Raw genomic sequence first — 72,089 nt, 5'->3', positions numbered from 1 at the left:
CATATTCTGTTGTAACCTATCAGGCTGAGCACGAAAATGACAAAGACAATCAACAGAGAGGCTGGCAAGTACCGGATTTGGCGACAAAACCCCGTTTTTGGCTCAATTTCCATACAAAACGTCGAAATTTGGGCCAAATGTGGCCAAATTCGAGACTTTCACCGACTCCTCTTGGATCCCTTGGCCATATTTTGTTGTATCCTGTCAGGCTGAGCAAAAAAATGCCCAAGGGCATCAAGCAATTCAGTGGTAAGTACTGAATTTTGCGACAAAACCCCGTTTTTGGCTCAATTTCCATACAAAACGTCGAAATTTGGGCCAAATGTGGCCAAATTCGAGGCTTTCACCGACTCCTCTTGGATCCCTTGGCCATATTTTGTTGTATTCTGTCAGGCTGAGCAAAAAAATGCCCAAGGGCATCAACCAATTCAGTGGTAAGTACCGAATTTTGCGACAAATGCACAGAAATGCTTAGAATTTGCTTGTAATGTCAATTCTGTGATTATTTCGTCAAATTGGAGCCTTTCACCGAGATTTCTTGGAGCCTTTGGACATATTCTGTTGTAACCTATCAGGCTGAGCACGAAAATGACAAAGACAATCAACAGAGAGGCTGGCAAGTACCGGATTTGGCGACAAAACCCCGTTTTTGGCTCAATTTCCATACAAAACGTCGAAATTTGGGCCAAATGTGGCCAAATTCGAGACTTTCACCGACTCCTCTTGGATCCCTTGGCCATATTTTGTTGTATCCTGTCAGGCTCAGCAAAAAAATGCCCAAGGGCATCAAGCAATTCAGTGGTAAGTACTGAATTTTGCGACAAAACCCCGTTTTTGGCTCAATTTCCATACAAAACGTCGAAATTTGGGCCAAATGTGGCCAAATTCGAGGCTTTCACCGACTCCTCTTGGATCCCTTGGCCATATTTTGTTGTATTCTGTCAGGCTGAGCAAAAAAATGCCCAAGGGCATCAACCAATTCAGTGGTAAGTACCGAATTTTGCGACAAATGCACAGAAATGCTTAGAATTTGCTTGTAATGTCAATTCTGTGATTATTTCGTCAAATTGGAGCCTTTCACCGAGAGTTCTTGGAGCCTTTGGACATATTCTGTTGTAACCTATCAGGCTGAGCACGAAAATGACAAAGACAATCAACAGAGAGGCTGGCAAGTACCGGATATGGCGACAAAACCCCGTTTTTGGCTCAATTTCCATACAAATCGTCGAAATTTGGGCCAAATGTGGCCAAATTCGAGACTTTCACCGACTCCTCTTGGATCCCTTGGCCATATTTTGTTGTATCCTGTCAGGCTGAGCAAAAAAATGCCCAAGGGCATCAAGCAATTCAGTGGTAAGTACTGAATTTTGCGACAAAACCCCGTTTTTGGCTCAATTTCCATACAAAACGTCGAAATTTGGGCCAAATGTGGCCAAATTCGAGGCTTTCACCGACTCCTCTTGGATCCCTTGGCCATATTTTGTTGTATTCTGTCAGGCTGAGCAAAAAAATGCCCAAGGGCATCAAGCAATTTAGTGGTAATAACTGAATTTTACGACAAAACCCCGTTTTTGGCTCAATTTCCATACAAAACGTCGAAATTTGGGCCAAATGTGGCCAAATTCGAGGCTTTCACCAACTCCTCTTGGATCCCTTGGCCATATTTTGTTGTATTCTGTCAGGCTGAGCAAAAAAATGCCCAAGGGCATCAACCAATTCAGTGGTAAGTACCGAATTTTGCGACAAATGCACAGATATGCTTAGAATTTGCTTGTAATGTCAATTCTGTGATTATTTCGTCAAATTGGAGCCTTTCACCGAGATTTCTTGGAGCCTTTGGACATATTCTGTTGTAACCTATCAGGCTGAGCACGAAAATGACAAAGACAATCAACAGAGAGGCTGGCAAGTACCGGATTTGGCGACAAAACCCCGTTTTTGGCTCAATTTCCATACAAAACGTCGAAATTTGGGCCAAATGTGGCCAAATTCGAGGCTTTCACCGACTCCTCTTGGATCCCTTGGCCATATTTTGTTGTATCCTGTCAGGCTGAGCAAAAAAATGCCCAAGGGCATCAAGCAATTCAGTGGTAAGTACTGAATTTTGCGACAATACCCCGTTTTTGGCTCAATTTCCATACAAAACGTCGAAATTTGGGCCAAATGTGGCCAAATTCGAGGCTTTCACCGACTCTTCCTTGATCCCTTGGCCAAATTTTGTTGTATTCTGTCAGGCTGAGCAAAAAAATGCCCAAGGGCATCAACCAATTCAGTGGTAAGTACCGAATTTTGCGACAAATGCACAGAAATGCTTAGAATTTGCTTGTAATGTCAATTCTGTGATTATTTCGTCAAATTGGAGCCTTTCACCGAGATTTCTTGGAGCCTTTGGACATATTCTGTTGTAACCTATCAGGCTGAGCACGAAAATGACAAAGACAAACAACAGAGAGGCTGGCAAGTACCGGATTTGGCGACAAAACCCCGTTTTTGGCTCAATTTCCATACAAAACGTCGAAATTTGGGCCAAATGTGGCCAAATTCGAGGCTTTCACCGACTCCTCTTGGATCCCTTGGCCATATTTTGTTGTATTCTGTCAGGCTGAGCAAAAAAATGCCCAAGGGCATTAACCATTTCAGTGGTAAGTACCGAATTTTGCGACAAATGCACAGAAATGCTTAGAATTTGCTTGTAATGTCAATTCTGTGATTATTTCGTCAAATTGGAGCCTTTCACCGATATTTCTGGGAGCCTTTGGACATATTCTGTTGTAACCTATCAGGCTGAGCACGAAAATGACAAAGACAATCAACAGAGAGGCTGGCACGTACCGGATTTGGCGACAAAACCCCGTTTTTGGCTCAATTTCCATACAAAACGTCGAAATTTGGGCCAAATGTGGCCAAGTTCGAGGCTTTCACCGACTCCTCTTGGATCCCTTGGCCATATTTTGTTGTATCCTGTCAGGCTGAGCAAAAAAATGCCCAAGGGCATCAAGCAATTCAGTGGTAAGTACTGAATTTTGCGACAAAACCCCGTTTTTGGCTCAATTTCCATACAAAACGTCGAAATTTGTGCCAAATGTGGCCAAATTCGAGACTTTCACCGACTCCTCTTGGATCCCTTGGCCATATTTTGTTGTATTCTGTCAGGTTGAGCAAAAAAATGCCCAAGGGCATCAAGCAATTCAGTGGTAAGTACTGAATTTTGCGACAAAACCCCGTTTTTGGCTCAATTTCCATACAAAACGTCGAAACTTGGGCCAAATGTGGCCAAATTAAGAGCTTTCACCGACTCCTCTTGGATCCCATGGCCATATTTTGTTGTATTCTGTCAGGGTGAGCAAAAAAATGCCCAAGGGCATCAACCAATTCAGTGGTAAGTACCGAATTTTGCGACAAATGCACAGAAATGCTTAGAATTTGCTTGTAATGTCAATTCTGTGATTATTTCGTCAAATTGGAGCCTTTCACCGAGATTTCTTGGAGCCTTTGGACATATTCTGTTGTAACCTATCAGACTGAGCACGAAAATGACAAAGACAATCAACAGAGAGGCTGGCAAGTACCGGATTTGGCGACAAAACCCCGTTTTTGGCTCAATTTCCATACAAAACGTCGAAATTTGGGCCAAATGTGGCCAAATTCGAGGCTTTCACCGACTCCTCTTGGATCCCTTGGCCATATTTTGTTGTATCCTGTCAGGCTGAGCAAAAAAATGCCCAAGGGCATCAAGCAATTCAGTGGTAAGTACTGAATTTTGCGACAAAACCCCGTTTTTTGCTCAATTTCCATACAAAACGTCGAAATTTGGGCCAAATGTGGCCAAATTCGAGGCTTTCACCAACTCCTCTTGGATCCCTTGGCCATATTTTGTTGTATCCTGTCAGGCTGAGCAAAAAAATGCCCAAGGGCATCAACCAATTCAGTGGTAAGTACCGAATATTGCGACAAATGCACAGAAATGCTTAGAATTTGCTTGTAATGTCAATTCTGTGATTATTTCGTCAAATTGGAGCCTTTCACCGAGATTTCTTGGAGCCTTTGGACATATTCTGTTGTAACCTATCAGGCTGAGCACGAAAATGACAAAGACAATCAACAGAGAGGCTGGCAAGTACCGGATTTGGCGGCAAAACCCCGTTTTTGGCTCAATTTCCATACAAAACGTCGAAATTTGGGCCAAATGTGGCCAAATTCGAAGCTTTCACCGACTCCTCTTGGATCCCTTGGCCATATTTTGTTGTATCCTGTCAGGCTGAGCAAAAAAATGCCCAAGGGCATTAAGCAATTCAGTGGTAAGTACTGAATTTTGCGACAAAACCCCGTTTTTGGCTCAATTTCCATACAAAACGTCGAAATTTGGGCCAAATGTGGCCATATTCGAGGCTTTCACCGACTCCTCTTGGATCCCTTGGCCATATTTTGTTGTATTCTGTCAGGCTGAGCAAAAAACTGCCCAAGGGCATCAACCAATTCAGTGGTAAGTACCGAATTTTGCGACAAATGCACAGAAATGCTTAGAATTTGCTTGTAATGTCAATTCTGTGATTATTTCGTCAAATTGGAGCCTTTCACCGAGATTTCTTGGAGCCTTTGGACATATTCTGTTGTAACCTATCAGGCTGAGCACGAAAATGACAAAGACAATCAACAGAGAGGCTGGCACGTACCGGATTTGGCGACAAAACCCCGTTTTTGGCTCAATTTCCATACAAAACGTCGAAATTTGTGCCAAATGTGGCCAAATTCGAGGCTTTCACCGACTCCTCTTGGATCCCTTGGCCATATTTTGTTGTATCCTGTCAGGCTGAGCAAAACAATGCCCAAGGGCATCAAGCAATTCAGTGGTAAGTACTGAATTTTGCGACAAAACCCCGTTTTTGGCTCAATTTCCATACAAAACGTCAAAATTTGGGGCAAATGTGGCCAAATTCGAGGCTTTCACCGACTCCTCTTGGATCCCTTGGCCATATTTTGTTGTATTCTGTCAGGCTGAGCAAAAAAATGCCCAAGGGCATCAACCAATTCAGTGGTAAGTACCGAATTTTGCGACAAATGCACAGAAATGCTTAGAATTTGCTTGTAATGTCAATTCTGTGATTATTTCGTCAAATTGGAGCCTTTCACCGAGATTTCTTGGAGCCTTTGGACATATTCTGTTGTAACCTATCAGGCTGAGCACGAAAATGACAAAGACAATCAACAGAGAGGCTGGCAAGTACCGGATTTGGCGACAAAACCCCGTTTTTGGCTCAATTTCCATACAAAACGTCGAAATTTGGGCCAAATGTGGCCAAATTCGAGGCTTTCACCGACTCCTCTTGGATCCCTTGGCCATATTTTGTTGTATCCTGTCAGGCTGAGCAAAAAAATGCCCAAGGGCATCAAGCAATTCAGTGGTAAGTACTGAATTTTGCGACAAAACCCCGTTTTTGGCTCAATTTCCATACAAAACGTCGAAATTTGGGCCAAATGTGGCCAAATTCGAGGCTTTCACCGACTCCTCTTGGATCCCTTGGCCATATTTTGTTGTATTCTGTTAGGCTGAGCAAAAAAATGCCCAAGGGCATCAACCAATTCAGTGGTAAGTACCGAATTTTGCGACAAATGCACAGAAATGCTTAGAATTTGCTTGTAATGTCAATTCTGTGATTATTTCGTCAAATTGGAGCCTTTCACCGAGATTTCTTGGAGCCTTTGGACATATTCTGTTGTAACCTATCAGGCTGAGCACGAAAATGACAAAGACAATCAACAGAGAGGCTGGCAAGTACCGGATTTGGCGACAAAACCCCGTTTTTGGCTCAATTTCCATACAAAACGTCGAAATTTGGGCCAAATGTGGCCGAATTCGAGGCTTTCACCGACTCCTCTTGGATCCCTTGGCCATATTTTGTTGTATCCTGTCAGGCTGAGCAAAAAAATGCCCAAGGGCATCAAGCAATTCAGTGGTAAGTACTGAATTTTGCGACAAAACCCCGTTTTTGGCTCAATTTCCATACAAAACGTCGAAATTTGGGCCAAATGTGGCCAAATTCGAGGCTTTCACCGACTCCTCTTGGATCCCTTGGCCATATTTTGTTGTATTCTGTCAGGCTGAGCAAAAAAATGCCCAAGGGCATCAACCAATTCAGTGGTAAGTACCGAATTTTGCGACAAATGCACAGAAATGCTTAGAATTTGCTTGTAATGTCAATTCTGTGATTATTTCGTCAAATTGGAGCCTTTCACCGAGATTTCTTGGAGCCTTTGGACATATTCTGTTGTAACCTATCAGGCTGAGCACGAAAATGACAAAGACAATCAACAGAGAGGCTGGCACGTACCGGATTTGGCGACAAAACCCCGTTTTTGGCTCAATTTCCATACAAAACGTCGAAATTTGGGCCAAATGTGGCCAAATTCGAGGCTTTCACCGACTCCTCTTGGATCCCTTGGCCATATTTTGTTGTATCCTGTCAGGCTGAGCAAAACAATGCCCAAGGGCATCAAGCAATTCAGTGGTAAGTACTGAATTTTGCGACAAAACCCCGTTTTTGGCTCAATTTCCATACAAAACGTCGAAATTTGGGCCAAATGTGGCCAAATTCGAGGCTTTCACCGACTCCTCTTGGATCCCTTGGCCATATTTTGTTGTATTCTGTCAGGCTGAGCAAAAAAATGCCCAAGGGCATCAACCAATTCAGTGGTAAGTACCGAATTTTGCGACAAATGCACAGAAATGCTTAGAATTTGCTTGTAATGTCAATTCTGTGATTATTTCGTCAAATTGGAGCCTTTCACCGAGATTTCTTGGAGCCTTAGGACATATTCTGTTGTAACCTATCAGGCTGAGCACGAAAATGACAAAGACAATCAACAGAGAGGCTGGCAACTACCGGATTTGGCGACAAAACCCCGTTTTTGGCTCAATTTCCATACAAAACGTCGAAATTTGGGCCAAATGTGGCCAAATTCGAGGCTTTCACCGACTCCTCTTGGATCCCTTGGCCATATTTTGTTGTATCCTGTCAGACTGAGCAAAAAAATGCCCAAGGGCATCAAGCAATTCAGTGGTAAGTACTGAATTTTGCGACAAAACCCCGTTTTTGGCTCAATTTCCATACAAAACGTCGAAGTTTGGGCCAAATGTGGCCAAATTCGAGGTTTTCACCGACTCCTCTTGGATCCCTTGGCCATATTTTGTTGTATTCTGTCAGGCTGAGCAAAAAAATGCCCAAGGGCATCAACCAATTCAGTGGTAAGTACCGAATTTTGCGACAAATGCACAGAAATGCTTAGAATTTGCTTGTAATGTCAATTCTGTGATTATTTCGTCAAATTGGAGCCTTTCACCGAGATTTCTTGGAGCCTTTGGACATATTCTGTTGTAACCTATCAGGCTGAGCACGAAAATGACAAAGACAATCAACAGAGAGGCTGGCAAGTACCGGATTTGGCGACAAAACCCCGTTTTTGGCTCAATTTCCATACAAAACGTCGAAATTTGGGCAAAATGTGGCCAAATTCGAGGCTTTCACCGACTCCTCTTGGATCCCTTGGCCATATTTTGTTGTATTCTGTCAGGCTGAGCAAAAAAATGCCCAAGGGCATCAACCAATTCAGTGGTAAGTACCGAATTTTGCGACAAATGCACAGAAATGCTTAGAATTTGCTTGTAATGTCAATTCTGTGATTATTTCGTCAAATTGGAGCCTTTCACCGAGATTTCTTGGAGCCTTTGGACATATTCTGTTGTAACCTATCAGGCTGAGCACGAAAATAACAAAGACAATCAACAGAGAGGCTGGCAAGTACCGGATTTGGCGACAAAACCCCGTTTTTGGCTCAACTTCCATACAAAACGTCGAAATTTGGGCCAAATGTGGCCAAATTCGAGGCTTTCACCGACTCCTCTTGGATCCCTTGGCCATATTTTGTTGTATTCTGTCAGGCTGAGCAAAATAATGCCCAAGGGCATCAACCAATTCAGTGGTAAGTACCGAATTTTGCGACAAATGCACAGAAATGCTTAGAATTTGCTTGTAATTTCAATTCTGTGATTATTTCGTCAAATTGGAGCCTTTCACCGAGATTTCTTGGAGCCTTTGGACATATTCTGTTGTAACCTATCAGGCTGAGCACGAAAATGACAAAGACAATCAACAGAGAGGCTGGCAAGTACCGGATTTGGCGACAAAACCCCGTTTTTGGCTCAATTTCCATACAAAACGTCGAAATTTGGGCCAAATGTGGCCAAATTCGAGGCTTTCACCAACTCCTCTTGGATTCCTTGGCCAAATTTTGTTGTATCCTGTCAGGCTGAGCAAAAAAATGCCCAAAGGCATCAAGAAATTCAGTGGTAAGTACTGAATTTTGCGACAAAACCCCGTTTTTGGCTCAATTTCCATACAAAACGTCGAAATTTGGGCCAAATGTGGCCAAATTCGAGGCTTTCACCGACTCCTCTTGGATCCCTTGGCCATATTTTGTTGTATTCTGTCAGGCTGAGCAAAAAAATGCCCAAGGGCATCAACCAATTCAGTGGTAAGTACCGAATTTTGCGACAAATGCACAGAAATGCTTAGAATTTGCTTGTTATGTCAATTCTGTGATTATTTCGTCAAATTGGAGCCTTTCACCGAGATTTCTTGGAGCCTTTGGACATATTCTGTTGTAACCTATCAGGCTGAGCACGAAAATGACAAAGACAAACAACAGAGAGGCTGGCAAGTACCGGATTTGGCGACAAAACCCCGTTTTTGGCTCAATTTCCATACAAAACGTCGAATTTTGGGCCAAATGTGGCCAAATTCGAGGCTTTCACCAACTCCTCTTGGATCCCTTGGCCATATTTTGTTTTATTTTGTCAGGCTGAGCAAAAAAATGCCCAAGGGCATCAACCAATTCAGTGGTAAGTACCGAATTTTGCGACAAATGCACAGAAATGCTTAGAATTTGCTTGTAATGTCAATTCTGTGATTATTTCGTCAAATTGGAGCCTTTCACCGAGATTTCTTGGAGCCTTTGGACATATTCTGTTGTAACCTATCATGCTGAGCACGAAAATGACAAAGACAATCAACAGAGAGGCGTGCAAGTACCGGATTTGGCGACAAAACCCCGTTTTTGGCTCAATTTCCATACAAAACGTCGAAATTTGGGCCAAATGTGGCCAAATTCGAGGCTTTCACCGACTCCTCTTGGATCCCTTGGCCATATTTTGTTGTATTCTGTCAGGCTGAGCAAAAAAATGCCCAAGGGCATTAATCAATTCAGTGGTAAGTACTGAATTTTGCGACAAAACCCCGTTTTTGGCTCAATTTCCATACAAAACGTCGAAATTTGGGCCAAATGTGGCCAAATTCGAGGCTTTCACCGACTCCTCTTGGATCCCTTGGCCATATTTTGTTGTATTCTGTCAGGCTGAGCAAAAAAATGCCCAAGGGCATCAACCAATTCAGTGGTAAGTACCGAATTTTGCGACAAATGCACAGAAATGCTTAGAATTTGCTTGTAATGTCAATTCTGTGATTATTTCGTCAAATTGGAGCCTTTCACCGAGATTTCTTGGAGCCTTTGGACATATTCTGTTGTAACCTATCAGGCTGAGCACGAAAATGACAAAGACAATCAACAGAGAGGCTGGCAAGTACCGGATTTGGCGACAAAACCCCGTTTTTGGCTCAATTTCCATACAAAACGTCGAAATTTGGGCCAAATGTGGCCAAATTCGATGCTTTCACCGACTCCTATTGGATCCCTTGGCCATATTTTGTTGTATCCTGTCAGGCTGAGCAAAAAAATGCCCAAGGGCATCAAGCAATTCAGTGGTAAGTACTGAATTTTGCGACAAAACCCCGTTTTTGGCTCAATTTCCATACAAAACGTCGAAATTTGGGCCAAATGTGGCCAAATTCGAGGCTTTCACCGACTCCTCTTGGATCCCTTGGCCATATTTTGTTGTATTCTGTCAGGCTGAGCAAAAAAATGCCCAAGGGCATCAACCAATTCAGTGGTAAGTACCGAATTTTGCGACAAATGCACAGAAATGCTTAGAATTTGCTTGTAATGTCAATTCTGTGATTATTTCGTCAAATTGGAGCCTTTCACCGAGATTTCTTGGAGCCTTTGGACATATTCTGTTGTAACCTATCAGGCTGAGCACGAAAATGACAAAGACAATCAACAGAGAGGCTGGCAAGTACCGGATTTGGCGACAAAACCCCGTTTTTGGCTCAATTTCCATACAAAACGTCGAAATTTGGGCCAAATGTGGCCAAATTCGAGACATTCACCGACTCCTATTGGATCCCTTGGCCTAATTTTGTTGTATCCTGTCAGGCTGAGCAAAAAAATGCCCAAGGGCATCAAGCAATTCAGTGGTAAGTACTGAATTTTGCGACAAAACCCCGTTTTTGGCTCAATTTCCATACAAAACGTCGAAATTTGGGCCAAATGTGGCCAAATTCGAGGCTTTCACCGACTCCTCTTGCATCCCTTGGCCATATTTTGTTGTATTCTGTCAGGCTGAGCAAAAAAATGCGCAAGGGCATCAACCAATTCAGTGGTAAGTACCGAATTTTGCGACAAATGTACAGAAATGCTTAGAATTTGCTTGTAATGTCAATTCTGTGATTATTTCGTCAAATTGGAGCCTTTCACCGAGATTTCTTGGAGCCTTTGGACATATTCTGTTGTAACCTATCAGGCTGAGCACGAAAATGACAAAGACAATCAGCAGAGAGGCTGGCAAGTACCGGATTTGGCGACAAAACCCCGGTTTTGGCTCAACTTCCATACAAAACGTCGAAATTTGGGCCAAATGTGGCCAAATTCGAGGCTTTCACCGACTCCTCTTGGATCCCTTGGCCATATTTTGTTGTATCCTGTCAGGCTGAGCAAAAAAATGCCCAAGGGCATCAAGCAATTCAGTGGTAAGTACTGAATTTTGCGACAAAACCCCGTTTTTGGCTCAATTTCCATACAAAACGTCGAAATTTGGGCCAAATGTGGCCAAATTCGAGGCTTTCACCGACTCCTCTTGGATCCCTTGGCCATATTTTGTTGTATTCTGTCAGGCTGAGCAAAAAAATGCCCAAGGGCATCAACCAATTCAGTGGTAAGTACCGAATTTTGCGACAAATGCACAGAAATGCTTAGAATTTGCTTGTAATGTCAATTCTGTGATTATTTCGTCAAATTGGAGCCTTTCACCGAGATTTCTTGGAGCCTTTGGACATATTCTGTTGTAACCTATCAGGCTGAGCACGAAAATGACAAAGACAATCAACAGAGAGGCTGGCAAGTACCGGATTTGGCGACAAAACCCCGTTTTTGGCTCAATTTCCATACAAAACGTCGAAATTTGGGCCAAATGTGGCCAAATTCGAGGCTTTCACCGACTCCTCTTGGATCCCTTGGCCATATTTTGTTGTATCCTGTCAGGCTGAGCAAAAAAATGCCCAAAGGCATCAAGAAATTCAGTGGTAAGTACTGAATTTTGCGACAAAACCCCGTTTTTGGCTCAATTTCCATACAAAACGTCGAAATTTGGGCCAAATGTGGCCAAATTCGAGGCTTTCACCGACTCCTCTTGGATCCCTTGGCCATATTTTGTTGTATTCTGTCAGGCTGAGCAAAAAAATGCCCAAGGGCATCAACCAATTCAGTGGTAAGTACCGAATTTTGCGACAAATGCACAGAAATGCTTAGAATTTGCTTGTAATGTCAATTCTGTGATTATTTCGTCAAATTGGAGCCTTTCACCGAGATTTCTTGGAGCCTTTGGACATATTCTGTTGTAACCTATCAGGCTGAGCACGAAAATGACAAAAACAAACAACAGAGAGGCTGGCAAGTACCGGATTTGGCGACAAAACCCCGTTTTTGGCTCAATTTCCATACAAAACGTCGAAATTTGGGCAAAATGTGGCCAAATTCGAGGCTTTCACCGACTCCTCTTGGATCCCTTGGCCATATTTTGTTTTATTTTGTCAGGCTGAGCAAAAAAATGCCCAAGGGCATCAACCAATTCAGTGGTAAGTACCGAATTTTGCGACAAATGCACAGAAATGCTTAGAATTTGCTTGTAATGTCAATTCTGTGATTATTTCGTCAAATTGGAGCCTTTCACCGAGATTTCTTGGAGCCTTTGGACATAGTCTGTTGTAACCTATCATGCTGAGCACGAAAATGACAAAGACAATCAACAGAGAGGCGTGCAAGTACCGGATTTGGCGACAAAACCCCGTTTTTGGCTCAATTTCCATACAAAACGTCGAAATTTGGGCCAAATGTGGCCAAATTCGAGGCTTTCACCGACTCCTCTTGGATCCCTTGGCCATATTTTGTTGTATTCTGTCAGGCTGAGCAAAAAAATGCCCAAGGGCATTAAGCAATTCAGTGGTAAGTACTGAATTTTGCGACAAAACCCCGTTTTTGTCTCAATTTCAATACAAAACGTCGAAATTTGGGCCAAATGTGGCCAAATTCGAGGCTTTCACCGACTCCTCTTGGATCCCTTGGCCATATTTTGTTGTATTCTGTCAGGCTGAGCAAAAAAATGCCCAAGGGCATCAACCAATTCAGTGGTAAGTACCGAATTTTGCGACAAATGCACAGAAATGCTTAGAATTTGCTTGTAATGTCAATTCTGTGATTATTTCGTCAAATTGGAGCCTTTCACCGAGATTTCTTGGAGCCTTTGGACATATTCTGTTGTAACCTATCAGGCTGAGCACGAAAATGACAAAGACAATCAACAGAGAGGCTGGCAAGTACCGGATTTGGCGACAAAACCCCGTTTTTGGCTCAATTTCCATACAAAACGTCGAAATTTGGGCCAAATGTGGCCAAATTCGAGGCTTTCACCGACTCCTCTTGGATCCCTTGGCCATATTTTGTTGTATCCTGTCAGGCTGAGCAAAAAAATGCCCAAGGGCATCAAGCAATTCAGTGGTAAGTACTGAATTTTGCGACAAAACCCCGTTTTTTGCTCAATTTCCATACAAAACGTCGAAATTTGGGCCAAATGTGGCCAAATTCGAGGCTTTCACCGACTCCTCTTGGATCCCTTGGCCATATTTTGTTGTATTCTGTCAGGCTGAGCAAAAAAATGCCCAAGGGCATCAACCAATTCAGTGGTAAGTACCGAATTTTGCGACAAATGCACAGAAATGCTTAGAATTTGCTTGTAATGTCAATTCTGTGATTATTTCGTCAAATTGGAGCCTTTCACCGAGATTTCTTGGAGCCTTTGGACATATTCTGTTGTAACCTATCAGGCTGAGCACGAAAATGACAAAGACAATCAACAGAGAGGCTGGCAAGTACCGGATTTGGCGACAAAACCCCGTTTTTGGCTCAATTTCCATACAAAACGTCGAAATTTGGGCCAAATGTGGCCAAATTCGAGACATTCACCGACTCCTATTGGATCCCTTGGCCATATTTTGTTGTATCCTGTCAGGCTGAGCAAAAAAATGCCCAAGGGCATCAAGCAATTCAGTGGTAAGTACTGAATTTTGCGACAAAACCCCGTTTTTGGCTCAATTTCCATACAAAACGTCGAAATTTGGGCCAAATGTGGCCAAATTCGAGGCTTTCACCGACTCCTCTTGGATCCCTTGGCCATATTTTGTTGTATTCTGTCAGGCTGAGCAAAAAAATGCGCAAGGGCATCAACCAATTCAGTGGTAAGTACCGAATTTTGCGACAAATGTACAGAAATGCTTAGAATTTGCTTGTAATGTCAATTCTGTGATTATTTCGTCAAATTGGAGCCTTTCACCGAGATTTCTTGTAGCCTTTGGACATATTCTGTTGTAACCTATCAGGCTGAGCACGAAAATGACAAAGACAATCAGCAGAGAGGCTGGCAAGTACCGGATTTGGCGACAAAACCCCGGTTTTGGCTCAACTTCCATACAAAACGTCGAAATTTGGGCCAAATGTGGCCTAATTCGAGGCTTTCACCGACTCCTCTTGGATCCCTTGGCCATATTTTGTTGTATCCTGTCAGGCTGAGCAAAAAAATGCCCAAGGGCATCAAGCAATTCAGTGGTAAGTACTGAATTTTGCGACAAAACCCCGTTTTTGGCTCAATTTCCATACAAAACGTCGAAATTTGGGCCAAATGTGGCCAAATTCAAGGCTTTCACCGACTCCTCTTGGATCCCTTGGCCATATTTTGTTGTATTCTGTCAGGCTGAGCAAAAAAATGCCCAAGGGCATCAACCAATTCAGTGGTAAGTACCGAATTTTGCGACAAATGCACAGAAATGCTTAGAATTTGCTTGTAATGTCAATTCTGTGATTATTTCGTCAAATTGGAGCCTTTCACCGAGATTTCTTGGAGCCTTTGGACATATTCTGTTGTAACCTATCAGGCTGAGCACGAAAATGACAAAGACAATCAACAGAGAGGCTGGCAAGTACCGGATTTGGCGACAAAACCCCGTTTTTGGCTCAATTTCCATACAAAACGTCGAAATTTGGGCCAAATGTGGCCAAATTCGAGGCTTTCACCGACTCCTCTTGGATCCCTTGGCCATATTTTGTTGTATCCTGTCAGGCTGAGCAAAAAAATGCCCAAGGGCATCAAGCAATTCAGTGGTAAGTACTGAATTTTGCGACAAAACCCCGTTTTTGGCTCAATTTCCATACAAAACGTCGAAATTTGGGCCAAATGTGGCCAAATTCGAGGCTTTCACCGACTCCTCTTGGATCCCTTGGCCATATTTTGTTGTATTCTGTCAGGCTGAGCAAAAAAATGCGCAAGGGCATCAACCAATTCAGTGGTAAGTACCGAATTTTGCGACAAATGCACAGAAATGCTTAGAATTTGCTTGTAATGTCAATTCTGTGATTATTTCGTCAAATTGGAGCCTTTCACCGAGATTTCTTGGAGCCTTTGGACATATTCTGTTGTAACCTATCAGGCTGAGCACGAAAATGACAAAGACAATCAGCAGAGAGGCTGGCAAGTACCGGATTTGGCGACAAAACCCCGTTTTTGGCTCAACTTCCATACAAAACGTCGAAATTTGGGCCAAATGTGGCCTAATTCGAGGCTTTCACCAACTCCTCTTGGATCCCTTGGCCATATTTTGTTGTATCCTGTCAGGCTGAGCAAAAAAATGCCCAAGGGCATCAAGCAATTCAGTGGTAAGTACTGAATTTTGCGACAAAACCCCGTTTTTGGCTCAATTTCCATACAAAACGTCGAAATTTGGGCCAAATGTGGCCAAATTCGAGGCTTTCACCGACTCCTCTTGGATCCCTTGGCCATATTTTGTTGTATCCTGTCAGGCTGAGCAAAAAAATGCCCAAGGGCATCAAGCAATTCAGTGGTAAGTACTGAATTTTCCGACAAAACCCCGTTTTTGGCTCAATTTCCATACAAAACGTCGAAATTTGGGCCAAATGTGGCCAAATTCGAGGCTTTCACCGACTCCTCTTGGATCCCTTGGCCATATTTTGTTGTATTCTGTCAGGCTGAGCAAAAAAATGCCCAAGGGCATCAACCAATTCAGTGGTAAGTACCGAATTTTGCGACAAATGCACAGAAATGCTTAGAATTTGCTTGTAATGTCAATTCTGTGATTATTTCGTCAAATTGGAGCCTTTCACCGAGATTTCTTGGAGCCTTTGGACATATTCTGTTGTAACCTATCAGGCTGAGCACGAAAATGACAAAGACAATCAACAGAGAGGCTGGCAAGTACCGGATTTGGCGACAAAACCCCGTTTTTGGCTCAATTTCCATACAAAACGTCGAAATTTGGGCCAAATGTGGCCAAATTCGAAGCTTTCACCGACTCCTCTTGGATCCCTTGGCCATATTTTGTTGTATCCTGTCAGACTGAGCAAAAAAATGCCCAAGGGCATCAAGCAATTCAGTGGTAAGTACTGAATTTTGCGACAAAACCCCGTTTTTGGCTCAATTTCCATACAAAACGTCGAAATTTGGGCCAAATGTGGCCAAATTCGAGGCTTTCACCGACTCCTCTTGGATCCCTTGGCCATATTTTGTTGTATTCTGTCAGGCTGAGCAAAAAAATGCCCAAGGGCATCAACCAATTCAGTGGTAAGTACCGAATTTTGCGACAAATGCACAGAAATGCTTAGAATTTGCTTGTAATGTCAATTCTGTGATTATTTCGTCAAATTGGAGCCTTTCACCGAGATTTCTTGGAGCCTTTGGACATATTCTGTTGTAACCTATCAGGCTGAGCACGAAAATGACAAAGACAATCAACAGAGAGGCTGGCAAGTACCGGATTTGGCGACAAAACCCCGTTTTTGGCTCAATTTCCATACAAAACGTCGAAATTTGGGCCAAATGTGGCCAAATTCGAGGCTTTCACCGACTCCTCTTGGATCCCTTGGCCATATTTTGTTGTATCCTGTCAGGCTGAGCAAAAAAATGCCCAAGGGCATCAAGCAATTCAGTGGTAAGTACTGAATTTTGCGACAAAACCCCGTTTTTGGCTCAATTTCCATACAAAACGTCGAAATTTGGGCCAAATGTGGCCAAATTCGAGGCTTTCACCGACTCCTCTTGGATCCCTTGGCCATATTTTGTTGTATTCTGTCAGGCTGAGCAAAAAAATGCCCAAGGGCATCAACCAATTCAGTGGTAAGTACCGAATTTTGCGACAAATGCACAGAAATGCTTAGAATTTGCTTGTAATGTCAATTCTGTGATTATTTCGTCAAATTGGAGCCTTTCACCGAGATTTCTTGGAGCCTTTGGACATATTCTGTTGTAACCTATCAGGCTGAGCACGAAAATGACAAAGACAATCAACAGAGAGGCTGGCAAGTACCGGATTTGGCGACAAAACCCCGTTTTTGGCTCAATTTCCATACAAAACGTCGAAATTTGGGCCAAATGTGGCCAAATTCGAGGCTTTCACCGACTCCTCTTGGATCCCTTGGCCATATTTTGTTGTATCCTGTCAGGCTGAGCAAAAAAATGCCCAAGGGCATCAAGCAATTCAGTGGTAAGTACTGAATTTTGCGACAAAACCCCGTTTTTGGCTCAATTTCCATACAAAACGTCGAAATTTGGGCCAAATGTGGCCAAATTCGAGGCTTTCACCGACTCCTCTTGGATCCCTTGGCCATATTTTGTTGTATTCTGTCAGGCTGAGCAAAAAAATGCCCAAGGGCATCAAGCAATTCAGTGGTAAGTACCGAATTTTGCGACAAATGCACAGAAATGCTTAGAATTTGCTTGTAATGTCAATTCTGTGATTATTTCGTCAAATTGGAGCCTTTCACCGAGATTTCTTGGAGCCTTTGGACATATTCTGTTGTAACCTATCAGGCTGAGCACGAAAATAACAAACACAATCAACAGAGAGGCTGGCAAGTACCGGATTTGGCGACAAAACCCCGTTTTTGGCTCAATTTCCATACAAAACGTCGAAATTTGGGCCAAATGTGGCCAAATTCGAGGCTTTCACCGACTCCTCTTGGATCCCTTGGCCATATTTTGTTGTATCCTGTCAGGCTGAGCAAAAAAATGCCCAAGGGCATCAAGCAATTCAGTGGTAAGTACTGAATTTTGCGACAAAACCCCGTTTTTGGCTCAATTTCCATACAAAACGTCGAAATTTGGGCCAAATGTGGCCAAATTCGAGGCTTTCACCGACTCCTACTGGATCCCTTGGCCATATTTTGTTGTATTCTGTCAGGCTGAGCAAAAAAATGCCCAAGGGCATCAACCAATTCAGTGGTAAGTACCGAATTTTGCGACAAATGCACAGAAATGCTTAGAATTTGCTTGTAATGTCAATTCTGTGATTATTTCGTCAAATTGGAGCCTTTCACCGAGATTTCTTGGAGCCTTTGGACATATTCTGTTGTAACCTATCAGGCTGAGCACGAAAATGACAAAGACAATCAACAGAGAGGCTGGCAAGTACCGGATTTGGCGACAAAACCCCGTTTTTGGCTCAATTTCCATACAAAACGTCGAAATTTGGGCCAAATGTGGCCAAATTCGAGGCTTTCACCGACTCCTCTTGGATCCCTTGGCCATATTTTGTTGTATTCTGTCAGGCTGAGCAAAAAAATGCCCAAGGGCATCAAGCAATTCAGTGGTAAGTACCGAATTTTGCGACAAATGCACAGAAATGCTTAGAATTTGCTTGTAATGTCAATTCTGTGATTATTTCGTCAAATTGGAGCCTTTCACCGAGATTTCTTGGAGCCTTTGGACATATTCTGTTGTAACCTATCAGGCTGAGCACGAAAATAACAAACACAATCAACAGAGAGGCTGGCAAGTACCGGATTTGGCGACAAAACCCCGTTTTTGGCTCAATTTCCATACAAAACGTCGAAATTTGGGCCAAATGTGGCCAAATTCGAGGCTTTCACCGACTCCTCTTGGATCCCTTGGCCATATTTTGTTGTATCCTGTCAGGCTGAGCAAAAAAATGCCCAAGGGCATCAAGCAATTCAGTGGTAAGTACTGAATTTTGCGACAAAACCCCGTTTTTGGCTCAATTTCCATACAAAACGTCGAAATTTGGGCCAAATGTGGCCAAATTCGAGGCTTTCACCAACTCCTCTTGGATCCCTTGGCCATATTTTGTTGTATTCTGTCAGGCTGAGCAAAAAAATGCCCAAGGGCATCAACCAATTCAGTGGTAAGTACCGAATTTTGCGACAAATGCACAGAAATGCTTAGAATTTGCTTGTTATGTCAATTCTGTGATTATTTCGTCAAATTGGAGCCTTTCACCGAGATTTCTTGGAGCCTTTGGACATATTCTGTTGTAACCTATCAGGCTGAGCACGAAAATGACAAAAACAAACAACAGAGAGGCTGGCAAGTACCGGATTTGGCGACAAAACCCCGCTTTTTGGCTCAATTTCCATACAAAACGTCGAAATTTGGGCCAAATGTGGCCAAATTCGAGGCTTTCACCGACTCCTCTTGGATCCCTTGGCCATATTTTGTTGTATCCTGTCAGGCTGAGCAAAAAAATGCCCAAGGGCATCAAGCAATTCAGTGGTAAGTACTGAATTTTGCGACAAAACCCCGTTTTTGGCTCAATTTCCATACAAAACGTCGAAATTTGGGCCAAATGTGGCCAAATTCGAGGCTTTCACCGACTCCTCTTGGATCCCTTGGCCATATTTTGTTGTATTCTGTCAGGCTGAGCAAAAAAATGCCCAAGGGCATCAACCAATTCAGTGGTAAGTACCGAATTTTGCGACAAATGCACAGAAATGCTTAGAATTTGCTTGTAATGTCAATTCTGTGATTATTTCGTCAAATTGGAGCCTTTCACCGAGATTTCTTGGAGCCTTTGGACATATTCTGTTGTAACCTATCAGGCTGAGCACGAAAATGACAAAGACAATCAACAGAGAGGCTGGCAAGTACCGGATTTGGCGACAAAACCCCGTTTTTGGCTCAATTTCCATACAAAACGTCGAAATTTGGGCCAAATGTGGCCAAATTCGAGACTTTCACCGACTCCTCTTGGATCCCTTGGCCATATTTTGTTGTATCCTGTCAGGCTGAGCAAAAAAATGCCCAAGGGCATCAAGCAATTCAGTGGTAAGTACTGAATTTTGCGACAAAACCTCGTTTTTGGCTCAATTTTCATACAAAACGTCGAAATTTTGGCCAAATGTGGCCAAATTCGAGGCTTTCACCGACTCCTCTTGGATCCCTTGGCCATATTTTGTTGTATTCTGTCAGGCTGAGCAAAAAAATGCCCAAGGGCATCAACCAATTTAGTGGTATGTACCGAATTTTGCGACAAATGCACAGAAATGCTTAGAATTTGCTTGTAATGTCAATTCTGTGATTATTTCGTCAAATTGGAGCCTTTCACCGAGATTTCTTGGAGCCTTTGGACATATTCTGTTGTAACCTATCAGGCTGAGCACGAAAATGACAAAGACAATCAACAGAGAGGCTGGCAAGTACCGGATTTGGCGACAAAACCCCGTTTTTGGCTCAATTTCCATACAAAACGTCGAAATTTGGGCCAAATGTGGCCAAATTCGAGGCTTTCACCGACTCCTCTTGGATCCCTTGGCCATATTTTGTTGTATCCTGTCAGACTGAGCAAAAAAATGCCCAAGGGCATCAAGCAATTCAGTGGTAAGTACTGAATTTTGCGACAAAACCCCGTTTTTGGCTCAATTTCCATACAAAACGTCGAAATTTGGGCCAAATGTGGCCAAATTCGAGGCTTTCACCGACTCCTCTTGGATCCCTTGGCCATATTTTGTTGTATTCTGTCAGGCTGAGCAAAAAAATGCCCAAGGGCATCAACCAATTCAGTGGTAAGTACCGAATTTTGCGACAAATGCACAGAAATGCTTAGAATTTGCTTGTAATGTCAATTCTGTGATTATTTCGTCAAATTGGAGCCTTTCACCGAGATTTCTTGGAGCCTTTGGACATATTCTGTTGTAACCTATCAGGCTGAGCACGAAAATGACAAAGACAATCAACAGAGAGGCTGGCAAGTACCGGATTTGGCGACAAAACCCCGTTTTTGGCTCAATTTCCATACAAAACGTCGAAATTTGGGCCAAATGTGGCCAAATTCGAGGCTTTCACCGACTCCTCTTGAATCCCTTGGCCATATTTTGTTGTATCCTGTCAGGCTGAGCAAAAAAATGCCCAAGGGCATCAACCAATTCAGTGGTAAGTACCGAATTTTGCGACAAATGCACAGAAATGCTTAGAATTTGCTTGTTATGTCAATTCTGTGATTATTTCGTCAAATTGGAGCCTTTCACCGAGATTTCTTGGAGCCTTTGGACATATTCTGTTGTAACCTATCAGGCTGAGCACGAAAATGACAAAGACAATCAACAGAGAGGCTGGCAAGTACCGGATTTGGCGACAAAACCCCGTTTTTGGCTCAATTTCCATACAAAACGTCGAAATTTGGGCCAAATGTGGCCAAATTCGAAGCTTTCACCGACTCCTCTTGGATCCCTTGGCCATATTTTGTTGTATCCTGTCAGGCTGAGCAAAACAATGCCCAAGGGCATCAAGCAATTCAGTGGTAAGTACTGAATTTTGCGACAAAACCCCGTTTTTGGCTCAATTTCCATACAAAACGTCGAAATTTGGGCCAAATGTGGCCAAATTCAAGGCTTTCACCGACTCCTCTTGGATCCCTTGGCCATATTTTGTTGTATTCTGTCAGGCTGAGCAAAAAAATGCCCAAGGGCATCAACCAATTCAGTGGTAAGTACCGAATTTTGCGACAAATGCACAGAAATGCTTAGAATTTGCTTGTAATGTCAATTCTGTGATTATTTCGTCAAATTGGAGCCTTTCACCGAGATTTCTTGGAGCCTTTGGACATATTCTGTTGTAACCTATCAGGCTGAGCACGAAAATGACAAAGACAATCAACAGAGAGGCTGGCAAGTACCGGATTTGGCGACAAAACCCCGTTTTTGGCTCAATTTCCATACAAAACGTCGAAATTTGGGCCAAATGTGGCCAAATTCGAGGCTTTCACCGACTCCTCTTGGATCCCTTGGCCATATTTTGTTGTATCCTGTCAGGCTGAGCAAAAAAATGCCCAAGGGCATTAAGCAATTCAGTGGTAAGTACTGAATTATGCGACAAAACCCCGTTTTTGGCTCAATTTCCATACAAAACGTCGAAATTTGGGCCAAATGTGGCCAAATTCGAGGCTTTCACCGACTCCTCTTGGATCCCTTGGCCATATTTTGTTGTATCCTGTCAGGCTGAGCAAAAAAATGCCCAAGGGCATTAAGCAATTCAGTGGTAAGTACTGAATTTTGCGACAAAACCCCGTTTTTGGCTCAATTTCCATACAAAACGTCGAAATTTGGGCCAAATGTGGCCAAATTCGAGGCTTTCACCGACTCCTCTTGGATCCCTTGGCCATATTTTGTTGTATTCTGTCAGGCTGAGCAAAAAAATGCCCAAGGGCATCAACCAATTCAGTGGTAAGTACCGAATTTTGCGACAAATGCACAGAAATGCTTAGAATTTGCTTGTAATGTCAATTCTGTGATTATTTCGTCAAATTGGAGCCTTCCACCGAGATTTCTTGGAGCCTTTGGACATATTCTGTTGTAACCTATCAGGCTGAGCACGAAAATGACAAAGACAATCAACAGAGAGGCTGGCAAGTACCGGATTTGGCGACAAAATCCCGTTTTTGGCTCAATTTCCATACAAAACGTCGAAATTTGGGCCAAATGTGGCCAAATTCGAGGCTTTCACCGACTCCTCTTGGATCCCTTGGCCATATTTTGTTGTATCCTGTCAGGCTGAGCAAAACAATGCCCAAGGGCATCAACCAATTCAGTGGTAAGTACTGAATTTTGCGACAAAACCCCGTTTTTGGCTCAATTTCCATACAAAACGTCGAAATTTGGGCCAAATGTGGCCAAATTCGAGGCTTTCACCGACTCCTCTTGGATCCCTTGGCCATATTTTGTTGTATTCTGTCAGGCTGAGCAAAAAAATGCCCAAGGGCATCAACCAATTCAGTGGTAAGTACCGAATTTTGCGACAAATGCACAGAAATGCTTAGAATTTGCTTGTAATGTCAATTCTGTGATTATTTCGTCAAATTGGAGCCTTTCACCGAGATTTCTTGGAGCCTTTGGACATATTCTGTTGTAACCTATCAGGCTGAGCACGAAAATGACAAAGACAATCAACAGAGAGGCTGGCAAGTACCGGATTTGGCGACAAAACCCCGTTTTTGGCTCAATTTCCATACAAAACGTCGAAATTTGGGCCAAATGTGGCCAAATTCGAGGCTTTCACCGACTCCTCTTGGATCCCTTGGCCATATTTTGTTGTATCCTGTCAGGCTGAGCAAAAAAATGCCCAAGGGCATCAAGCAATTCAGTAGTAAGTACTGAATTTTGCGACAAAACCCCGTTTTTGGCTCAATTTCCATACAAAACGTCGAAATTTGGGCCAAATGTGGCCAAATTCGAGACTTTCACCGACTCCTCTTGGATCCCTTGGCCTTATATTGTTGTATTTTGTTAGGCTGAGGAAAAAAATGTTCAATGGTTTCAACGAATTTTGTTGTAAGGTGCATTAAAGACAGTTGACCCTGCTCTTTCCTTTGTTAGTTTTTTTTTGTTATCCCACTGAAACGTCTATGGGAAGTTATTACATTTTGTTAACATCTGTTATGGAGCGGTAGATTTTTTTTATCTTAAAAATTCAAACTAAGTAAAACATAATTTTTAACACAAATTAATCAGAAGCATTACTATTCATGAAATTAATGAGACCAACATTAAATTAATGAGAAACATAACCATAATTAAAATATATTTTTCTAATCATTCTCTGAACCTTCTGATGCCGAATCTTGTGTTTCTGTGTTTGAAGTAACAAGATTATCAAAAAAACTGTCATTATCAGGTTTACATAGACGCTTCAGAACTTATAAGTCGTTATACTTGGCAGTACTTATTGGTCGAACTGAGGAATACATATTAAACTGATTGAGTGCAGTTTTTGTTTTATTATTTTGTCTACGTTTTACCAAAGCAGTATTTTCAATATTGCCATTCCAGTTGTTACGAAAGAGAAGTAGTGCAGGGTGTATATCTTGAATGACAAGTTCTCTGACTGGTCGAGTTTTTATCGGACATGCGCACTTATAATATTGTTTCAAGTAATCAGTAAATCTGAAAAAATTTACATTGTAAAAATTTACAACATTAAAAGGTGAAGGTTTTTTTCTTCAATTCTTAAGAATCTGACGCCAATCCTCAGGAATTTCAATTAATATTAACATTTGCCATGTCACGATCTCGTTCCATATAGGAATGACCTCGTGTAGGAAATGACACTTTAATACATTTAAAACGCTTTTGAAAGTGAACCATCCAATGCAAAAAACAAAACACAGTGTAATTTTTGTTTTGTCCTGCACATCCATCGCAAAAAAAATGTAATTCAAGGACTGTGTCAGAAAGATGATTAATGATAAAATGATAAAGCATAGAGCAAACATCATCAGCTCCCTTTTTTTCCTGTTGTTTCATCGTATGTATAAAGAAATACTTCATCACTGGATAGGATGTGCATATTAAATGATAAAAATTTAAGCTGTCTTCGGTAATACACATTGTTGGTTGATTTATTAGGCAAGGGTAAATTCTTCTGAAAATCAAAAGCAATAGGGTAGGGTGGGGCAAGATGACCCGTGGGGCAAGAAGTCTTTTTGCTTTTGTGAGAGTATCATAGAATAGCAATGTTTTATTCCTTTATTATACTATTGATAAAGTTAAAACAGTATCGTGGAGTAAAAAAATGTTTTTAATATTGCTGTTAGTTGAGGTTTAAATCGGTTTATAACTTTTTGGAGTACTTTGTTAGTAAGTTGCTTCTAATTTCGAATGTTTATTGGATTGGCAATACTGATGCGATTAAGGTAAGGAATGTGTTATTTTATAGAGAATTCATCCCACAATAATATATAGTAAAGAAAGTTTATAACTGAGCAATAAAATTAATTTTATTTGTATTAAACTTGCACTCACTACATATGAGGCAAGATGTCCTCGGTTACGTGGGGTAAGATGCCCTCAAAGGGCTTCTTGCGTCGTGGCTTGACGGAATTTCTACCATTTTTAAAATGTGTTTAGAACATTAAAGCGTTTACTAATTTAGTAATTGACAATGTTTATATGTTGGTTTATATGTTGATAACTATTATACATATTTATAAATAGCTTTTTAAAATAACTTTATATTAGATAAATGTTATAATGTGTATGCTAAGTAAAATGAAGCTGTATCACATGCAATTGCTGCAATTCAATGCATGTTTGTAAAACTTTTACAAATATGCATTTGCATTCAGCTGAATGAAGTCGTATTACATTCAATTACTTATCAGCAGTTGAATGTAATACAACTTCATTTATTATTACATGCGTGTAATACAATTTTTACTAAAAAGAGCTGTGTTTAGCTTGCAACATCATATCAATAATTGCAACATTGTATTATTATTAATAATCTTGAGTAATTTTGTATGTACATGTAACTTTAGTAAGTTTTTAACTCAATCCATAATTTAACTCAAAGAGAGTTAATTTATGGATTTTATGTAATGTATAAAGTAATAATGTATTAAATAATTGTACAATACTGTGTATGTGTTTGTATGTTCATATAATTAAAATTTTAGGGTTTTAATATTTCTTTAGATACATATTTAAATATTACAAATAATGGTGAGAAATTATGTGCAAAAAACACAGAGAGGTGCAACAAATAATAGAATAAAGTCTGCATTAGATGCAATCAAGATAGGCTGCAGTCTAAAGAATGTTGCATCAGATTTTAGTATTAACAAAAAAACATTACATCGTCATCGAGATGGAAAAGTAAAAGTACTTGGTGGTTTGTCTCTGGGTGGAAAATCTCCTGTTTTCAGTAAAGAATTTGAATTAAAGATTGTTACACAAGTTCAGATTATGGAAAGAGCATTATTTGGCTTGACAACAATAGATGTGCATCGCCTAGCATATGATTTTGCTAAACAAATGGGAATTGATAATCCTTTTAATAAAGAGTCAAAAATGGCAGGAGTGGATTGGCTGCGAGGATTCATGTCTCGCAATCCACAACTTTCTATTCGAACTCCACAAGCCACCAGTATAAGCAGAGCCATTGGCTTCAATAAACCAAAAGTAAATCAGTTTTTTTCAGTATACAAGTCATTATTTGAGGAACATAAGTTTTCAGCCAAACAGCTCTGGAATATGGATGAAACTGGAATCACAAATGCCCATAACCCAGGAAAAATAATTGCAACGAAAGGCAAACGACAAGTTTCAAAAATGACTAGTGGAGAAAGAGGTGCTACTGTGACAGTTGTGTGTGCAATGAGTGCAAGTGGCGCTTATGTCCCACCATTATTTATATTTCCCCGTAAGCGAATGACTGATAGGCTGGCTGTTGGTGCACCTTCAGGCTCAATTATTAGAGTTAGCTCCAGTGGATGGACTGATTCATCTTTATTCATTGAATGGTTAACACATTTTGTTGCTGTGACTCATGCATCTAAAATTAATGAGCAATTAATTGTACTTGATGGTCATCACAGTCACAAAACACTTGAGGCCATTAACTTTTGTCGTGACAATGGGATCCATCTCATAACTCTTCCACCTCATTGTACACACAAGATGCAACCTTTAGATTGTACATTTTTTAAACCATGGAAAGTTGGCTACAATACAGCAGCAAGCAACTGGATGTTATCACATCAGGGGCGTAGAATTTCATTTTTTGACATGGCAGGTATTTTTGCAACTGCCTACAACTTTACTGCAAACATTGACAAAGCAATCAATGGGTTTAGATGCTCTGATTACCCAATAAATGACCTTATTTTTAATGATGAAGCCTTTGACGCAGCTTTGCTCACTAATGAAGTTGAGCCATTGGAAATCTGTCAGCAATCTAGTGAATTGTCTAATTTGCCTCTTGTTGCACCTATACAGTTGCCAAATGTCATGAGCACAACATTTACTGCTGCAAAATTGAAGGCTGTTGATGATGCAGTTTTGCCAATTGTTGATGAGTGTCTTGGCCTTAAGTCTCCCTTAAAAATTTTGGAAAAGATTTCTCCACGTCCCAAAATTCCTGTATTAGGACAACGAAAGAGAAAGACAGAGTCAGCTGAAAATCTTACTTCTTCACCTTTCAAGAAACGACTAGAAGAGCATGAAAACAATTTAAAAGAAAAGCAACAAGCTGTCATAGTGCGTAAAGAAAAAGCTGCACTTAATAAGGTGATCAAGCAAAAAATGAAATCAATAAACTTGAAGACAAAAAAGGTGAAGAAGCCTGAAAATCAGAAAGCAGAAACACCTAATGAAATAAAGAAACAAATGAAAAGGAAGAAAGATATGGTTTCTGCCTCTGAAAGTTTTATCACTGATACAACTCTATGCACCATTTGCTCTTGTCCATACAATATGCCACCATTTGATGATTGGACACAATGTACTAAATGTACATCTTGGTACCACTTTTCATGTGGTCCAGAAGATTCGGACTTATGCTACTACTGTGAATCATAATCATGTATATGTTATTTGAACATTTATGTTAGTGATATAAATCAAAAAGAAGTTATTTATCTTCAAGACAATTGCATAAAATAATTGCAGTTTATATTTCAGTTATTTTAACAAAATGTAAAGAGTTTTTATAAAGAACTATTAATAGCTTTTATTCTAACTGATAGTTATTTTTAACAACTGTTTTAAAGGTTTGGGGCAATATGCACTCCTTGGAGCATCTTACCCCACGGCTGGGGCAAGATGTCTCCTTGCACAATTATTAGTTTTTTTAAATTTAAAGTTTATCACCAGTAATAAAGTAGTTATTTTATCTCACCAATGTCTTCTCTTATAAGTAATCTTTGATATTAAAAAGAAAAACTACTAGAAAATGTTAAAGCATTTGTTATATACGCTAAAGTTTGTTAAGGGGGCATCTTGCCCCACCCTACCCTAGCTTCAAACATGTCTGAGTTTTTTGCTCGTTTTTTTACATCTGACTTTCTGTTATAAAATAAAGCAGCTTTTTTTGTGTGAAAATCATGCTCTGTTTCAAGATCTTTTTTTTTTTTTATTAAATTTGATAATATATTGACCAACTGCATTTAAAAGCTGTTTTATATTTACAATGAACTCATCACAAGCTAAACAAGTTTATTTTCGTGGAAAGCCAAACCCAATAATAAATTTATTGTTAAAAACTACTCTGTATGTTTTGTATCCTAATTTAACAGTTGGGTATGCATGTTTGAATAGTTCAAACATTTTAGAGGCATTTAGATTTTCAGATATGTAAATTTTTTTAGTTTTTCCAATAGCATAATGAGATGACCTTCCTCTGAAAGAAGATATATGTTTTTGGAGAGGTTTACTGTCACTTTCGGTTATTTTGTGTGGCCGATTTTTATGCTTGCCTCTACCATCGATTGGAGGGCGACCTAAAAGAACAAAATGACATAATATTCATATACACAAATATATATATATATATATATATATATATATATATATATATATATATATATATTTATATATATATATATATACAGTATGCGACAAAAGTGTTTACATGTTTTTGAAAAATATTCTTTTTTAAAATAAATGATTGAAATACATGTTTATTAGGGTGTCCCAAAATTATACAAAAAAACACTTTTTTTTAAAACTCCTCTTGTACACCCAAAATTCCTTGTCTATACTAAGGCAGAAGACAAATACATGCTAAAAAATTACTCTCAGATCATTTTAAGTGCTTACTGTAAAATTCCAAAATCTCTATTTTTTAGCTTTTCAAAATATCAAAATAAAATAAATAACAGTGTGATTATTTTGTCCACTAATATATATTAATATTATCATATAGAGAGCTTTAAATATTTATAAGTTCTTTTTGAGTTACATTCTTTGTTACTTTTTTTCTCTCCTCTCTTGCTATCAATAGTATATTTTTGCGCTGTTCTTCCTTTTGAGAATATTTTAAAAAGTCGTTTATTAAGCCAATGTTTCTTTCAGCGCAGTCATTAGTTACACTAAGTCCTTTAACAAAAACTTCAAAAACACCATATGATTCAGTTTTTGAAAAGTTGGGATGAGAAGAAACCCAATCTTTAACTTGATTTGTGATTCCAAGGCGTAAAAATATAAGCCAGCTATCAGCAGTAACAAGTTCTGAAAGCTTGCTGTTTGGTAAGATTAAAACTGGATTAGGTTTTTCCATATTTATATTTTTTTGCTCTGGAACTGGAAAAGAAATTAACGAATTCAAAATCTGATACTTAACAGACATTTCCAAGTGAAAATCAACGAGTGAAAACACAACTATTGCTGGAGAAAGATACCACGAATGTTTATGAAAACTTTTAATCAAAGCATTACCAATATCAGCATTAAATTCATCCTTGATAACATATGCTGCTTTAAAAGCATTAAAATCATTAAGTACAGCGTGTTGAGCGCATCTAGATTTAAGGTACCATGGAGCATAACAAACAGCAACAATAAAGGCACATGTTTCTATTTCTTTTTTATTTTCATCAGGTAAAAAGCTTATAACAGTGGATGTCATCTCTAGTGAAAGAATATACAAAGCATCCGCCATAAATCTTGCTTCGTGACAAGCTCCAGGTTGATGAATTTTAAATTCTTTAAGCTTATCAGATTCGACGCCAAGATAAAAAGCCAAATATTTTACAAGGTGATTATAGTCATTTCTTGGAAAAATTTTATTCTCTAATGAATACTTTGCATAATCTTTAGCTGCTAGCGCCAAGATGTGAAGCTTGCTACCTACACTGCCGCTCACGGAAGTTAGGACAATGGAGATTTTTTCAAAAAAGCAATATTAGCATGTAATTACGTTATAGAATTTTTGATTTATATTAATAAAAGTTATATTTTTTATACATTTTCAATATAAAATATATTATTAGTCAGTTTTATGTAATAAAAATTTACAAAAACCATTATAATAATTAAATTTTCTTTTCGTCAAAAAAACCACCCTTTGATTTAATAACTGCTTTAACTATTCTCGGCATTCTTTCAATTAATTTTCTAATTGTTTCTTTCTGAATATTAATCCATTCCTGTTCTATAATGTTCCATAAATGAGATTTTGATGTTGGACATACAGTTCTAATTTTTCTATCCAGTTCATCCCAAAGTAACTCAATGGGGTTGAGGTCTGGGCTTTGGGGAGGCCAGGTCATTACACGTAATACATTTTCAGCTTTTTTTGATTCTAAATAATTTCTACATAACAATGCAGTATGTTTAGGGTCATTATCATGCATCAGAATAAAATTATCTCCGATTAATCGAAGTCCCGAAGGGATCGCACTTGTTTCCAGGATATCTCTATAATGTTCTTTTCTCATTATACCATCGATTTTACGCAAATCTCCCACTCCACCCAGAGAGAAACAACCCCAAACTATCACAGAGCCTTCACCATATTTTACTGTTGGAACCAGACATTGAGTTAGCATTTTTTTCTTCAGCAGATCTTCTGACGTAAACTCTTCGCTTATTTCCGAAAACTTCAAATTTTGACTCATCGGTCCAGAGTACTTGTTTCCATTCATCCATCGTCCAATTTTTGTGGAACTGTGCCCAACGGAATCTCTTCTGTCGATTACCTTTTCGTAGATATGGTTTTCGGATAGCAACACGACCATGCAAATTAGCTTTTTGCAACCTTCGTTTGATTGTACTGACAGAAACTTTTTTTTCTCGATCACAGTTGAAAATAGCTGTTATTTGTGGAGCAGTTAACATTCGATTACGTTTACTGATAACTTTTATACGACAGTCATCAGTTTTTGTTGTTATGCGAGAAGGACCTGGACGATTTCTGTCTTCCAAACTTCCAGATTCTCGATATCGACAAATTGTATAGCTAACTGTTGATTTACTAAGATTTAATTTTTCAGCTATTTTTCTAACTGTATAGTCTTCTTGAAGCAAAGTGAGTATTGCTGCCCTTTTTTCTACACTTATTGGCTTACCTTTAGGCATATTTTTTTCAATATTTTGAATTTACACTAAAAAAAATAAATTTAATTACACCTTTTTATATATTTTTAAAACACTAACACAAAATACACAAAATATCTGCATATAAAAACTCAGTAAACAATAGAAATACTAGTTAAATGACAAACTTAAAAGATTTGAATCAATAATGTAAAATACAGGTTCATACGTGAATTTAATATGTTTCTGGGTTCTCTGTTTATTAATTTAAAATTTTTTTACTTTTTTACTGACTTTTACTTGCGTGTACAATTTATGTTATTTTAATGTATTTACATTAAAATAAACTTAATTTAGAACTTTTTTATACAAGTTTTATTTAACTTGATTAATTTTTATATAAACATGAATTTTACTAATATAAGTTAATAATTTTATAACGTTATTACATTTTAATATTGTTCTTTTGAAAAAATATTTTTTGTCCTAACTTCCATGAGCGGCAGTGTATTTCGAGCTTGTTCCAATCAAATTTTTTCCGTTCTGGAACTCTTGAATTCACAGATTCATGAGAAGTTTCCCAGTTTCTTTGAAAAGCCAAGTACATAGATTTACTTGGACCCTTAGATTTAACTTTAGTGATAGCCTGTATTGCATGATTTATATGAAGTTCATATATGTGGTGACGACACATAAACCAAAACAAACATTTATTAATAATTCTACTTATTATTATTACAGCTCCGTTTTGTCTACCTGTATTACTTGATGTAGTATCAGTACAGACTCCAATTATATTATCCGCTATTTCAAAGTACTCTAAAATGTTTTGAATAACAATGGCTTGATTTTTTCCTTTAGTGCTCTCTACAGGTATAATTCCAAGTAGGCGATCGTCTTTTGTAGTAAATTCAGGACTGGTAACAGATATAGCAACCCTTTCCTTCTTAACAGTAATTTTTAACTTTTCCTCTATTTCTTTTACCAACTTACTGTCAAAGTGCAAGATCAAATTCTTTCCTGCCATTTCTTCATAATAGCTTGATCTGATGGTGGTACCTAAATTAAAAAGAACTTATTTCTCTTTATAACTACTATTGATTGTTTTAATATCAGGGTGTTAGCCAAAATTAAACATTATACCACGTTTTTGCTGTATTGGGAATATTTATTGTTGTTGTTCAGGAAAATATTGGAAATTTTCAAGAAATTGTCCTAAAAAACTCAAAATAAGAATCAAAAAAAAAAAGTCATTGATTTTTAGGAATTTTGAAACCATTGTGAATTCCCCAATATACACCTTTGGGCTAGCTAACACCCTGAATATAAATATTTTGAATGTAAACAAATCTACCTAAATCTTCAATATACTTGAATCTACTTCTAGCTACTGAGCTTCTAGATATATTTAAGTCATTGACATTTCCACCTAAAGCTTTAATAACAGCTCCTAGAAACATTGTTTGTGAGCGAATGCTGATTCCGCATCTAACACTAACAGGTGTTGTAGCTAATATAAGATTGTCTCTGTCAAACTCTATTGCAATTTCTGAACAGCCCAACTTAGAGTGTTTTTGACGCTTTAGCTTTGTGTGTGTTGGAAGCTGGGTTTCACCCCTTTCTTGAAAATCTAAATCACTATCACTAGAAACTGAAGATTGGTGAGCAGCAGAACCTAAGTAACAAAAAGCAGTAATTACTTTATAAAGCAAATATAAATTTTAATTAAACCATTATTAAGAATAACTATTTAAAAGTTTTCAATTAAAGTTAAAATTTGAGATATCATTTACCTGATGCCTCAAATTCATCTGAGTTATGAGAGATCACTTCATCCATTTCAAAATCAACTTTTCTATCCAATCCAAAATATTCATTAACTCTACATTTTTCTTCATAAGATCTCATTCTTTCATACCTTTTAATTCTCCTTTCAACTCTTTGCTGCATATCAATGTCATATTTATCACTTATTACACCTCTCCTCATTGTTCTTTGATCTTGAAGAAAAGCCAAATCTTCTATAACTGCATCATTCGATCTTGGCATATCTTTATCTGATTTGATTTTATCTTCTATGTTGTTTTGAGAAATATCAAATAAATTCTCAAGAAATTCTTCAAACCGATTTTCGTGATTTTTTTTGGTAATTGTGTTCCAGGAAAGATAACTTGTATTTCGCATAGAAATGTACAGTTTATTTAGTTAAATAAATTTTTTAACAATTTGTACTTCAGAAATTATATACTTTCCAAAACCAGCATATTTCCATATGTTTACAACTTTTCTAAGGCAATATATCTCCATACTTTCATAACAAAAATCTTTGTCATGGCAAACCATATCCCTACTCCCACTCTTTGTTTTGCAAGAGAAATTTGAGTAGACTTGAACCTTTTACTTTTTTCTGTAATAACATACTGATAATATCGTAGAACTGTTCCATTTGTTGGTAGTTGATGTATGGGAAAAACAGAAATTGGACTTCTGAGAATGTAAAGTGGTCGACGCGGGTTTAAATTAACATTATAGTTGGATTTTTTTATTTTAGCAGTCTTCTTTCTTTTCGCCATAACATAAATATATTTTAATTTTTTTATAATTAATTTTTATCAATATTTAATTTGTAATAATAAACTACGCAAAATATTCTTTTGTAAAGAGTAACAGTTTGATTCGTTGTTTTTTTATCAGAAAAAAACGATTGGCTTAAGTTTGTTTACCTTATTTAATCAAGATTGCGGCTTTCAAAGTTGGTGTATTCACAAGTCGATATTTTAAATAAGATAAAGTTGGTTTAATCAAAATCAATAATTGCAAAGAAAACAACTAATTGTCAAAAAAGTACAAAAATAATACTCAAATAATTATTGTATATATATATATATATATATATATATATATATATATATATATATATATATATATATATATATATATATATATACATATTGTTTTTAAAAGTTCTTAATATTTAGACAGTGATCAAGAAAAGTGTGATAATACTAAGTTATTGAGTTGCCACCATATCCTACTACAAAGCTACCTATATTTTTTTTAATGATTACAGATGTTTAAACTATAAAAAACTACAGTTATTAGAATTGTTAAAAGAGTAAGTTTTTATTTAGAAGAAGCGGAAATATTTGAGTTTAAAAAAAAATCAGTATATTTAATAAAATCCCTTTTTTCAAATTTCTACAGTAAGCACTTAAAGTGATCTTAAAAACCTTTTTTCAATACTAGTGGTCTTCTATAAGTGTATAGACAAAGAATTTGGTGTGTACAACTTTTTTTTTTTTTTTTCGTATTTTTGGGACACACTAATGTTTATATATCAATATATATATACCAAAATAAAGGTAATTCATTGTAGTTTCATGTTTTGAGCCTGAATTTAAATGAATGAGAAGTGTTTATAGCAAACTATTTATTGAAACAAAATGTCAGATGTAAACAGTTTTGTCGCGATTTATGCTATTATTAATTTTAATGCGAAATTAATACTTTGTGTAGCCTCCACGACTTCTAATGACTGCTGCAATTCTCGCAGGCATGCTACCAATCAACTTCTTGCATTCTTCAACAGTTATCGAACTCCAAACATACTCAACTCGTTCCCATAATTCTTGTCGACTGGCTGCTCTTGTTTCATAATTATAAACTCGATTCTTCACAATAGACCAAAAATTCTCGATCGGGTTAAGATCGGGACTTTGCGCAGGCCACTCTAGAATCTTAAATTTCTTCGAATTTAGGAATTCTAATGTAATTTTTGCCTTGTCGAACGAATGTGCTTTCGCCATCCTCGTAAACTAGGCAAATAGCCATTGTTTAAAATGTCAATATAATGTTTCGCGTCCATTATTCCATCAATTTTTACGATTTTACCAACACCAGACGAAGAGAAACATCCCCAAAACAACAACTTTCCGCCGCCATATTTTACTGTTGGAATAAAGTCACGATCAGAAATTCCTTCTCCAGCTTTTTTCCATACATATCGAATGCCATCAGAGCCAATCAAGTTAATCTTGCTTTCGTCTGTCCAAATCACCTTACTCCACTCAGCAAAAGTCCAGTTTTCATACTTCTTTGCAAATTCCAATCGTTGTTTACGATGTTTCGGTGTTAGTAGTGGTTTCTTGATCTTCTTTTTTGCCTTGAATCCAATTCTCTTGAGTTCTCTCTGCACTGTTCGAGTACTTACCACTGTACCTTGAGCATTATTTAATTGTTTCTTTACATCGTGTGCTGATTTTGCTTTATTTGTCATGATTAATCTAGAAATTGTTCTCTGATCTCGAGTAGTGAAAATTTTCTTGCGTCCATTTTTGTTGCATTTCTCCTCTATATCGTTTCGCTTCCTAATTTTATAGACTAAACAATAAGATATATTAAGTTCTCGTCCTGTCTCACGAAGAGACAATCCTGATTTAAGCTTCTGAACAGCTAAATTTTCAATTTCTTTCGACACTTTCTTCATTCTTTCAATTATAATTTTTCTGTTGTTTACATTACGAATTTTAAGTTTAAATAAACCGTTTATTACTAATTGAGATATGTTTTATTTAAACAAATTAAAAATATAGCCACAAAGTATTAATTTCGCATTAAAATTAATAATAGCATAAAGCGCGACAAAACTGTTTACATCTGACATTTTGTTTCAATAAATAATTTGCTATAAACACTTCTCATTCATTTAAATTCAGGCTCAAAACATGAAACTACAATGAATTACCTTTATTTTGGTATATATATATATATATTGATATATAAACATGTATTTCAATCATTTATTTTAAAAAAGAATATTTTTCAAAAACATGTAAACACTTTTGTCGCATACTGTATATATATATATAAATCGTTTAGTTCATAACTTAAAATATTATAAATAACTTCTTTAACTATTTACTAACCAGTTGTAGCAACTGATTTCCTTATTGATTCGATCCTAGCTTTTGTAATTCCGAAAAAAGACATCATATCTTTAATGCAGATTGGAACTTCGGTAGCTGATTGTGCTCTTTGCACCCTTACACAATAAGAATATGAAAAATTGTGTAAGTTTTATCTGCACTCTGTCGTGGTCTTCTTCTGTTAATGTTTTGGATTTTTATTAGTGTCGATAAGTACGCGTCCTGACTATTTTTAGATGAATATTCATTAAAGTTCTTAATTAGTTCGTTCCTTTCCTCACTACTAATATTTTTAAAACATGCAAGTCGAATACAATAACAGTCTGCCCCAATAATGTGGCTCGATAAATTGTGTATTTTTTTTTTTTCTATTTTTGGAATTAATATTAATCTTTCTTTTTTTTGATTTTTCTGTAAGCACCGGACTATCATTACAAGCCATTTTGTTTTTTGTTTACTTTTTTCCGCGGCTTTTTTTTCAACCAATACTTGAGGTATTAAGGAATCACGTCGTTTCGTAAACTATAAAAACTTCGGACATCGCAGGTTATTCCTAAGGGTCTGCATACCGTTATTATTTTAAACCGATAACGATATGAAACGATAACGATATCAAACGATATGAGTTTGCATACGAAACGATAATATCGGTTTAGTTATCGTTTGAAACGATAACTAAACGATAAGTTATCGTTTGGTTATCGTTTCAAACGATAACTTATCGTTTCATAGGCAAACTTATATCGTTTGATATCGTTATCATTTTATATCGTTATCGGTTCAAAATATCGGTTCATACCGATATACCGATAACGACACGCAGACCCTTAGTTATTCCAAATGTAACCCTTGACATCACCGATTGTTCCATTTGATCATGTTTAATTTTATCCTCTTTTTTAATGAGTGGACTAGTTTTTTCATTTGGTAATTAAAATAAAAGATGAAATAAGATATGCTTGCTTGAAAAATAATAGGTTCTCAAAAATTTCAAAAATGTGACATCGCTGGTTTTCCACTGAGGTCTTCATATATATATATATATATATATATATATATATATATATATATATATATATATATATATATATATATATATATATATATATATATATATATATATATATATATATATATATATATATATATATATATATATATATATATATATATTCTACAACATAGATAACTACATAAGCTATGTACTAGAATAAAATAAAATTACAAAGTTTTGTTCAGACGTGTCAGGAAAAACTCTCAAAACATGAAAGTAGCTAATGTTTTCTATAAAATGATTTTTTTAAAAGTACATTATTTCCAAATGGGGCAAGTTCGGGCAGCTAACTTTTTTGGTTTCTTATAGAATAATACAAACTCTCTTTAAAAAAAGAATTGGCTTCGTGAAGGAAGTCTAAGGTAAAAAGTCCTAGCACCATAAAAACAGTTTAAAATCGTTAAAAAAGCATTTTTTAAATGGATTTTTTACAACTTGTATAAATACATATTTAAATTTTTTTTATAAATTAAAATAGAATTATCTATTATCTTTGCATGTTATAAAAACTAAAATAAAAAACTTTGTATATAGGGAGAAAATTAGTTTTAATAATGATAAAATTTTAATGATAAAAAAAAGCTGTTTTCGATCAATATCAAACGTATATTAACGTTTAAATCTATTATTTCAGTATTTATTTTTTTATACCATTAGAATCATAAGAAACTGTAAAAAATAGTTTGCTAATAACATTATTGAAATTACGCTACTCAAAAAACTATATTTTGGCCAAATTTTTAGTGTTTCTGAATCACTGTGCAATGGCCGAAAAAAAATACAAACAGCGATAAATTCTTCGAGTTTACGAACTTTTTTTCGTAAAAAAAACTTACGTGAAAATTGCGTTTTTACGAAAGATTTTTTTTCTTGAAAAAAACTTCGAATTGTTTATAGCATTGGCCCCTGAAGTTTTTTTTTCGAAAAAACGCATTTTTTATCTGAAAAGGCGATTCCCTTGTTCGTTTATAGCATTGGATTTAATAGCGAAGTTTTTATCTTAAAAACGGAATTTTTTGAATGTTTATAGCAATGGACTTTTTTCTTCTTCGCTTTTTACGGTAAAAACTTCGTGTTTTACGGAAAAAACTTCGTTTTTTATGTTTATAGCATTGGCCCCTGGTCCCAGTTTCCTCAACAGTCCTTAATTAAACAATCGCTAAATATTTACTCCGAGAGTTTCTGAAAACTAAATGATCGGGAGACCTTATCCTTATCTGGTTTTAATATGCGTTCAGCGTTAGTTGAAGAAATCGTCACATCTTTACTTGGTATTTTACATACATATATATATATATATATATATATATATATATATATATATATATATATATATATATATATATATATATATATATATATATATATATATATATATATATATATATATATATCTTTTAACACTCTTTTGATGAAAAATGTTTTATATGTTAATTACTTATGCCTTAAAGCAGAACAAGTAAGTACAAAATGCTTTTGATTTTGAACACATGCTAATTAGCCCCCACTCCCACCCCCACTCCCTCAAAAACAAACAAACAAAAAAAAACAAAAAAAAAAAAAGAAAGTTAAATCCTTAATATTATAACTCAATATTGAATGGTTTATGAATTGTAGGTCAAAATCATTGGATTCCAACAGGTCTCTTTTTCCATAAGGGCTATTTTTGAAACTTTTTGTTTTTGACATTTTGTATTTTTCAAATTTCAGATTTAATATTTAAGAACATGGTTTCTCATTTTGTATCATTTTTGGCATATTATTAGAATACCTAATTATAAATCAATTCTAGGCAAAATGTATATTGTTTTTTATATCATATTTTAATGTTCTCATGTGTTAGGAAAATTATGAAAAGTATATATTTAAAATATTTTGAAATATTTTTAATGTCACTGTGCTCAAATTTAATAAACCTTTTCAGTAAATTAAATGAACATGTGTACAATGTTGAAAATGGTTATTGAAAAGTAGTGCATAAAGTAATGGTATTTAATAAATGTAGTTTAATAAGTGTAAAAATGGTTGTTATTGAAAATCTGCTTATGTAAAGTTTAAAGCTCATTATTTTATATCAAAATTTCAATCAAACTTTCTAGCAAAGATTGGCAAAAACCTGGTTGAGAATGAAGTAATAAAACTGTTTAGTTTCTCAGAAAACTATACTGTGGTAGTTGTTAAAAGTTCATACTTAAATGGCAATCAAATCACATTTCACCCATGTGTTATTTATTATGTAGAAAAAGTTTTCACAATCAAATTGTTTCTAATATGATTCAATAGCTATTACTGTGTTTAGTCATGAAGAGAATTAATCATCCCTAGGCTATGTTATTAAGTAAATTACAAATAATAAGTAGAGATAGCACAAAAAAATCCTTTACATAATATACATTAAAAGTTACAAAAGTATAATATTTACATTAAATTATTTCATATTTTGAAAAATATATATATATTTAGTTTCATATATTTTTTTATAAAAGATAATAACATTTAGCTACAGATTCAAAGATGCTCAAAGTGTTATTGAAATATGAAAATTTTTTTGTTACATAACTCAAGCAGTACATAATACAGCATTTGTTTACATGCCTCCATTAACAACTTTCCTTTTAGAAACTAGCAATCAAGTATAAAATTGTTTGTAAAAAATATTTAAAACAGAATAAATTTAATACCTATCAATTTAGTTTACATATATATCAATGATGATTGTTATCAATAATTTCATTATTAATTATTTAAAGTTATGAATCAGCACAAAGGAATATATAATATCTTTAAAAAAAAATGGGTTCATATATTCATTGGAATAAAAAGAAAAATTATGGTATCAACTAAAAGAAATTATATTATACTAAATGTCATACTAAATTATAATGGCTCCTTTGGCCAAGGGAGCCTCCATCAATTAATGGATCAATAGATTAATTCAATTTTTAAATAAACTCATATTGCATCTTAATTTAAATTATTCCATTTCACAATCATTGGCATTATCTTAAAAAATTTGAAGATAATTTTTTAATTAATTTTTTTTCATATTTGGAGAACTTAATTTGAATCTTAAACCATTTAAAATATTGAATAGTTATAACTAAGATTTTGACTCTTTTTTTTGCATGCATGCATTTGAAGTTTAAAGCATTTTTAAGGTGCACTTTTTAAAATTCATTTTTTTGTCAGCAAATGACCCATAAAACTATTTTAAATAAAGTTTTTTTTTATTTTATTCAATTATTTTTGAATCTTAATTATATGTATCTACTTTACTTCTAGCAGATAAAGAATGGCCTAAGGGAGTGGAGTTGTACAGATCTTTAGAAGGTTAACTTTAAATAACAATTTTTATTCATTTAAAATGAGAAAAGTTTGTAATAATGTCAATCCTGTACTTTTCAATAAGTGATTGTAGGTTCTAAAAACTCAATAAAATACAATGAAATTACATAATAGAACAGTTATATAAACTCTCATTCAACCCTCTCAGGGCTAGAATATCCAATCAGCACAATATACACTATACCTATGGCTAATTTATGGCCTAAAAGAAACATAATTTTTTGTTATCAGTTTTTTTATTGAGTGATTAAAAAGAAAATAAATTTAAAAAAATTAAAATTCAAAATCAATTGTTTTTATAATTAGAAACTACTTTAGCTAGTTATACACAGTAGATTGACTTAGACTAAATTATATAAACATTGTGGCTCTCCTGCATTATATTGTTTTTAATTGAAAAAAGAAAGAGAAGACAATTTTTCCTGCCCCATCATTTATTGCAGATTTTTGACAAGTTTCAGTTTTTAAAAATGCTTACCTTCAAAACTTTTTACAAAAATTGAAGCATAAATTTGAATAGCAATATTTATTTGAAAAGCAATACTTACATTTGGCAAACATCTGACCAACTTGTTCTTTATTTGGACTTTCATAATTTCAGGAACAGATTTTTTGCTGGCAAATATACTGGAAATCAAAAGAAACTCATCAGCAAATGACTTTCCAGATCTCTTCAATATATCTTGACTAATTTATTTGCTTTAAAACTAATTCATGGCCTGACAATATATTTAGAAAACTGAACCTGTAATGTAATCCTGTGTAAGCTGCTCGCTGTTTTTCCTTCTCAGCTATCAATCTGTCTATAATCATATCAAAAGACTGGATACATGAATTGTCACTAGCCCTCAAATTTGAACTCATATCAATTTTATTCTCATCTATAAATTTGTGATCAAATCTTTTTAGCACATGTTTGCACTTTTAGCACATGTTCGCACTTTAGCACATGTTTGTACATTCTTTGTAGTATAATTTTGTAAGACCTTTTGCCACATTTTAATAGTGCCTCTTCTAGGCTGCTGCAAAGCTTTATTGGCTATAGAATTTTAATGAAATAATTTTTCCAATCACACACATGAGTCTCTTTATTGTCTAAATATTTTGTTAATCATTTTGTTTATGGATAGCTACTGTTGGTTGGCAACTCCAATATTATACAAATCTAGGTGGATCTCCAGGTTGCATAAAAAGTTTTTGTAACATCACTATGTGCTGTAAGTCTGAGAGGCTTTTTAGAACAGAAGCATTTGTTTTAGTGCTCTTTTATGAAAACAAACAATTCAGGGAAATAAGACTTATTAACATTGCAGAAAAAAAAAATGTCGTTAAAAATGCAGGAAAATAAAACTCTCATTAAAATTACAAGAAAATAAAACTGTCATTAAAGTAAGGAATTATTCTTTAAAAAAAAAGAATTAATGAGCTCAATATGAAAATGTTTGTTGTTATTTTGTAGTTAAGTTTCTTTTATTCTACTTTTATTCCACTTTTATTTTGTGATTAAATATTTAAATGTTGATCCCCATTGAAATAGGTTGTATTTTAAAACAAATACCTTTTTCCTAGTTTTTAGTAAATAATAGCTAGTTTTTTAATTTGATATTTTTACTCTGTTATCATTTTACCTTACTCTTCAAAGTTGAACAGAATTGCACTAGTTACTGCAGAATTGCATGATCTTTTCTAATTTATCCACTATTCACTTTTTGAAATAAAAGTTATTCATGTTTAAAGGTATACATAGATGTTTGCACACATAGCATTTCATTCAGTATTCTTCTTTTACTTTGAATTACAGAAATGACAAAAATTTCATGGTGAAATGACTGCCGATTCCTTTTCTGCTGACGTTTAGGTGTTTGGGTAGTTTGTCTCAACTACCATGTCCATTACTTTGAACACCAGCTTCAAACTAATATACAGGTGTTACAATGTCTATTTTATGACCTCAAAACTAACATGCTGAGTGCAGTTATAAGAAATGCATATATTCAGTTGAAAAGTCTTGTAAGGAATTATTACAATTAAGTAAAAATATATAGTAACAAACTATTTTGGCAATGAGTATCATTGTCAAGCCTACAGACTTGGTGTCTCAATACACTGGTTCTGGAGAATTTTCTGAGTGGATTCAAAAATTGAAACTTGTAGTGAAACTTCAAAAAGTGTATGATTTGCAAGCAGTACTGCAATTGCTCTTGTCATGTGGGGCATTTCCCATTTTTCAAAGCTTGAATGAAGATGTAAAAGAAGATTATACCAATGTGAGAAATGCGCTCACTGTTGCTTTCTTTGCTTCACTGCTGACAGCTTGTTAAGAGTTTCTAAATTGTTGCCTCAAAGAAAAAAAGGTTTGTTGATGTTTACCTTATAAGCTGACAAAGCTGAGTAAACTAATATCTCCTCAAGTTGATAAAGAATGGATATGATGCAGATGATTTCTGAATTATCTGATGAACATAAAAACAGCTGCAAGTTGCATACTCAATATCATTCATGTTACTTTCTTAGGTGGCAGAAAAACAAGGAAGTTTGGTGACAATCCATCATAAAGAATCCTGTTTTGTTGAGTGTATAAACTGTGCAGTTATAAATCCAGAGGAGGCTTGTGATGGGCCAGACAAAAAAAATCATCATATGCTTCTGTTGCAGTGAAGTTGGGCATATCAAAAAAATGCAGCAAAAAAATCAAGAAAAAGAGATTCTTTTATGTATGTGGAACGGAAAATCATTTTGTACAGCACTGCTCAAAGAGATGCAAAAATTCAAAAAATGTCTAAGGGAGGCCACCTGCCTTTGTGCAAGCAGCTTCCAGAAAAAATCAAAGTTGCCAACACCTTTTGTATGTGCAAACTGAAAAAAGTTAAAAGCATTATTGGATACTGGATGTTCTAAATCCATTTTGAATTACAAAATTGCAAAATATATAAGGTTGGACCAGCAAAGGAAAAGACTATGGTGATGAGTAGAAACTCAATTGCTGTAAACCACAAGGTTGTTGTCAATGTAGCTGTAAATGGATTTACCTTTGGGCTGGATTGCTTGGTTGCTGACATTCTTCCTGGATATCAGATACTGCTTGGTATGGTTGTAGTATGACTTCTTGGAGGTATTCAATTCAGTATGGACAAACACACCATGATGTTTAATGTGGAAAAAATAAGCATTGGTGTAGCTGCAGCTTCTTACCTAGCAACCAATGCAATTCATCAGCCAGTTTTGGAAAAAGTGATCTTTAAAGACTTCATAGCAGAATTCAATAATGGTAGTTGGTGAGTATCCTGGAACTTGCTGATAGAAGCACCAACTTTAAAAAGCAAAATTTCAAACTATCATATCTCTAAAAGTATAAAAAGTGAGTATGCAATGGAAATGAAAGATTGGATAAAACAAGGGAGGTTGAAACAGTTTAAAGGGAAGTGCATTGTATTATTTCATTAATGGTAGTAGTTCAACAGAATAAGTTAAAGGTGCATCTGGTGATGGACTGATCATGAACTGAATCAGTTTGTATCTAGTCACACTGCAGATGGTAATGTTTGTAATAGCAAGCTTCGCAGCTAGAGAATGTTGGGAAAAAATTTAGAGATAATTGATTTAAAAAAGCTATGCTTGCAAATCTACATTAATGAAGCATCGTGGAAACATCAAGTTGTCAAATACTGTTTGCTATGATGCAAGTAGTTTAGCTATTGGCATAGTTCACAAAGTAGCAGAAGATGTAATCAAAGATTGTTTGGCTGAGAAAAGAAAATGATGTAGCTCATATTAACCTAGGGGTGCTGAAAGCCATAATCAAAAGACTTAACATAGCAACAAAGTGGAAATTCAAAAATATTACTATGATGATCAATTCTGCAACTTTTTTGGTTGGTTAAACTTTTTAATCATTGAAAAGATACCAATTTGTGTTTGTGGTCTTGGAAAACCACTCATTCATTGCTACCTATGATTAATAGAAGACTTATGAAAGAAATTAATCTAAAAATAAAACTTTGTCTTGTAAATTTGTTAGAAAATAAGGCTGATGCTCTCACCAGCAGTGATAATTTTGTTTTGATGATTTTAAATCAGTTTCATTTTTATTTCGGTTTTGCTTATTTCATTTCAGTTTAGTTTCATTTTCATTGTGTAGCTAATTTTAGTTTTCTTTTCTATTTTGTTTTTAAATATTAACTTCAGTTTCTATTTTGTTTCAGTTTCAAAAAAGATATTGTTTTTATTTCATTTCACATACTGAAGCCTAATATACAGTCTAAGAGCAGTGCAGTCACTGATTAGTACATGTTAAAAAACTAAGCAACTGAATACAGTGTTACTCTAAGCAGAGCAGATGTAAAGAGACAACTAGTATGTCTCAAAGTTCTGTTTGTTAAAAGCTATTGCTTTATGTTTTTACAGCTTTATACACAAAAAAATAGCATTAATGCTCCTCACCTGGAACTAGGAATTTCTTGTCATAGATTGTTAGCATATTTTTAAATTCAAAAATATTTGCATACTGCATCAGATAGCCAGATGCTATAATCCATGAATGAACTGCATGAATTCGGTCATTATACTCTCTAGAATCTGTAGGCTATTTACTACCTCTCTTGTCAATAAACTCCCGTAATGTATGTACTTTTGCTTCATCACAAGCTGAATCACTTAGTTTCTGTTTCTTTTTTTCTTATTTCTCCTTTCATCATCACTCACTTTAAATTTTTTATAAACTTCTGGATGACTAGTTCTAAGGTGAGTAATTAAATTTGTTGTATTTTTTCCACTTACTTCAAAACCACAAACTTTCAGTTTTTTATCACCCACAATACACATACTTTTACATATCTGTGGTAAATAATTATAAAAATCATGAATGCTCTTTTCCTTTCACTAAAATTAGGAGCACCATTCATTTTTATAAAAAAGTTAATACTTAAGATGATTAGCAGGTATACAAAGTCTTATGCCAAAGGCCAGTAGAAAATCGCGTTTAAAAAAAAAAAGAAAACCACAAAAAGCACAGTAACAAAATGCCACATTCTTGTTAAGAATTCCTAATATTTTTATATTATAATTCTTATTAAGATTTCTTAAGAATTCTTGATAAGAAATATAATATAAATTATTGAATACAGTATTGTAATTGACTAACTACAATATTATCATAAGGCTGACCACAATATTATCATCAGGCTGACCACAATATTATCATTGTCTTGGGTTAAGCTGTTACCACTTTCATTTTTATCTGCATCATTTTTTTAGAATACAGATAAGAATGAAAGTGTATCTTTCTACAATCAGTGCAGAGTTTGTGACTTGGTAAAAAACTTAATTCTTTTGCAATTAGAAGACTAATAACTCTAAGACACTAAAATAGCAATCACTAAACAATATTTTTGAAAAGTAAGCTCAAGGAAGTACTTTAGATTTTAAGACTTACTTTTTACTTTTTTTTCATACATGTTAAACAATTTTTGCTATTTTCACTCTCACAATTATGGTTGTCATTCTCACTAAATACAGTTATGGTTGCAGATAAGTTGAAGAGAGGTTAATTTTACTTCTTAAGCACACTAGCTCTTGGCTTTGTTCAGGCAGTTCTTCAAAGTATTTATTCTTCTTAAACTTGTTAAATGTAATAGTTAAAAGGTTTATTTAGTGCTTCACCATTGTACTTAGGAAACATTTTATTTGTAATTTTATGCTATTTTTTATAGAAAATGATCAAATTAAAATTATTATTAATGGTTAATTTTAAAGTTGTGAAAAAAACTAAAAATTGTAACTAACTTAGCTAAAAAAACTGTAACTTCACAACTAACACATTTCAAGATTTTGAAAAGTATTTTTTGGGTAGCAGTAACAATATATTTTTGGCAAACTAAAAATTTAGACGACTAAATTTAGTTAGACTAAAAAGTTAGTTGGCTAATTTTAGTTAGACTAAAATTAACCTTAGCTCCCACCCCTAGTTAATTTTATATGATATTTTGAAAAATATATTATTTTTCTTTGAGACCACTCTGTATGTGCATGTGCACTAGGGTATGTCAATTTTTTTTTAGTTATGTTTAACTAACAAAAAAAAGTTACATTTACAGGTAGAAATTACAAAAATGAAAACTATTTTAAGATACTTCCAATAATCAGCTCTAAGAACATAAACAATTTCACTTTAAGTTCTAAAAATCCAATTTATATAAACCAAAATATCCAGTTTGCAAGGTTTTTGAAAAAATCTAAAGGATTACAAATTCTCCTTACAGTACAATTTATGTATAGATGCCCTTCATATGTATACAATTTTTTTAAATTTAGAGCAAGAACTCTTGGTTGATAAAGCAAGGTGCCATGTAATAAAGGTACGCTCATTTATAATCTGTAAATTTTGTTTTTTAGTAAAAAATTATTTCTATAGAATTCAAAAATGTACATTTCCTAAATACTTTAAAAGCAAAAATGAAAAAAGTTTAGCCTAGGCTATCATCCTGTAAAATGTTATATAGGCTTTTCTTAGCATCCATAATGTACTTAAGCTGATCAGGGAACATAGAAAAATCAACGCAAGAGATATGTCTTTAAAGAAAGGTATTTTATTGGTTTTTTAATATTATTTTTAATATTATTTTTAATATTATTTTTATATTTTTCACATATAAGTTCTATACCTGTATACTCTGTTTGTATCCACTGCTTTTTAAATTCACATATATTTATTTTAATTCTATAATTGACTTGTTAAATTTTGAATTAAAAAAATGTTTACCTTTAGATAATCTGCCATTTTTGCGAATAGTTAATGAAGTTGTTGGAGAGGATGAATTTTTAGATTTCCTGCAACAAAAGGTAAAAATTAAACTTAAAATTTTCCTACAGACTTTCAGTTTTTCAGTTTCAAGTTCTAATTTTTATCTCTGTTACTTGTTGCCATATGAACACACTTGCTGCTGACTATTTACATAAGAATAATTTTATTTAGAAGCTGAATTTAGATGGCAACTTGGCAACAGAGAAAGTACTATGCAAAAATGGCATAATATCACTTGTTAAAACTAAACTTGTTCCTATTGAGGTTTTACTTTTCTTCCAGATTATATTTTTGTATAAATTATTAATAACAGAAGATTTTCATATTTGAACCTGGTCATAAATAAACATAATTATTTATTTTTACTTATTTGAAAGATCAAATAGTAATTATTTTGGATCAAATAGCTTTAACTAACCTTTGTATAAACTTTAAAAATTTTACAAACTATAAATTTATATACTATATAACTATAAACTATATATTTTAAAACTAAGAACTATAAAGTTATGTATTGTATAACTAAAAAGTATAAATTTTTATATTCTAAAACTATAAACTTAAATATTATAGCTATAAGTATAAACTTAGGTAAATAAAGTTTAATATATAGTAACAATCTTTTGCCTGAAATCTCACTGTGTATTTTGAAATTTTTAACCTACAATAGGATAGCCAAATATGATGCTCAATTTGTTTAATTGTCTAAAATGTTTAAAAATGTTTTAATAAAAAGTTACTGACGTTTTTTCATTATTGAAGATTAAAAAAATTTAAACTTTGTACATATCTAATAATACAGCTGGGTCTCAAAATTAGTACTTTTATTTTAATGTTGTATAAATATTAAATTCTTTTACCTTTAAAAGCATAACTTTGTAAATATTATTTTCTCTTCAATATTTTCATTTAGTTGTATGCTAATTGGATGGTTGAACCAAACATAAAAAAGGTCAAAATATTCTTTGTATGGTTATGCTGATTAAGATTTTTAACAACTGCAATATGCATATAGATTTATAGTGTATTGATTATTAAAAACACACTTAGATATAGATTTATAGAGTTCATACATAGTGTGTGTACTTTTGCTTCCACTTTTTTATAGGCTGAGCAATTCTCTCTTTACACCAACTACCTATCGTTTTAAATTTTTTTAGGGTGCTTATAATACAGTTTTAGAAATTAATCTACTTGCTGCTTTTCTGATGCTGATCCTGGAGCACAGTTTGAAGATTTTGACTATTTTGCCGACTAAATATGAAGTAAAAAAAAGTCAGGTTTATAGACATATTATAAACAAAAATATCTAGAAATAATTTGATAGAATATGATACAAAAAAAAAAGAACAATAAATACTTCGTACGTCTGCCTTTTGCGTTGATCACAGAAGCGAATCTCCTGGGAATTGATTCATATAAATTTGTAATGAAATTTTGTGGAATATTGTCCCACTCTCTTTTTAATATTCGAAAACATTCTTCAACATTTTTGGGGTTATATTCAGCCTTTTTTTTTATCCAAATAATCCCAAACATGTTCAATAATGTTCAAATCTGGACTTTGAGGAGGCCAGTTCATTACTTCAAGAACTCCCTCCTCACACATGTCCATTTTTTGGCCACTCAGGAACAATGTTTGGGATTATTGTCTTGCTGTAGAAAGAAATTATTACCAATTAGTCTCATTCCAGATGGTATTGCATGATGTCCTAAAATTTCTTTATACTATTCTCCTGTTAGTTTGCCATCAATTCTGATTAAATCACCTACTCCAGAAGATGAAATACAACCCCAAACTAAAACAGAACCTCCCCCATGCTTGATTGTTGGATGTAGACAATCAGGGGGATAAGCCTCTCCTACCCTTCTTCTTACATACTGTCGTCTTCTGCTACTGAACAATTCAAATTTTAATTAATCTGTGTATAGTACACGGTTTAACATTCCTTGCGTCCAATTATTATGCTGTTTTGCATATTTAAGTCTTTTTTCTTTATTGCCACGACGTAGTAAAGGCTTTCGAACTGCAAGATGAGGAAACATTTGTCCCAGTCGTAGCCTGAATGTCTTGGGCTAGTTCACTGGAGGTTTTTTTCTGATTTCGCAGAGACAAATTTTTAAAATACTTTATGTTATGTTTTGTAAGCTTTGGAGGTCTTCCACTTTGAATTTTATCCTCAAGAGATCCCGTGTTTTTAAATTTTTTTATAATTTCTCTAATGGCTGTCCTTGAATATTTTGTTTTTTTGACAATTTGTTGTTGAGAATAACCTTCTTCATGAAGCACGATAAATTTTTTACGTTCCAGTAGTGGAATTTTACCCATTTTATTACTTAAATAACAATAAAAATAATAATACAAAAGAAAAAAAAAAAACAAAATGTAAATTAGAAGTTTCGCTCTTAGAAAAACAAAAAATAATATTAAACACACAGTATCTATGAAATATCTTTGTAAACTGTACTATCATCTAATATGAAGCCTTCACAGCAATAAATAAAGAAAAATGCAAGAGCAAACTAAAAACAAACGAGCTGATACGAATTGGGTTTAGATCAGCATACAATAAAAATAAACACGTTAGATATCTAAATACAAAAATCTATGTAAAATTTTGATAAATATTGCTTTTGTTTGTTAAAATAGTGTTTAGTATTGTTTGAAATTAGACATTATTTTATATTAAAAAATAATCGGAAGCTTATTATTCAAAATCTGTTAAAAGCTTATTATTCAAAATCTGTTAAAAAAAACATGAGTTTTGATAAGTGGGCTAAAGCTTATTCACAGTACTGTATATTGGGGACTCCAAAACAATAAATTTTAAAAACCTGGATTAAAATCCAAGGGATATATATTTTACCTTCGAAATTACCGAATTTTCTCACTTACTTACTCAAATACTTTGTTTTGGAATGGTAAAGCCTAAATTACCTGAATTGTTCCGCCCGGAGATGCTTCTTTCGATACAATGACAGATGAAGCAACTTGTTCTGCGCCCACAGAATCTTCCAAAGCAAATTGATATAAGTTTGCACGTTGAGTTGTATCACTGCAATTGTGAGAAATTCCACGACCAATAATAGACAAGCATTTTGTGAAAAACGATTTCAACTGACTTTCTTTCTTCTTAAAAAGATGCAAGACCCTTTTCAAATGGATACTTTTCTTTGCCTTTCATCTTCGCAATTTGAAAAATAATGCAATCACAACATGTTGTAAGTCTTGTTAATGGCTTCACAATAATGGAATCAAAACTGTAGAGTTATATTGCCTATAAGACATTAGTTCCATCACCCAATTTTTTCAGGTTGCAACGGCATGTAACACAAGTTCCAAGTGGAACTCTTTCATCCTGAAAATTCACACCTGATGAAATCAAGCAATGAATCTCAGAAATGAAATGTTTTGAAATTTCTCTGTAACTTTTCTTCATACAAATAACACACACTGTTCTTCTGCAATCATCATGGTCTTTGAAAAATGTAGGCATTTTTATTTTTTCTAAAAATAGCATAATATAAAGAAAGAAAGTCATGTTGATATTTGTAATTTTTATTTACTTATATATATTTAATATATTAAAATTAATTATATACTGTTAAACTGTTTATAGTTTCTCCTAACATGACTATCATAAGTTTAGTGCTACATCTTTTTATTTCATTTATGTGAAAATTCTTTGTGATGAATTTGTCTCCGAGGAAATAGTTTTGCAATCAATTAGGATTGTCTGAAAAGAGTGTGACAAATATTGGTCCAGAAGGAATTACTTGTGTAGCAATTACTAATGATTATTTAAAAAGAATATTCTAAATGACTGTCCAAAGGGAATTGGTTGTGTCGCAATCGTTATAGTATGGTAAAAAAAAACAATCTATTTTTGCTAGCAAATATTTGTAGAGTATCCAAAAAAAAAAAATGCAAAGCTAAAATCTCCCTTGGATTTTAAAATTTATTGTTTTGTAGTCCCCAAAATATATAGAATCAACCCTCAAAAGGGCAATTTTGGGATATTTAGTCGGCAAAAAAGTCAAAATTTTCAAACCGTGTTTTGACAAAACATGTTAAAATCATAAAACACGTTAAAATCACAAAACACGTTAAAATCATAAAACAGGAACCATTAAACAAATGGATTTATAACAAACAAATTAAAGAACTTCAATAATATGAAAAACCTTTTTTTTAGTCAAAAAGAAGTGGTTTTTTTGAAACTACTAATGCATGTGTAAATATCACCAGAATATCTGCTGCAACAAAAATCTCATTATCGTCAATATTTTGAAACTCATTTTTGGTTGTTAGATAAAGCATCATTTGATCATCTTCTTTATGAAAAATTAATATTTAAACCAATATTTATTAAAAACTATTGAAAGAATCACGCTACAAGCTTTATTGCTTATAACACAAAAAACTAAAGATATTGTGAGTGAAAACCTACTTTTGAGTAGATTATCATCCACAATATCTTTAGTTTTTCTAATTTCTTTTAGTAGAAAGTTTGCTGATCTGAATTTATCCATTCCTAGTTCACGAATCGCAATAAGATAAAGCCTTCATAACTTTTGCATTAAGAAAAAAAACCTTTTTTTTAATAGAATAGTTTGTAAGTTAATATTTATGATAATTTTAAAATGTAATAAAATCTAAATTAAAAATGAGGATAATATTTACCAAATTTATCATAATTTATAATTATTTAAAATTTACAAGTGTAGCTAAAGTTTTAGATTAAAACATTTCGCAATGGCAAAAAAAACATAACTAGAACTTTTATTCATTAAGTAACTTTAAGTTTAGCAGGAATTAGCAGCAGAAACTTTATACTTTAAAATTACACACGTTAAATAACCGCTTGAAATTTACATCCCACATGGAATTTGTTGGAACGTTTTTGTAGCTGATTTTTGTAGCTGAATTTTCATTGAAAAATTAGATTTTTTGATCAGAAATTTTTGTCTTTTTAGTTTTTAAAATTTTAGTTTTTTTTTTTTAAATAATACTTAAGTAGTGTTAAAATAATTGTTAAAAAATAAACACTAATAATTTTAGTTTTTAAAATTTTAGTTTTTTTATTTTAAATATAGTAAAACAGGGTAGAATGAAATAGAGGGTAGAATGAAATAGTTATGACTATGCTTATTCTTTTGTTCTTAATTAATTATTGAATAAACTTTTTGCAAATATTTTTTGATCATGTTGTAGAGGATTTTTTTCTGAATAAGATATCAAATTTTAAAAAAAAAGTTTTTTTGATAATTTGTTAAGTTTTCGAATGCGTGATGATATTTTTTTTCTTTTTTTGAAAAATGGACATAAAACTCTTGGAAATTAAATTTGATGTTAATGAACTTAATAAGTATGCTGGTAGAGCTTTTTACGCTGGTCAAGAATCTTTTTTCAAAATTAAATTTGCTATTCAGGGAAAAAAGTTATGAGATAAAAACAAAAACGGAGACGTGGGGTTGAATGAAATACGCTGATTGCTCACTTGTTAAATGCGGCTTTTATCAATTAAATCTCAAATGACCAATCAATCTCTATAAATATTTTGTATAAATTTTGAATCAATTTGTGTTAAATCTATTCTGATATAAAGTTTGCCTCGAAACAACTTGCTCTCAAAGAAAAAAGAAAAACCATACACCGAAGAACAAGTTACGCTTGCAGTGGCCAAAGTACAAAACTGCTCAATCATTCAGCATACCAGTAGCAACTCTTCACAGGCGTGTTTACGGCATAGGTGAAACATTTGGGAGTGGTTTAAACACGAGATTGTCGCAACAACTTGAATCAACTTTGGTAGATATCCTAATCAAATTATCCGATTGGGGCTTTGGTAGAACTTACAATGACGTCATCGTACTAGTTACCGACTATTTGCAACACCAAGGTCAATCTCATTTGTTTCCTAATGGTACACCAGGGAGAGATTGGTATAAGCTTTTCATAAACCGGTGGAGTCATAAGTTAAGCATCAGGGCCATAGGCAATATTTCATCACTCAGAGCCGCTTCTTGCACACAAGAAATAGTTGCAAAGTATTTCAACACACTGCAAAAAGAATTCAACGAAGCAGGAATCAATGAAAGTACTTCATGTCATTTGTGGAATTTTGATGAAATTGGCTTTTCTGGTGATCAAGGCAAGCAATATATAGTTTGCCGGCTTGGTACAAAACAACCATTGAAATTGGTTGGCAACAATCAAAAAATCCATTATACAGTTGGAAATTGCATCAATGCTGCTGGTAATTGTCTTGCTCCATATATTATTTTTAAATCAAAAAAACGCCTGTACAGAAATTGTTGCTTAAGTGGTCCAGGTGATGCCGTTTACGCCATATCTCCATCCGGATAGATGGAACATAAGCAATTTGTGAATTGGCTCACTGGCGTGTATATTCCTGCCATTAAAAAAATTCCAGGTAACTAGTTTAATCTTTACTTTAATCAATTACTTAGTTAAATAAATCTAATTATAGTTATTCAATTATAGGCATTCATATTTTGGTTGTAGATGGACATGTGACACATGTCACCTATCGAGATGACAGCAAATAAATCAAGCAACAACAACAACTCCAACAAAAATAACAGCTGCAAACCAAGTCAAGTGTAAAAAGTGCCGTAAAGTTTTAGGCGAAGCTTCAACAATACATGGAATGGTATCATTGTGAAAATTCGAAATGCAAGGCTTGGCTTTGTCAAACATGCATACCAAAGCGATATGTAAAATGCGCTGAGTTTTATTGCACCAAAAAGTGCCGCACAAGTGACAATTCAGCTCAACCTCTAGTACCTCTCTACGACTCAACATCATCACAAAAATAAAGTTTTTTTTATTTGGTTGTTTTTAATTGTTATCATTGGTTGTTTTTAAATTATTATTATTGGTTGCTTTTTGTTTTTTGTAGTTAAGTGTTGTTTTAATTACACATAGATTTGTGTATTTGATTCTCCCCGAATGTGAGGGTAGAATGAAATAACTTTTTTTTTCAATTAAATAAAGTTTCTTAAAAAACTAAAAACTTTTTTTACTTGATTTCTATATATTTAAATACAGCTTAAATTTCTCTACAACTTTAAAAAAAAAAAAAAATTAAAAACCATTTTTCCCTTAAAAAAAAGTTAATTAAAATTCTTAACTATTTCATTTGACCCCATTTTACTCTAATACTTAAGTAGTGTTAAATTAATTGTTAAAAAATAAACACTAATAATAGTTCTCACTAAAATACAAAGTTCATTTAACGTGACAGTTAATTTGTATGATTTTTTGGGCAACAAAACATCACACTGTCACATTAAATGTAATAAAAAGTTTGATTAACAACTGAACAATATTCGATCTTTATTTAAATATTTTCCTTAATAATGTAAATAAATGTGATAACTTCTGTATTATTTTCACTTTCTTGTTTTATTTAGCTAAACTTTTAAATTACGCTTAAATATGAAATAAAACATACCTATTATCTAGTTTTGTTGTTTCACTTATTGCTTTTTAACCCATTTCTATATCTCTTAACTTTCAAATCTTCTAAAAATCATAATGTAAAAATGTTAAATGTAATTAAACAATCATTGAAAATTTTATGCTACCTTTTACAGAAAGTGATCAAATTAATTAAATAGTTATGACAGTTGGGTTTAGAAAAAAATAGGGCAGAAATTAATTTAAAACTTTGTGCAGCTATTTCATTTTTTAGTATTTCTTTAAAAATGCACTTAGTTAAACTGATGAAACTGAGTTAAAGAAATGATAAACTAGTGAACTGCTTGTGACATTAGAGAGTTTTTTTTTCTTGTAAAAAAAAACTTTCTGTCAAATATGGTTAGTTTTATATGATTTTTAATTATTATAATTAAACATCATATAAAATTACCATATTTTTAATTATTAAAATTAACGATCCTAATGCATCAGTTTGTTTTTTTTATTTATGTTCAACTAACAAAAAAAAATTACATTTAAAGGTAGAAGTTACAAAAATAAAATTTATTCAAAGACTTCCAAATACTTTTTTTAAAATACAGTTTTAATTTTTTTTTTTTTTTAATTTTCACATAAGTATTAAGTAAACTTACTCAAATAGAGTCTATTTTAAATAACTTATAAAAAAGTAATCACTTGATTTGCAATAAAATTCCTCAAATTTCAAGCAGGTCCCCTGCACCCCCTAAAGCTGCAGGTTTGGGGTCCCTTAAACACAGCTGTGATATATATATATATATATATATATATATATATATATATATATATATATATATATATATATATATATATCTGTGTGTGTGTGTGTGTGTGTGTGTGTGTGTGTGTGTGTGTGTGTGTGTGTGTGTGTGTGTGTGTGTGTGTGTGTGTGTGTGTGTGTGTGTGTGTGTGTGTGTGTGTGGCCATAAGTTCTCTGCTAGCTAACTGACCTCTAATGTATGTATCTCCTCTGGCATGTCCAAAGACAAGCACTTTCAGGTATCATTTTCACACATTTTTCAACAGATTGCATATGAGAGGGCCATTTTTGTACTTTCATTGGAGCGTTAATAGACTCATTAACTGCTTCAGTAGATCAATAACATGTTAGAGGTGGTTCATCAATATCACTCCAGTCTATAAGCTTTGACAAACAGGTTGCTTCCATGATGATGTTAAGAGTTTTTCATATCGAAAAAGACTTACCCCCAAATTGAAATATATCATTTCTAGCTCCTCTTAATTTAACTATTATTAACAGCTTTTCTTCTTTCTTCTTTTACCTGGCTGCAGAGCATAGTTTGCAGAACAGACTCAAGGTGAGTATGTCATGCTAATCTTTTAAAAGTGGGTAAAACAATATCAATTATCTCTTAGGTTGAAATTTTAGTAATTGCATCTGGTTAATTAAGTTGATTGGTCTCTCCACCCAACTAGACTTTACTTGAATGTTAAACCAGTTAGAAACACACCTACTATGTACTCAACAATCAATATCAACTTATTTAAATTTTCACCTATTATTCCATGCTTAGATACCCAGATTCTGCAAAATCTTGAGGCAGTAGTTAGCCATCTACTGTGGCAAACACTGTGGCAAACAGGACCAATTTCTAGTAGTGCTCATCTCTTTGGCAGAACTCCAGTTTTAATAGCTGTTACTATCCAGCTTTAATAGTTTTTACTTATGTATGCATAGCTCTGATCAGTACTCAGATCTTTAACAATATCAGGACTGAGATAGATAAGAGGAGGAGAGGTTTTACCAACATTTATAAAGTCTAGATTAATTTCAAGGTTTGTTTCATTATTTAACATCTTACCAAGTGTTCCTGACCATTGGTTGTTGTCTGAGTAGGACTATCAAGGAATTTAATAAGTCTCTTTATCTCTAATTCCCCATTGTGCAGGTCACAATTTAAACAAATCTCTTGCTTAGTTTTTTTCAATCCACTGTATTACTCCTCCTCCCCATCCAGTATTTAAATTGGTACTATCACAGTCTACAGCTTGCAATGTAAAATGCAAGGATCTTTCTTTAAACTATTTAACTAAATGATCTGCAATTATTTCTGCAGGTTTTTTTTAAAAGTAATTCTTTAGGAACAAAATGGAAAAAAATAATTCCCACCAGGTTCACTGCAAACAGTATAATGTTCTTCTTTTACCAGACCTGGGAATTTCCTGCCTTCAACATTGATAAAGACTTTAATTTCATCTTTTCTACCATCAATAAGAATACAACTCAAACCATTATCGATATTATTTTAATCATTATTGACATTTTCATATTTTGACGTTGGCTCTTTTTCAAATCTTTCCTGTGCTCTTTTAACTTTATTATGATCAATAACAAGATTAGTATATCCTTATGTGACAATTTTAGCGTCAATAAAAGTAGCAGCTCGTATTTTCTTTTAGTTTTTTGCTTTTTTGATTATAAATCATTTTTCTTTCATCATTGGGATCTACAGAGACCTGATTTGAGTCACCTTGGGACAACAAAGTCTTTTTCTTGATTTACAACTTCATTGTCTATCTTTGATTTATTTATTAGGGTTGCCTTTTTTCCTATTATATTCTGGTTTAACAAATGTTTGTTTGTTTTTTTTGTCTCTTAATTTTAATAGCATCAGATTTGCTATTTGAAAGATATATTTGATTCAGACTTTTTTCTTTTAATACCTGACAAATTATTCAAGACAAGAAATTCTCTTTTCTTTTTTTACAGGTACATATGATGTGAGCTTCTCTGTAACAACTTTGTTCACAATTATCCTCTGAACAAAGCAGTATTTTATAACTGCATGTGAACAAATCAAACAGTTTATCAAGTTTTTCCATAGATCTATTTCTTACTGATACAGTTACATTGCCATAGCTAACTTATACAGTCAATGACCACAAGCCTTTGACTTTCCGTTTTATACTCTTTTCAGAATTAACAACTGGACCAACTTAGCATTGGTTTTTTTCCCTTGTAAAATAATTCCTGGAATAATATCATGCACTGGTTGATTAACAGTGCAGTTTTTGAGGTTTTTCTCACTAGTCTCCCTTAAGTATTAGCCATACTTGAGGATTTCTCTGAAAGTTGGGAGTTCTGATAGAAGAAACTCTAGTACTCTTCCAAACAAGTTACTGAGTTGACAAACTGACTTGTTTCTTATTTTTGAGGTATTTGACATCTAGATTATGTAGTCAATTTTATTTACTTGAAAAAAAGAATTTTGTAATTTTAAGTTTTTTTACGATTATTGTAATAAATAAATAAATGAAGTGTTAATGTTTTTAAAAATATATCAGTATATTCAATATGTATATATAAATAATACAAAGAATATTCAATATGTTGTGATTTGTATAAACACACAAGAGATTTGTAAAACAATCACAACCAAGTTAGAGTATTTGTAATATTTTTTGTAAGTTTATAAAAAATTATTTTACTACTGTTGTTCATTTAACCTATGTATATAAGTAAGATAAAGTTCTGGAAAAACATGTTGATTTCAATAACACAGCAGTATTATTACACCTTGTAAACAGGCAGTTCATGTCACAAGTCATTACTCATCATGCCTAGTTTAAATCTAAAAATAAAACAAACATATTAAACAACTTTGATGAATATAAGTTTTAATGTTTAAATAATGTTATTTAGCTACATGTTGTCTGTTACACTAACTTTGCTTGACTGTATGAACTATAACAAGCTCTTCCATGTAGGTTGCAGATTATTTACATTTCAAGTACAAAAACTAAAGTCTAAATTATTTCAATACTAAATTTATTTCATGTTTTAGATACTAACTGAGGCAAAAAAAAACTAGCAGTCTTACAATTTCCAAAAAAGTTGAAATTTTATGTAATATTGACACACCCTAATGCAAACTCACACACTGGAAAAATATTTTGTGGACTTTTTGAAATTGAAAAAATTACAGACTTTGTACAATTAAATTTAAGAAAAATTCAGCTGCTTCAAAACTTTCTGATAGTAATACATATTTATAGAATTGTTGGTTCATTTTAATCACTTTTTCTATTTTTTAGACTTTAGAATGCTATGGTTTTGGTCATCCAGAACCTTTAAGAAAAATGTTATGTTACCAAAAACGCAAGGAGGTTGTGCAGTTTCTAAAGGTCACTGGATATTTCCACAAAACTAAGATGCAAGTAAAAAAAAATAATTTTATGAATAATAGTTAAAAACTTCATGTTGGTTATATTCTTAGTGTATAGATTTAAAATATTACAAATAAAAATTATACAATTTTTAAGTAATTGCCTTTTTTAAATTATACAAGCCCTCTGAAAATGTGTTATGCTCATATCAAAAGTGTGAAAGAATCTATATTATTATTATATTCACATTGTTGAATAAAAGAGAAAACCTGACTTTAGTTATAAAGATGCTTTGAAGAGAATTTCGATAAGAAAAGTATTTTTAAAAAAACTTATCAACAAAGATGTAGTTGAATGCCAAACCATAATCAAAGCAGAAGTTCAAATTAAATGAAACATTTCAGTAAAAAATAATTAGTAAAATGGTATTCAGTTTCACTAGATCTTTGTTTTGTATAAAGCACACATTAAAAAATGAATATCAACATAATGAATCTAATATTACTGTTAATCTAATATTACTGTTAATCTAATATTACTGTTAATCTATTATTACTGATTATTACATCATCATGCAAAAAAATTTCAAAGAAATTATTGTTTATTATACTAAATATCTGATAAAATTTCAGCTGATGTCCCATAAGAATTATGCTGATTCTAATCAGAAAAACAAAATGTTTGGATGTTCTGCCAAATTTTTACAGGCATATTAATAAAAGAAGGTATTAACAAAGTGAAGTTTTAGTATGTCTTTTAAGTCTGAGTTTTGCAGTCTGGAACATATTTAATCTTCCTATTTTAAGCTCAAGTTCAATAATTCAAAAAAAACAGACACATCTAATAACATGAAAGTGATCTGAATAAACCAGTTGGCAAGTATATCAAGTATATGCAAATATTTTCAAATATCTTTGATAATGATAAAAAGGATGGAATGTGGCTGTCTACAGAAGATAAAATGTTCTACAATGAATCAGATGGAATTATTGGATGTTTTCAATCTAGAGCATACATCTATAAAAAAGGAAAACAATAATATCAAAGGAAGATATTTATTTGAAAATTGATCTTGAATCTTTTAATGATGAGGGTGACTTTTCTACAAATAATAGAACAGATGAACATATCAAAAAATCTGAGTTTTGCAAAAAGTAGGACCTAAAAGAATTTCTTTAGATAAAAAGTAATCTACATATAACTAATAGTTCATTTTTTAAAAATATTCAGGAAGGAATCTTTACTAGCTATTTCTGATGTCAGCATTTTATCAATCACTGCTACTTCTGATGTCAGCAACAATGTTATTGACAACTTCTAAGCATTATGTATTGCTTAGAAGTTGTCAATAATACTAAAATGAACTCTATAAATTTAGGTGATATTAAACTTTTTTCAGAAAAAATGAAAGATAGGTACAATTCCTAAAAAGTTGTCACTTTGATTTCGATAAAATGCTGACATCAGTTTGATAAGTATATGCATACATATGCATATACTTAACAAACTTACCTCATTTGAAAAACGTTTAAGTATTTTTTTTGAATCATCCTGTTTTTCAGTTTTTACTTGTGATAGAAAAGTTACTTAAACAATTGTTGTAAAGTATATAATAGTTATGAATATTACTTTGAGCAGTACTGCAAAATTACTGAAAAATTTAGTTTAATTGGTAAATGCTTGTTAATCTGTTTAGTTTAACTGGTAAATGTTATCAATCTGTTGTTCTTTATTATGTCAAAACTCTCAATGAAAAACTCATAAAAAAGGTATTGCAACTGAGTTTTAAGAAATATTGACAGACTTTATAAACCAATATAGTGTAATTGAAATTACATATAATCTTTATTAATTTTCTTATGAATTCTACTGACTTGTCTGAACTTGTAAAATAGTCATTTTAGTTTAACTTACCCAGACCACTTATCCTTCATAGTTTTTACAACATCAATCTTCTCATTATCCATGATTCTTTTACTGATTTACTTATATTCAAATTTTTATAAAACATTTCAAAAGTTGCAGTATTTATACAAAAAATTATTAAAAATTATTATTTTTATAAAGTAAGTATCAATATATACTAAAAATATGTATTATAAATTAAATATTACTGTACTTATAAGAGTTTATTTATAGAAACCATGATCCACACTCTGTGTTTACCAACAAAATCTGTTTTTTCACTAAATCTGTTTTTTTCAATACATTTTTTGTTCCTACTTAGTGAATTCTTCGTACCAAATTTCAAAAGTTATCTTGTATATATAAAATAGCTACTATTGAATTAAAATACATATAATAATATAAATACAAATGTAACATTGAGAATATTAATCTGTTGTAAAATGTATCTGTATTTGTGTATGAAGGTGGATCTGATCAAAGAACAGGAGTGCTAAATTGAAATCATCTCCGAATATAAGAGAATTAATCAAAAAGTGTGGGGTCCAGACTCCCCTGTCCTCCGAGGATTTACGACTCTGTATAATACAGTTTAAATTTTAAAACAAGAAAAAAGGTTTCTAAAAAAATCCGCAATAAAAGCTTTTTAAAAAAGGTAAGTTTAATGGTACCAGTTTTTTGCTTCAGGTAGGCATAGTCTAGTGGTTTGTAAAAATGGTTTCTATGTTACCGACTCAATCTATAACCCCTAAACAGATACAGTGTTTGGAGCATGTACTAGAACACATGTTTATCAAAATCAACCATATTGACATTTTGTATAACTTCTTTTCAGTCTTTAAAGAATACTACGGCTATAGAGATGGCATAGTGTTTCTTTTCTTATCAATTCTCGTATCTTGAACAACAACAGATTTCCAAAAATAAGGTTTTAACATTGTAACTCGAGATCCAATTTTGAACTACTTACTTTTTCATCTCTGAAAAAAAGCTAAAATGCTACCAAATTGTAGAAATAAGTAATGGGGCACACAGTATGATTTTTATGAGTGAAACGAGAAAGTCACAGAATTTTCTGTATTCTCACGCTTTTCAATTGCAAAAAAAGCTCTTGACTTATAATGTTATCATTAATATTGTATTATTAGGTTGAATACATATGTTTTCTTTTGTTTTGTTTTTTTTGCATGAAATTTTTTTGTACATTTTAAGGTCGCTGTAGAACTATCAAAGATTTTTGCCTTGTTTACAAAAAAGCTGGAAAGAAACAAATACTTATCTGGGGAAGAGTAAACAATATAACTTTTATGTTTGTATCTTGATCTTGAACCAAATATCAAAAATGTTGCTCCTAATCTAACATGTTTAACTTAATAATTTTTGTCTTATTTAAACACAATTTTTTTTTTTTATTATAGAATATCGGATGCAGATGTTTTCGTTTTTGGTCACATACAAGCTTTATTAGAATCTAGACTAGAAGACAATTTCTTATTTGAAACTCTTAAGAAGTTTCCTGCGTTAGTGAATTTTTGCGTCAGTTTTAATCAGAACCTTCTTGGCAATCAATCGTTGCTGGGGAGCATATTTGAATGAATTGTATGATAGGAGAAGTTGCTCGCGTCCAAAGCGTTTGAAAAAGGAATGTTTTTATCCTGCTTCAGTTTTATTGAATTTATGAAAATAATCTGCAATTATATGAGTAATTTTCTATCATCATCAAGTGAAGATTTCTTCGCAGTAGTTTTAGTAGTAATTTTTTCTTCTCACCTTGCATTCAGAAATATTCTTTCCTATTGCCTAAATTGACTTATGAAATTGCGCTTATAAGATTACAGATGTTAAAATAAATTTTGATTTTCGTTAAAAACCTTGTACAATTTGTTATAAAACTTGATGTTTTGAATCTAAGTCATCTTTATTATTCAAATTTATGTTTCTTACCCAAAAATTTTACAAATTGGGGCGATTTTGTCTCTATATATCAGAATTTGTCTCTATATATCAGAAGTTAGGAGTAAAAATTTGGATAGCTTTGATAATCAGTTTAGCTAAGATTCATCAGTGATGAATCTTAGCTAAACTGATGTACGCCATTCACGGGAAAGAAAATTTTCTAATGTTTGGAGATAAAAGTGTGATGTTGCCATATTTCATCAGAATAACAAAACATTAGCTATTTTCAAATTTAGAAAACTCATGAAAACCTACAACGTTTCACATCTGTGAAGTCCTCATCCTCAAAAAAATCGATAAAGTACACTGCCATATTTTCAACAGGATATAAAAAAACTAAATATGATAATTTCTTGATAAGATTTCTGTGTTCATAGTAATATTTATCTGGACTAAAAGAATTTTTAAATGAAACTAAGTTCATCTGTTTATTCTAACAATATTACGCATTATACATTTACTTGATACTTTTTACTTTTAGATAAACTTTTTAAAAACAGTTTATAACCGCATGCGTCTGCGTCTCGGAATCGTTTTCTCGAAATGAACCGGAACAATTATAACGAAACGAGAAATGTGCCGGAAAAAATTGACGAATAAACTGTCCCGGAATGGTTATAAACCTGGACAATAAATTTTCTTTCGGAATTTAAAAATTGTGTCCTGGGGTCACTACTATAAAACTCATTCCGATCGGAACTTAAAAAATCGTAAACCCGATGAATTTCATCGGATTCGACAAAATTGGCGTAAACCCGATAATCCCTAATTGCCTCTACTATAAACATTTTTTTTCGTATCGTAAAAACTTTCCGACGAAAATATTAGCGGATTCATGAAAACCAAAAAGATATTATCTAGTTAATCCATTGTTTTTTTCCATTTTGTTCTGTTTATATTATAGATAGTTGTGCAAACTTTCAACTAAATGCTACAAGAAAAACAAATTTCAAAAAAGAAACGTAAGTAAACCCAATATCCTTATCTTAAATATACATTATACTTATTTCCAATTATAAATCTTTCTGTGCAACTACCACAGTCCTACGTTCATATGTTTTAGGAGTTTTAAGACGTTCTTTATCAATTTACAAGGCCAGCTAATCAATGTTTTATTAAACGATTAAAACCATTAAATAGTTATAAGTAATTTTTTCACTGTAATTTTCCTATGTTATAGACATACCACAAAGGCAATAATTATATGTCATAGAACTTCCAATAAAAAAATTTTTTTTTTCTAAGGCATAACAAAGACAGGCACACAGCCACAATTAAACAGTAATTTTAAAGTAGTGAAATTATTATGTCATGTTAAAAAAATTTTCATCACATTACATCAAAGTTGTTCTTTATTGTTATTGTTGCCTGTTTATGTTGACCCTATACATAATACTATTCTCACACATAGTTCATTATATTTAATGTGCTTTAATGTTTTTTATCCAAGGGGACAGAAAAAAGACGCCTACATAGCTCGAGTGTCATTGATTTGGCAGACTGGATTAAACAATTCAAAGATGTTTTAATGAGAAGATTTGGTGGAAAGTCACAGATTGCTCAAAAACACCAAAGGTTAACAATCTTGAAAAAAACCTGGGCATCTGAGGCTATCTTTTCTAAAGCAGTTGCAAATGGACTCCCCATTCCAAACATCTACTACCTGAGGCATGTAATAATTTCTTACATTTCCCAAAGTATTCTAAACCTAGTTTAAAATTAGATTACCAAGTTTTATTCACATGAGATGTTAGTTTGGTTTGTTAGAAGCAGGATCCATTTTGACCAGACAAAATGTATTGGTCCTGAATGCAACCTATTATAAACCCTTAAAAGGAAGCCTTCGCCACTTCTACTACTCTATAAATAACAATAAATACCTTTAAAAAGCATCAAAAAACATCCTAAAAGTTGTTCTAGCAAACTAAAATTGAACAATTCGATTCCATTTATTTAAATTTTTTTAGGAGAAATTAAAGTAATAATCAAGCTTGCTCTGACCAATCGAACAAATTTATTTGTTGTCTCATGAAAAGTTTAGTTCTCTTTTTAATCATTTAGTGTAAGTTTTGTAGGAGAGAGAAAGTCAGTGGTTATCATATCCTTGATAATCTTACTTTATAAAAAGTATTGCTTTAGTATCACCTGTCTATGTTGACCCCTAGATGCCATTTACACATTTTGTAAGTTGGAAAATTTGTGTCATTTTTACTAAAATAAAAATTGCCAGGCATCAGTTTTAGTTACCTGACAATATTTTAATATAGTAAAAGTGACCTATTGTGTATATGGTTCCTAGATGGTGCAAAATACTGCAACAATGCAATATCATAGTATAGGATGTAATCAATGTTGTAAAATGTTGCAAACTTAAAATGTATTATTTAACTATGTAGGACTTCTGGGACAACATCAAACAAGTGACTACAAAGAAGGTGACAGATTCTAACAAAAGTAGTATGGGGAGTCAAAAGCTAATACCACTGGATGAGATTGTTTTTGACATTAGACTCAAATAGTTCTATAGAATATAGTACAACTATTCTAGAATTAAATTCTGAGTTTTTATATTCAAATTCAGTGTGTTCTACTGCAATATTAAGAAATCTAGATAAAAGTATTTGTAATTGGCAAAGCAGTTTCTTTCATTATTAGTGACACTAACCTTAATAGTCTCTGTTTTTGCAATTAATATTCAATGATTAACTTGGTGTTTGATATTTGTGGAGAAATTCATATGAAAATAGAGTTTGGTCTGAAAAAAGTAAGAAATTTGTTCGTGCCCAAATTCATATTTTAAATTTCTTACCCACTGTTGATTATCTGTTGTCGAGGTGGACAGTGAAAAATGAAATGCGGAACTTATTATTCTAATTTTGTCAATGAGAAATGTTAGAGATTGAGTTTGATTTTTGTTTTTGTTTTCAAAACAAGAAACTGTTAAAAAAAAAAGCTAGCTCAAATTATCGGATTTACGATTTCCGCTACACAAAGATCGCGTAAACTTTAATTGGGTTTTTACGCTGAAATTAGCGGAAATTCCGAAAAAAATATGTTTATAGTAACAATCCGCTCATTTCAGCGGGTTTCAGATGAAATGGTCGTGAATTCCGATCGGAATGAGTTTTATAGTAGTGACCCCTGGATATCATCGTCTCTTCTCGAATAAAAAAACGAGACGCAGATGTTTACCGCTTGTTTAAGTCGAGCACAAATCTTTTACTGAACTAAATAATTAAAAAATGTTACAGTATTGTCTAATTTTTTATACAAAGATTCGGGAAAGCAATTGAGCGCTATTATGCTGCTCAGTCGATAATGAAAGCTATTTAATTCAACGAAGTTTTCTCATCAGGTTAAGTTTTTGTTAAAAGTTCAAGATATAGCCTTATTAAACATTGGAAACTTCTCCAAGTTTCTTTTTTTTAAATTCTTTTTTGATTAAAAAAGAAGTTATAAATATTAGGAATTTTTAGACTCATTCAATTGGCTGCAAACTAAATTTGTTAGTAGATGCTACACACCTTATTAGTAGCAACTTTTTTTTAAAAAAAAACAAAACTTTTTAAACCAACGCAATTTTTCTAAATGTCGAATTTGTGACAAAATCAATTCCTTTACAAATTCACCCAGTTCTTCCTTATAAAGCATGAAAGGATTTTATTAATTTTATTTTTTTCATGAAAAATTTAATCTACAATAATTAACTTTGCAACAAAAAAGAACTCAAAAGCTTGTTTCATTTTAAAAGTTTTTTCGTCATTTTTTTTGTAAAAATTATGGAATTGTAAAAGCAAAGGGAGAGAAAGCTGCATAGAGGAGACAAGTAAAAAAACATGGGTCCTTGTCTTATTTAAAATAGTTTGCTCAATGGCAAGAATAATTTTAAAATTCATAAGTTAGACATAATATTTTGTAAAAAATCTACATAAAAACAAAATTTCATAAATAGCAAAGAGGCTCATCCAACCTCGATCTAGACGTAAATAACAGAGGCTTATACAACCTCGATTTCGACGTAAATATCTAACTTTTCATAAAAACAGGTGAAAGCATTAAAAATGTAAAAACACCACCAAAAAGCTTAAAACTAATCGTTAAAATAATTTTTGTATAAAAATAAAATACTAAAATTATTAGAATAGATTTAACAAAAAAAAAAAAAAAAAAACAAGCAAATATGACAATTTACTTCAACCGTCTGCGTCATTTCCTGAAACAAAGAAAGAGAATGTAAAATTACATGCAAATGTATAGATGAATACCAAACACCTAAATATTCTTAAAATAATTAACATAATGAATGCTGCTTTACAGATCGACCTACAAATTAAACCCAACTGCGAAGCTTTTAAAAAATGTAAGCGTTTCCTAATCATTTAGATAAAAAAAATCCAAATGTTGTTTAAATGTAGCTTGCGAGAGGATGTTCAATGGCAGAATCATTAAACATTTTCTCAGATTCAAATCTGATTCCTGCAACGTGTCCGGTGTTGACCAAAGTAAATGATAACATCAATGTCAATTAAACAAAAATGAAAAACATTCAAAAGACTGAATGGGGAAATAAAAACTTTCAAACTCAATTATTGAGAATTTTAACAATTAAACTTGTTTATTTAAAATGAAAACGAAGGTTTTATTAAAATTAAATTTTCTTTTATTAAAATAACAAGTTTAGGATTTCAATACCAGTTGTATTTTAACTACTAAAAAGATTACTTAACATGATAACAACTATCAGACGTGAAACTACCTTTTAAAAAGTCGAATTGCAAAATTGAATTTTAGAAGAGCTAAAAATGAACTTTGATACTTTAAACTTTTGTCCTCAATCTGTTTTCCTCTTTAAAAGTGCTTTGTAATAAAAATAATCAAGAGCAGAAAAGCAAAACCCTTTCACCTAACTCATGTAGAGTTTAGTGAAAGTAATTGATGCTCCGTATCACCTTCCTCTCAACAGTAATCCCACTCGAGAATATAGAACTTGAACTCGAGGTATGTGACAAGCGTCCATTTCAACTAAGCTGGTGCAGAGATACTGTTATGATTCAGCCTTCTGCTACATATGCTTTCAGACTGAAATAGAAGGGAAGTTACATTGTCATCATCATCTAAAGAACAATTTACTCTTGTATCTGGAAAGCATTGGGAAAGCATTGGGAAAACATTTGTGATTGCTTAAAGAAACATCGTAATGATACAATTGATGGAGCTAAATACAAATATTATGTTGGTGAGTTGATTTTAAAATTTTAGAAGAATGAGAAGAAAACCATCAGTTCATATGAAAGCTTATGGGAATGCTTCAGTAAATTTCTGCATTAAGATATACTTACAATGTCAAAAACAAAGGTGGAGAGGCAAATAGCAACTTTTAACAACTCGTGCTACTTTGCTCAAAGGTTGACTCTTGAGGGAGAAAATTCACCATTTTGGCAGATGGACAACAAATTTATCAAAAAAGTTTTATCTGGTTAACAAAAGGGCTTTGGATATCTGAAACATAAAGAAGACCACTATTTGTCACACACCTCGAGCAATATGTTAAAAAACTGTACAGTTATGAAAAGTTGCTTCTAAATAACATGAAGTTACAAATCTTAATGAAAAATTAATGAACAGACTTCTAGAGTTTTTGAACAGGAATCCGTGTGCTATATCTGATTTTATGCATTTCGATTGATTGTAGAAAACTATTTTATTATTTATGCTTTTACATATCTGTTTTAGAAATAAATAACATTTAATGTGACTTTTAAAAAAATCTTCAATTAAAACTCATTGGAGTACAATTAAGATGAATAATTTTTTGCATTTCTATTGGGTGATTTCAAAAGAACAGACTTTAGCAGAAAAAGAAAATTCAAAATAACGGTAGCTTCAATTTCTTTTGGCTTTAACACTTAAGAAATCTAAGGGTTTAGTTTAAGAACGGCTACGTTAACATAAACAACTATAAATTATTAAGAAAGCTGTAAGTATAGTTCGCAGATGTCCCCACTGCTACAAACCGATTTTCCTCTAGCAATAATCTGATTACAGCCATTGTTAAACATCTTAAATATTTTTTCTCTATATCATTCCATATGAGATAATATATCGTAAATTTCCTAACTCTTCCCATAAAACTAACAAGGAACATATTGAAAGAAGAGTCATAAAGTTTGATAATCTTATTGATTAACTGAAAACCACTTATCCTTAACGCTACAAATCTGTAGAGCAATCAAAGTCAAAAATTTTCAGATTTGAACGAGTTAACATAAAATTAAGATCAACAGTAATTGCTTATAACATATGTGCAATAAAATTTCGTTTCAAATTAAAATTATCATCATTTATTCTTGAAAGTTCAATTTTTTATTATTAAACTTAATTCTCTCATCTTTAAAATGAGTATAAATATTCTTGTATTTTTCCTTACTTTTATTGGATTTTAAAATGCCAAACCAAATTGATTTGAATAAGCATGTTTACAAATTTTGTAATTAGAAAGAGATACCTAGCGATCAAGGAGTCAACGAACATATTTATAAAGAAGAATATTTAGGAAATATAGTACTTCCTTTTATTAAAAAAACATAAAAGTGGTAAATTATTGCACATATGTTAAATGCTATGAAATTCACACTTTTAGAAAATTTGTGGGCCAATTAAAAATTGTGATGCTTCTAAAATAGTAAAATAAAATAGCAGAAAAAAGTAACACAAATGAACTTGATTAACTTTATTCACTACAACTTTCTGTTCAATCAAAAAAAGTGCAATTTCCAATATTTTACAATGATAACGTATTTCTCACAGATAATTAAATGCTAAATTTTGAATTTTTGATTAAACAGAATAAATTAGATTTACAACAATTTTTTTTTCTGTTTTAAGTGTTTTATATGAAAACAGGTTCTGAAATATTTTTAAGGCCATTTAAAAGAAGTTGGAAATAAACAATTTGACCAGTATGTAAATCTTACACAACAAAAACTATGACTAGCATAGTGCTTTTCCAGTCTTCAAAGTGGATGCCTTGTGTATATCTTTCTAACATTAAGTTTTTGAGTGAGAGGGAAGGAGAGAGAAAGGGTGATAGAAGGAGGGGGAAAGAAATGGTGTTTAATTTTTTGTTTGAAATAAATCAGGAAAATAATCAAATCAAGAAACTGCACTTATTTTAATTATAGCAAAAAAACCTTATACCTTTGAAACTCAGTTCAGATGCTTGAAAGAGGTTGATGTTGTTTTAATTTTGGGGCATATTGGTAAAAACTATAAACTTAACCCCAATTGAATCTGATCCTTTTGCCTTCAAAAAATGGCTTTGAAAAAAAATGTAATTAAAAATTCCCTATGATGGCCTACTTCATGGACCTTTAGGGCAAGCTTATAAAAGAAACTAAAGCAGGAATTAAAGGTAGTTATGTAAATTATTAGATAGTGAATCATAAAATTTCTTGTAAAAGAAAAAAATTTCTCAACTAAATTAATTAAATGTTTCACGATTTCAAATGTTTAACTTCTGTTATTACAAATACATACCGTCCCTAAAAAACATCAAATGTCAGAATATTTGCATGCATTCCTTGGAAAACATTTGCTAAGTGTATAGTGATTGTAAAAAAACATGCTAGAATAATGCAAATAAAAAGTTTGAAAAACCTACAAAATCTTGACAAAAAAAAAGAAAAAAGGAGTATGTTTAGAGAAATTCAAAAATCAACAGGATTTTGAGGAATTCCTAAAAAAGATTTTACAGGTTGGCATACTGATTATCAGGAGTGGTATCAGAAAGGATAAAAAGAGATGAGACAAGAGTAAGATGGAATATCTATTTTTCTAAAGGATCAGGAAGAAAAAAGGTCATTTCTAGAATCATAAAATAAGAAGTTCAATGAGAAGATAGGAATATTTAAATTGACATGTAATTGTAATGTTCTAAATGCTGAATAATACAAGCATTCATTTTTAAATGTGTAACTCAGGAAAGCTAGTAGATTGTCAGACTCCCTACAAAGACAACCTACTACCTTAACTTGTAGATTCTCTCTGATTCTCTTGAATTTATTTAGGAAACTAGCTAAAGGTTGAATTCAGTGATAATGGTAATCAGTGATAATTAGGGGATTTGAACTCAACTATTAAGAAGTGATATCTGCAAGCCAATGATGTAATCAAAGTTGCCTTCCTTGATATATCAGAAGTTCAAAGCCATAAGCTAATGGATACTTATTTGGAGACCCTTTTTAGCCACACATTTGAGTTCCCTAATTGGGTTTTACTTCTAATTGGGATCTACAAGATGACAACTTGCCTGAGGAGAAAAGCAAGTGTTGCTGCCACAACTCTCTTTTTTGAAATGTTCAAAACATTTTAAACTAAACATTTAAAAAAAAAACACTTCAAAAGATCACAGAAAGGAGAACAACTACTGATGTACCAAATACAATTATTAAAAATATTATCAAATTTTTTTTGTTTCTTTGTTCACATAACATAACAACAAAATACAAAAAGAAAAAAAAAATGGCCAGAAATAAAATAAAAAATTTATATCCTATTGCAATGTTTTTGTTTTTTCAGAATTAAAAAACATTAAAGAACTTTATAAAGGAGGTTTTAGGATGTTGTTTTTTAATAAACAAAAAATGAAACTTATCTAATTTTTTAAGTTTTAAAGGTACATTAATTAGAATGTGAAAGATGATGGAATTTAAATTTTTACATCAGCAATTTCGAAAGGAACTATATAAACATAACTTTGAATAACATTTTAAAAAACCCAACCATGTATTTGTGCTTGAAGTGATTGTTCATGATTAATTGTAGGATTTATCATCCCAAATGCAACATTTTTCTAATGACAATTCCATTTAATATATGAAATCCAAAAAACATTATTTCTGTTGCAAAGAAATATTGTTTTTAAATCTAAATTTAGTAACAATAAAGAACACACTGTAGTTATCAGAATTCAAAGTTCTAAAGCCTCATTTGGAAAATCCTGAAGAATGTATTTTTGCAATAAACATAAAGGTGAAAAAATTATGGTAACTATATCTAATTTAGAAAAACTTACTAAAAATGTTAACTTAATACCCTCAAAATCCTGGCCATAATTCTAGGTCAATTTATTGAGACAGTTTTTTAGGGTATTAGTTTTTAATATATTTTTACTATTAAGGGGATTAATTTTTCTGATATTACTGTTTTTTGTATTCAAAAACTTGTTTAAGCTTTTTCTAGATCATATCAGTTGTTTCAAATAATATTTTTTCTGCCTTTTTTTAAATTAAGTAAACTACTATTAGGCATTTGATAGATTTAGACTTTGAGTTTCAATGCTAATGTCATCCTCAAAAAGAAAGTGAACTCTGATTTAATACGAACTGTAGCTGTAGCAATCTTTAAAGTAACATTACAAACATTCAACAGTTAGGTAGTTTTAAAAGTAAATTTCAATGAAAATATTTTCTTAAAACAAATATTTTATTGGAAAACTTCAAAACTGTTATTGTACCTTCTATATGTAAAAACAACTCTATTTTGAGAATTTTCGTCAGGATAATACTCATTAGAAGATTGCGGAATATGATTACCAGAAATGAGTTGAGGAGCATAGTTATTATCCAACTCTGATGCTGTCATTATAACAGATGATTCCTACAATAATAAAAAAAATCTCCTTATGCCACCATAACCAAAAAAAAGACTAAAATTTATTTAAAAAGAAAATATTTAAGAACTATTTTATTGTGGTTATGTACACATCTGCATGATCACATAAAATAATATGATTTCAGACAAAATTACTATTGATCTCATTCATTAACACCAACAAATGTTCTTATATGTCTAACATTTCATGATAATCAAAGTTATTAGTGTTAATGATTGCTCCTGAATATTTCTTTTAAAACAAACTCATAACAAAACTGCATTTTTACTTGG

The 72,089-nt window shown here is 33.2% G+C and overlaps 3 protein-coding genes and 1 pseudogene across 15 annotated transcripts in view; 1 reads left to right on the top strand and 3 right to left on the bottom strand.

Annotated features, from left to right (window-relative positions):
* Nucleotides 1-23,321: 23,321 nt before the first annotated feature.
* On the bottom strand, nucleotides 23,322-35,913 carry LOC149886891 (uncharacterized; annotated as a pseudogene).
* Nucleotides 28,247-32,759, bottom strand: LOC145186857 (uncharacterized). Its single transcript, XM_090091307.1, has 4 exons — nucleotides 32,340-32,759; nucleotides 31,901-32,221; nucleotides 31,038-31,605; nucleotides 28,247-29,363 (listed from the first exon to the last, which is right to left on the bottom strand). Exons 1-4 carry the CDS (start codon nucleotides 32,728-32,730, stop codon nucleotides 28,442-28,444), a joined length of 2,202 nt encoding a protein of 733 aa, XP_089947433.1. The 5' UTR covers nucleotides 32,731-32,759; the 3' UTR covers nucleotides 28,247-28,441.
* Nucleotides 35,914-37,527: 1,614 nt separating the features above from the next.
* LOC145189931 (metaxin-2 homolog) lies at nucleotides 37,528-64,699 on the top strand. Of its 6 annotated transcripts, none has more exons than XM_090090310.1 (12): nucleotides 37,528-37,796; nucleotides 39,808-39,855; nucleotides 46,180-46,223; nucleotides 46,368-46,449; nucleotides 46,634-46,707; nucleotides 46,841-46,933; nucleotides 47,583-47,621; nucleotides 58,212-58,330; nucleotides 61,401-61,477; nucleotides 61,607-63,106; nucleotides 63,595-63,812; nucleotides 64,541-64,699. In XM_090090310.1, the coding sequence occupies exons 1-9, from the start codon at nucleotides 37,754-37,756 to the stop codon at nucleotides 61,408-61,410; spliced, it is 552 nt and encodes a 183-aa protein (XP_089946436.1). In that variant the 5' UTR covers nucleotides 37,528-37,753; the 3' UTR covers nucleotides 61,411-61,477; nucleotides 61,607-63,106; nucleotides 63,595-63,812; nucleotides 64,541-64,699. The 6 variants fall into 6 exon arrangements, with proteins under 6 accessions (XP_089946436.1, XP_089946431.1, XP_089946433.1 ...); XM_090090305.1 differs by having other exon boundaries at nucleotides 58,212-58,334; XM_090090306.1 differs by having other exon boundaries at nucleotides 37,637-37,796; nucleotides 39,811-39,855; nucleotides 58,212-58,334.
* Nucleotides 64,700-65,985: 1,286 nt separating this feature from the next.
* LOC145189920 (RNA-binding motif, single-stranded-interacting protein 3-like) overlaps nucleotides 65,986-72,089 on the bottom strand; it is a 35,869-nt gene continuing 29,765 nt past the window's right edge. For all 8 annotated transcript variants that reach the window (XM_090090022.1, XM_090090020.1, XM_090090024.1 and 5 more), the window contains 2 exons: nucleotides 71,659-71,801; nucleotides 65,986-66,357 (listed from right to left, as the gene is read on the bottom strand). In XM_090090022.1, coding sequence (XP_089946148.1) covers nucleotides 66,351-66,357; nucleotides 71,659-71,801 — 150 coding nt within the window. In that variant the 3' untranslated portion in view covers nucleotides 65,986-66,350. The remainder of the gene's footprint in view (nucleotides 66,358-71,658; nucleotides 71,802-72,089) is intronic.

Source organism: Hydra viridissima, unplaced genomic scaffold (genome assembly GCF_058129835.1).
Source record: "Hydra viridissima isolate aposymbiotic clone 2 unplaced genomic scaffold, HvirCarnegie_v1 scaffold_6, whole genome shotgun sequence".
In the NCBI taxonomy this organism is placed as follows: Eukaryota; Metazoa; Cnidaria; class Hydrozoa; order Anthoathecata; family Hydridae; genus Hydra; species Hydra viridissima.
Note: the sequence above shows the minus strand (reverse complement) of the source record. Positions and strands in the feature narration are given on the sequence as shown.

Excerpts from the sequence above, each read along its gene's own strand:
- LOC145186857 (XM_090091307.1), bottom strand. The coding sequence starts at position 32,730 with ATGCGAAATACAAGTTATCTTTCCTGGAACACAATTACCAAAAAAAAT. Across the intron at positions 32,222-32,339 it reads AGATGAATTTGAGGCATCAG|GTTCTGCTGCTCACCAATCT; the intron begins GTAAATGATATC and ends TTTGTTACTTAG. Across the intron at positions 29,364-31,037 it reads ATACACTGCCGCTCATGGAA|TGTAGGTAGCAAGCTTCACA; the intron begins GTTAGGACAAAA and ends CGTGAGCGGCAG.
- LOC145189931 (XM_090090305.1), top strand. The coding sequence starts at position 37,754 with ATGCGTTCAGCGTTAGTTGAAGAAATCGTCACATCTTTACTTG. Across the intron at positions 46,934-47,582 it reads CTAAACTTGTTCCTATTGAG|TTGTATGCTAATTGGATGGT; the intron begins GTTTTACTTTTC and ends ATTTTCATTTAG. Across the intron at positions 61,478-61,606 it reads AAATACTTATCTGGGGAAGA|AATATCGGATGCAGATGTTT; the intron begins GTAAACAATATA and ends TTTTTATTATAG.